Below are 72,089 nucleotides of genomic sequence, written 5' to 3' on the forward strand. Positions count from 1 at the left end.
GGTGTAAACCGCAAGGAAGAAGTAGTTAATGGCCAACTTCATTAGCATTAATACTTTTACAGGAGAACGTCCAGCTCTTACAATCACAAAGGCACAGATAAGGGCTTTTTACATTCATTTCAGCTACCTAGGCAGCTGGACTACAATTCAGAGATCTCAGGTATTTCCCTGTCTACTCCAACATTCCAGAAAGCAAAAAGGAATTTTTATATAATGATTTACAAATCAAAATCATCCCTCGAATCCCAATTTCTCGGTTATACTTCATAGCACTGTGTAAATTTCTTTTTTAAAGCCATATCATATGGTATTGCACTCATTTATGTGTTTATCTTCCCTGATAGATTACTGAACTCATGGTAAGCATAGTGAGTGTCAGAACTCTGAGTTCAAATCCTTCTGATGGTACTTACTAGCTGTGTGAGCTTGGTTAAGTGAGTAACTTTGTGTTTCTAAGCCTCAATTTTCTCATCTGTAAAATGAGGATGAGACTGCTTCCTTGTAAGGATTAAATGAGATAATCCAGGTAATGCACTGTCTGGCACAGAGTAAGCTCCCCTCCCCCGAATCTTTGTTTGCTCTAATGCCTTACAACTGGGCCTCACACGTAGCAGTTGAAGGTAGAAGATTTTTCCCTGAAGGTTTAGATATCAGTTCACATTCCTTCAATATCCAATTATAAAAGACTGGTACTTGGCGGGCCGCGGTGGCTCAGCGGGCAAAGTGCTTGCCTGCTATGCCGGAGGACCTCGGTTCGATTCCCGGCCCCAGCCCATGTAACAAAAACGGAGAAACAGAATACAATAAAACAAGAAAATGTTTAAAAATGTTTCCCTTTCTTCCTTCCTTCCTTCCTGCTCTCTGTCTTTCCTTTAAAAAAAAAAAAAAAAAAAAGACTGGTACTTGCAGCTTTCCCTTGACACTTCCACTGGAATTAAATGTTTAATATTATCTGTGCTAACAAATTTAGCTCCCCAAAATATCACCAGAACAACCCGTTGATCAGACAAAGCTGAGTTTATTTTTACCACAGTAAGGAAGGGCACTATCTTGACAGATTCATAATAGTGCCTCCTGAGGGTAAGGACCAAGTCGTGATATTTATTGAGCCTGAAGTTTGGTTTAAGGTAGGGCTTTCAGTGTGGGGGATGGGGTGGGAGGGTGAGGGGACTGGATTAGGATTGGAGTAAGGATCATTATAATAGTTTAGAATTGGAGTACACAGCAAGGGAAGGATTTTGAAGCCCAAGGTTCTGAGAGTCTTGGAATGTACAAACTGGCTTTTGATGGTTTCTGTTGAAGAAGACTCGATGATTTTTATAGAAAGTTCCTAGAAAGAACAATGCATTTATTTGCACTTTAACTTCAGGGCAAGAGTTTCCTGAAATAGTTAAGTCATGTTAAGAAGATGGAAACTGTTTGTGGTTTCAATTCTCAGTGCTTTTTAAAAATCCAATAAGTAAAACTGAGGAAAATGTATTCAGGTTACTGAGACCATCTTCCTTGTAGAGAGAGTTCAGAATGGAAGAGTATTATTTGGTAACACAGAAAGTGATCTGAGATTTCATCAGATGCCCCATTCTCTAGTGTCCGCATCAGTTCCCATATCCTTTCATCTCAGTTGAATGCCACCGGCTTGTTAGGAGGCAGAATTGGGAATGCTCATTCTCCTGTCTGAAATCTAAACTGCTTGGAGGCATAAATTCTCTGATTAGATGCCACAGAAAAATTTCTTTCAAGATTTAGATAGTTGCTATTCCTTGGCGAAGGAGTACTTTAATTTTCTATAGACAGCATGTACAGTGTATAGTATCTTCTGGACTACCAAAGAGTAAGGTAAAAAAATGGAGTTACTTCACTATTTTATAGAAGACAGGGGAAAATAATCATAACCAGCATTAGGAATTTCTAGTCTTCTCCTAAGATGCCAAGAATAAAATCATCAAGATGCAAATACCCATCAGGGAAAATGGCATAAACATACTATGTATATGGAGACCACTAAAGCCTTCAAAACAGAGGATAAAGAGAGCTAGAACAATAATTTTCTCTGGCTAGAAGAGAGTATGGCCAATATTGCCCCTCCATTGAAAAGACAAAATAAATTTAACAGTAGCAGGAGAAATTCAAGTTAACTCTAAGGGATAATTCCTTTTTAGAAAAGGAATGATAAAATAACAGCTAGGCAACATAGGACGATTGCTGGTCTCCTTTAGGGGCAGGTGGGAGACACGATTAAATGCCAAAGAAAGTCATCTGTAAAAGTTCTGTTGAAGTGTTACGTGAAGGCAGTAGAAAAATGAAGACCTTTAATTGTCCATTCCAAGGTATGGGGCTTTTTCTTCTAGGTTGAAGAAGTAAAGGTTAAAGAAAAAAAGGCAGTTAAACAGCTCTTTCTAGGGGATGAAACACACCTTGGGGTGTGACATCGCTGCTCAGGAATCGGAAAAACCATAAGCAGCCGCGGATCACCGCCTGACACTACAAGTCCCAGTAAGCAGTGCGTGAGGGCGGGGACTGCCGGCCGTTATGACGTCTGGGCGGGGTCAGACAGGATCGGCGCCCCCTTAGATGTTTAGCCCCGCCCCCGTCCCCGTCCCCTTCCTGTTGCTGTTGCTCCGCGGACGGCTGCTAATTCTGGTAAGTCTGTGAAGTGAAAGGGGGCAGTAGGTCCTTGGCTCCCCAAACTCAAACTTTCAGTCCTGAGATAGAGTTGGGTAGAGGTGCTACCGGTTTCGGTTTTCATCTCATTTCACCTTTCTAGGGTGATAAGAAGTGGAAGTGCTTCATGGAGCCCTTGGAGCCCCTTCTGTGACCTTGGAGAGTTAAAGGGCAGTTTTCTCCTGAGGAGGGCAGGGCTTCAGTGCTTGTGGCCGGGTAGGAGGCTTCTTGGACAGAGGAGACATCTCTGACGTCGCGAGGGTCATGACGTCAAGGCAGTCGCCCCGATGCGTCTCCTGGCGTCAGGCCCCCTCCCGAGGGCCTCAAAGTCATGGGGTCCCATAATCCTTCTCTTCGACGTCATCGCTGTTTGCTTTGGGGCTTGCGGCAGGGCCCTTCTTCCAGCGGGCCTGCTCATCCTAGGCTAGTTACTTCCCCTTTGGGCCTCAGTTTCTCCATTTATGAGTAGGTTTAATTCCTGAAACCCCGTTCGTTCAGATCAAGTATTCTGCATCTTTTGAAGGAGATAGTCTAGGCAGCCAAGAAGAAAAAGGAGGTGTAGTAACTGCCCCTTTACATTTTACCTCCCATTGCCCCTTTTCCCCACTTCACCTTAGCGCAATTTAATTTGGAGCCTGTCTCCTCGCACGTACTGATTTCACCCCCTCCCGGACATGTTAACTTTTTCTCTCAGTTAGATTCGTTGCTCCTGACGCAAAGTGGCCATGGTTGGAGCTGAGTAGAGTAATAAGGATGATTCACTATGATTTGTCTCCACTATTGCAAAAACTTTTCAAGAAGGAGGCTTTTTTGCAGTAGTCTTTGTAGATTATGGAGAACTCATGATTAAGGAATATTCAGATCACTTTACCGGGTATTTGGGGGGTGGGGGGGACTTGAAACTCTATCCTTTAGCAGACTTGACAGTTGTGAAGTGAAACGACCCTGAAAAATGTAGTAAGTAATCCTAAATTACTTGGCACTGACAAGTTGCATTGCCTTCCAAGTCAGATAGTACACCTGAGGCTCTTTGACAAGTTTGAGTGTACTTGTTGAGTACTTCCTTATTTTCTTAGATAAAAAGAGAGAGTTAAAATGAACTTTTACTTTTTCTTTGGATTTAGGGCCATGATTATAGCTGGAAAGTTTCTTAGAGCTTACCTAGCCTGATCCATACATTTTACTAATGAAACTGAAGTCTAAAAGAGGGTTATGTGACTTGGCGAGAATCTCAGAGCTAGGTAGTGGTAAAACTAAGACAGGATCCCAGGTCTCTTGGTTGAGCTCTTCACACAGTTTTTTGTAGTTGTCTGAATTTTTTTCTGTTCTCTCGCTAGTACAGCTGGCACTGTGGTGGTGCGATATGTGGGATGCAGGCCTGCTTAGGAGAAAATGGGCAGCCAATCCAAACAGTTGTCCATGAGTAGTAGTAAAAACCTCTTGTGGGCTTAGCATTTTTCTAAGTCACTCTGAAAGATCTTATGTAAGAAACTAGAATTAATTAATATTAAATATTAAATCTAATTTAATTAATATTAAAATTGGAAATTTTGGATGAGAGCAAGTAGCTCAGTAACTTGCGGGCCAGTGATTGTATGGCTTTGCTTTTGCTACTTATCTCAAAGACATCTGCACACCCATAGTATCCGTTGCCAGTGTTCTGTAAGGTTAATTGTGTGTATCTTTTCCAGGGCTAGGGAGAAGTGGGATTCAAATATGTTTATCCATTTTGCTAATAGTTTGAAAAGTGAAGTACCCAAAAGATTGAAGAAATTGGATTAAATGTGGCTTGGCTTTCCTTACATTTTATATTACTGTTCCCAGATGAAGAATTGATTCGCTTTTCTTTCTTGGCTGTGGAAGCATTTGGTTCCTCCTGTGAACTAATTCAGATATGCTACCTATGGTTTTTACTTCTTTTGAAATATGTACCCAGTGGTATAAAAGAAAAATATTAAAATGTTGGCCATTCTTTAACGTAAAATTTAGTTTTTTTTTTTACATGGGCAGGCACCGGGAATCGAACCCAGGTCCTCGGGCTTGGCAGGCAAGTATTCTTACCTGCTGAGCCACCGTGGCCCACCCAATTTAGTTATTTTTAATAAAGTGATTTCTTGTTTGTGATTCAGCATAAAAAAACATCTTTAGAAACAGTGGTGAGTTGATTTGGTTGAATATTTGCAGGGAGATTTACAACCTTTTTTCTTCTCTGCTAAAAACCACATTGGTGTAATTTGCACATTCATATAGAACAGTAGTAGAACTGGCTGTTGTTTTTTTTTCCTTCAGGAGAGCATAAGAGGATCTATGTCCTTATAGAACAGTCCTGGGAGGTAGTATATTAAACTTGAATAGCTCATTAGATGGAACTGTGTCAGGCTTTCTTAGAAACCAGGAACCAGTGCAGCGGACTCATTTTAAAATACATTGCCTTTTGTTGTCTACCTCCCCTGAAGACCCTAATCCTTCTGGGAAACAAGCTGGGGGCAGGGTGGGGGGAGTAACAGCTATGTCAAAGGCCAGGTAGAGGGTCTCTGACAGTTTATGGAGTCTCTGTATGTTATTTTCACATGCTTTCTTGTTTGTTTTTTCCCCGATTGTTTTGTTTTTAGAACTCTGTATTTGTTTTCTCTGGTCACTCCTTATGTGACTGGTCTTTTGATTTGGGGGTAGGAGTAAGGAATTAGGTGGAATACTAATTCATCCCATTGCTTTTTCTGTCTGGGCTTCTAAATTGAGCTTTTGCTCTTCTTCATCTTCTTTCTTCCTTACCTCTATAAGTTATTGCCAGAATTAGATGTGGAAGGTGACAGGTTCTGTAGTGGGAAGAATGGTTAAAAAGGGGAGAAGTTGTTACTCAAATCTTTCCAATTTTCCTTCCACACTTCCTATCCCCTCCCTACACGTACACAAACATTCCTTCCCAGACTGCTTTATCAAAAGCTAATTTTCCAAACCATTGTTTGAGACCATTTCTCCCAGGGAATTTTTCACTGGAGGGAGGAAAAGCTTTTACTTGACTTTAAAAATCAGTGGGGAAAGAAAAAAAAAAGATAAATAAATAAATAAAATAAGAAATCAGTGGATATTTTCCTTCCAGAAAAGTTGGATGGGGTACCTCCTCACTGACCCAACTCAGATTAGCATGGATTATTCTCTAGGTTTACCCCTGGTCATTTCTACCCTCAGTTTGAGAGCGGGAGAGAAGGGAAGTATTGCTGGTCTTCCATCTCCCTGTCTCCTCAACCCTTTCCCAGTCTTGGCAGAGAAATTGGCCTTTATTTCAAACTTGGTTGCGTTCTGAATACCTGGAGTGCCATTGGATGCCCTCTGAGTCCTGGAAAGATGAAATCTCTGAAACAGGAAACTTCGTGGCATCTCTTGCATATTTTTTCCTCAATAAGTGAGATTTTATTGGTTGTCTTGAAGAACTGCACACAGATCTTATGAACAATTTGTACACAATTCTTGTGTACGTACTGAAAATATGAAAGGCTATGTAGCTGTAATTCTTATCTAAAATTATCCAGTGATTTTCCAACTTAGAATTTGGAGGCAAATTTTCTTTGAGAGGATATCAAGTACTGTCTTCAAATATTGTTAAGCTGTTATATCATAAGTCCCATAAATTCACAATTTAATATCATATACTTTAATACATACTCAACTTTCCGATCTTTCCTGGCACATAAAGTTATTAGGAGAACTGAACAAGCATGACCAAAGATGCTTGGTCATGCTTGTTCAGTTTACAGAGGACACCTAATTCTGACAGTGATTGTTTCTTAAAGAAAATGGTGCCCTGATTTTAGCCCCCCCGTCAAAATTGTGTTTCTTTAAGAAACAATTCTAAGAAACAGTGTGGGAATAGAAATAATTAAAAATGTTTTAGACATATTAAATGCATGACTGTGACTCCAAATTGTCATTATTATGCATTGTATTATAGGATATAAAAACTTTCCCCTCCCCTACAATAAAATGTTGACATCCAAGACATTCAAAACTGCTTGTAACAAAAAATAAAACAACCTATAAATGATTTCACCTCTCAGAAAAAAGCATTTACACCTAAAAAATGGGATGAGTTGGGATTCCATTCTCCTTAGAAATGTTTCTTCTAAAGCTACTAAAAAGCTTGCATTTACAAAATAGTGTATAAAAATATTCCTCTGGATTATATGAGAAGGGAGATACAGGTATCTGATAAGACATGGTATATGACATTACCCAGACTTAGCTTCTTTGTCTCCTGCTTTATCAGAGGCTGGACTCTCCTCATTTTTAGTTTCTCCATCTTCTGCAGGTAACCCTTTAGTTTCTTGGTTGGCCATTTGGCCAGTTTTCCCTTTCTCCCCGTTTCCTTTCTGATTGTACTTTTTGTCTGAAGATTTACCCTTTTCTGTTGCCTTATGTGGCTTCGCACCCACTCTTTAGCAACAGGTCTAACTGCAGCCTTTCCTCTCTCTTTAGGTCCTGCTTCAGCATCCCTTTGACTGGGCCACCCTTCTTTTCAGGCATCTTGGTGGTGGGGAGGGTTTTTTGGGCCAGGTACTACTATGAGCCATGGCACACTGAGAGCCTTTACCAGTCTCTTGCATTTTTGATCGTCAAGAAACCAAGGCTGTTTGTTGACTTTTCCGGACGTATGATTAGGTTTTCAGACGAATGAAAGCAAATAGTTTCCTTTGCCTGACTGACACTTAAGCCTCAAAACAAGAACTCTTTAGTGTCATTTTGTATATGCGTGCTGCCTTTCTGCAGAGATACTGCTCACGAGCTGACTTCAATTGATATGAGGTCTGGGTTTTTCTAGTAAGAAAAGTACCAGGCCATCCATGCCCTTGACTGGCCTTGACTTTCAGAGTAGCTTCCATTTGCAAAACAGCTTGCCAGAGGTTTGAGCATGAGAAAAGTAGGTAATGAAGTATGAATTTGATTCGTTTTTTAGGAAATCAAATCTGTGCCTTTTGCTTTTTGTGGCACCTTGCCACTTGAACCAGTCATTCCAGCTGAACCAGCCATGCCAAGAATTGATATAACACTTGGAGATTATCATCTCCTCATCTTATTTTAGAAAAGATGAAGTGAAGGCACAGCAGCTTCTCTAAGGATATCAAGCAAATTGAGAGCAGGATAGGAAAAAGAACTCTTAGCCCATGCTCACACATACCATTGTTTACCTTTACATACCTACTGGCATGCAAATCTTATTCATTCCACAAATAATACGTGATTGCTATGGGTTAGGCACTGTGTTGTGTGGTGAAAAGAGTAGCCATGGTCCTTGTCCTTGCTACTCATACATTTTAAAGTGGGAAGGACAGACAAATTATAGTGTTATGAAGGAAAAGAGGAGCAGGGCATATGGTACTTAGGTTTATTGAGGGGCAGGCTGTGAAGTCACTTGTACCTCATTGTTTTCATGAGCCATTGTCAAAGGATGCATTAAGTTATCTTACATGCTTAGATAAATTCATGCTCTAGGCCTGAGATGAAGGGGATACACTGGTCTCAGTATGAGTAGAGGCAACTAGTAGGAGTCTATAAGCTGAGAAACCTTCCTGTCCATGTTCCTATAGCATTCAAGAAAAACCTGTCACATAGGCAGTGGTTTATCATTGTGAACAAGTCCTGACCTTGACTGGAAACTGATTCCCTCTCTCTACCCTGTCCCTTATAAAAACAGATCTGAGGTTTGAGTTTGAGGATGTGGTTAAGCTATATCACAAAACAGAAAGTTGATGCATTTCTTAGTTCCTTAGCTCAATCTCAAGGATAGTTCAGGGCTCTGAAGTCCTCTTGCCTTTCTCTGTGAAGAGACTAACTTCTGGAAATGAGAAGAAGAGGGCTGGTTGCTTACACTTTAAAATAAAACCAGGAAATAGGGTAGGGTGGAGCAGGGCTAGAAGAGCTGCAGTGTTTTCTGGTAATATATTTTTAAATTAATTTTGGGTATGTCTCTCTCTGTATAGTATGTGTATACAGTCATCCATGTTTCAACAACTGGATTTCTGAGGCATTGTGTAATACTGCGTATGTGTTGCTATTTCCTCATCTGCTGTTTGGGGTTGCAATATTCAGTTCCTGGTAAAACCTTGGGTTGAGAATTATGGGCTCACTAAATGTTACTATAAGCAGAGCAGTAAACCAGTACATGTGACTCATTTGAAAGACGGGAAGTATCAGGTCTCAGCAATTTCAAAGACTTTGTTTCTTTTATGTATTGTTTGTAACTCCAAAATAGTTTCCTATCTTGGATCATTTTGGCTTGTGTCCTCCAAATATAGGCTGCATTTTTCTGTTTCTTTGCTTTTATTCATGCTGTTTTTTTTTTTTTTTTTTTTTTACTTTGCATGGAATGCCCTCACCTCCAAACCTCCTGGTCAAAAATCCTGCTTATCTCCTCATTCCCTGAAGCTTTTCTTCATTTTCCTAACTAGCTCTCTTCTGAACCCCAGAGCATTTTGTACTTCCTATTTCATCTGTCCGGCAGTCATTTATATACAAACTTCAGTATTGGATTGGATTCCATTGAGGGCAAGAATCTAATCACTGACATCTGTTAGACCCTTTCTTTGTGCCACAGTCTATATGCTCAGTCCTCTACCTCTGTCATCCATCTCTCGTCTCTCCACACAGATTTTTTTTAAACTTCTTTTATTGTATGGTATAACATATATACAAAGCAAGGAAATAAAAAAGCAGTAGTTTTCAAAGCACTCTTCAAAAAGTGGTTGCAGAATGTTCCAAGAAATGATCATGATGATGAATATGCAACTATGTGATGATATTGTGAATTACTGATTATATATGTAGAATGGAATGATCAAAAGTCACAAATGTTTGCGTTTGTTTGATGTTTTTTGGTATTAAAAAAAAAAAACCAAAAAAATAAAAATAAAAAAAGTGGTTGCAGGATAGATCCCAGAGTTTGTCATGGGCTACCATACGATCCTCTCATATTTTTCCTTCTAGCTGCTCCAGAGTATAGGAGGCTGGCAGGCTTAAATACTTTTTATCATCACAATTGATTTTTTTCCTTCTTTTTTTGTGAACAATAACATATATATAAAAAAGCTATAAATTTCCTAGCACAGCACCACGGTTAGTTGTAGAACATATTTCAGACTTTGACATAGGTTACAATTTCACAATTTTAGGTTTTTACTTCTAGCTGCTCTAAAATACTCTAGACTAAAAGAGATAGCATTTTAATGATTCAGCATTCATAGTCATTTGTTAAGTCCTATCTTCTATGTATAATTTTACCATCAACTTTCATCTTTCCATACCTCTCATTAGGATTGTTTGGGCTATGGCAATTCTAAATTTTTGGTATTGGAAGGGTCTGTCACTAATATGGCATAGGAAGATGGAACTATCTGATGATCTGGAGCGGCTGGGTTAGGTTTCAGGATTTATCTGGACCAGGGACCCATCTGGAGGTTGTAGGTTTCTGGAAAGTTACTCTAGTGCCTGGAAGGAACCCTTGTGGAATCTTATAAATTGCCCTAGGTGTTCTTTAGGATTGGCTGGAATGGTCCTGGTTGGGGGTTGGCAGGTTATGATAGGTAGCAAGGTCTACCTGAAGCTTGCATAAGAGCACCTCCAGAGTAGCCTCTCGACTGTATTTGAACTTTCTCTGCCACTGATACTTTATTAATTACACTTCTTTTACCCCATTTGGCCAGGATGTAATTTTTGATCCCATGGTGCCAGGTCTGGATTCATCCCTGGGAGTTCTCTCCCACATCACCAGGGAGACTTTCACCCCTGGGTGTCATGTCCCACGTAGTGGGGAGGGCAATGATTTCACTTGCAGAGTTGGGCTTAGAGAGACTGAGGCCACATCTGAGCAACAACAGAGGTCCTCCAGAAGTAACTCTTAGGCATGCCTGTAGGTAGTCTAAGCTCCTCCGCTACCTACATAAGCTTCCCAAGAGTAAGCCCCATGTTCAAGGACATGGCCTATTGATTTGGGTGTCCTTAAAGTTTGACACAGTATCAGGGGATTCCCTAATGATAAGGTTTAATAGTTCTATGGTCTTTCTCCCCTCCCTCAGGGGACTTTGCCAATACTTTTTGATTATCTGCTTGATAAACTCTAGGATGTTTCCAGGCATTACAATAATCTATACAGGATTAAAGGACCTCTTTCTCATTCTGTGCTCTCTGTGTTTCAGTTGTTCAAATGAGCTATTCAGGTTGAATTAGATTATGCACTACAGAAAATTTCAGTTCCAGATCAAATAAACCTTTCTTTCATTGGTGTTAAAGAGTATGTGTGGTTCTAAAATACCGACACTGTCTTCCTTACCCCTGTGTTCTGAATTACTTTAACCCCAACCTGTTCTGCTTCATTCTTATGTCTAAATATTAGGTTATATATATAAAACAGCCTCTCAGAATCTAGAAATAATAATCACCACTCTGGATTTAATGTGTGTGCTCTAAAGGCTTACAATCTATGCCCGTTTTCTTATAAGCATTTTCTAAAGGTGACCATACCATGTTTTTTTTTTGTTTCTGGGTTATTTTGTCTCACCAAATATCCCACATGTTCGTTCACATTGTTGCATGCCTCACAACAATGTGCCTTTTTGTAGCAGCACAGCCTGCGTTCGTAAGTATACAGCATCATTCACCGTTCTACTTCTCCACCAGTGCATCCTTCAGCCACCTGCATTCATTAGGCATCATATGTAGAGGGCCCAAAGTCCACAGTCTATCACCTTCCTCAATTTTAGATAATTTCATTGTTTCCAAGAGACAGAAAACTAAAAAACACACCCTCACCAAATAGGAGATCTAAACTTCTTCTTAACTCGCGTCTCTCACCCCATTGTTTACCTCTTTTGTTGCTGTGGGTAGTGCTGAAGGTTTCCTTTTGAACATAGCTCATAGCATGCAATAGTAGTTTTCCCCCATACCCTGAACACTCTTTATACAAAAATCATATCTTTGAAGTAATTCTTACAAGAACTCATTCATATTTCTAGTCTCCACACAGATTTAAGAGCTGGGCACTTTATTTCAATTAATTCTCACAAAAATAAAACGAATGAGGGAGGTGTTAATACAAACGAGGAAACAGGCATAGAGCCAGGTTGGCTAAGTAAATTATCCAACGTCACACATTTAATTGGTGAAGCTAGAACTTGAACTCTGCCATTCTGACTTAAAGACCGTATTTGTCACCACTGCATGTCAAATGATCTCCACTTGTCCCACTCCCATCCCCAGCTCCCAGTAGAGTGTTTTATACATGGAAGGGCCTGATAATTGTTTGGTAAGTGGTATTGAATGGGGAAACTAAAATTCTGACTGAATGACTTTCCTGAAGTTTCAGGGCTTATTGGGATAAAAATTCCCGGGGTTCAAGCCATTTTCCTCTAGATTGCCTTACTTCTTTAAGGTGTTTAGAAAAAAGGAAACAAACTAGCTATAAGCAGAGAATAAGGAAACGCAAGAGTGTTGATATAGTACATGCCTGTGGTGAAAAAATCAAAGGTATCTGGGTATTCTTATAGCATAGGAAATTATGAATGCAAAATAGCTCAAAGTGAAACAGAAAGCAGGTTGTATGATTTCAAAACTTGTCGGGCTTTTGCTTTTCCTGACTTGCCTAGAACGGAATGTTCTCTGGGTGAGAGCCCAGAAATTTCTAACATTTTAGACAATCCTATTTGTGCCTTACTCTATTCTATATCTTGTAACAGGACGTCCACCATGGAAGAGATAACAGAGGATCCCCCCACATCAGCTGTCTTGCTGGATCATTGTAATTTCTCTCAGGTCATCTTCAACAGTGTGGAGAAGTTTTATGTTCCTGGAGGGGATGTCACATGTTATTTTACTCTCACTCAGCATTTCGTTCCCCGTCGAAAGGATTGGATTGGCATCTTCAGAGTAAGTAATAAACCTAGTACCAATGCTCAGGAATTAGAGTTTGTGACTATCTTTGTGTTTTCCAAGCGTTTTATGTATTATTACATACATAAAACCGATTTTTTAACCCTAAACTTTTTTAACCCTAGCACTTCCCTTTCTCACACCATTGTGTGTAGAACTTAAATTTTAATTTGTCTCAATCAAACTAAAATAAAATGGAAAATCTTCTGATCTCCACATTTCATAATGCTTTCAAAGACCAAATATAAGTTTTAAAAATTACTGTATTTAGAAATATCCATCCAGGACTTAAGTAGGATGAGTGGCCCTTTATTACATAACTTCTGTGACTATAAACTTCACTTTTTTACTTAGTACGGTATTTGTTTTGTTTTGATATGAATGTCACAAATAAAAGATTTTGAGAGTTACCCGGTTGGATATTCTGCATCCAAGACGTTTGTTCCTGAGTAAGTGGGACTCACTTCTTTATAAAGATTTCCTAAGACAGAAAGTTTATGAGTTTCCTTAGTGATCTCATCCAGTATCTATCTAATACCCCTACCAACTCAAGTACAAAAACTGTATTTCTTTTTATTATGATCAACTTCCTCTCACGTTATCTCCCTTTCTCACCATGTCTCTCTCTCTCCCACTCACTCTCCTACTCATACACGATGCACACATCAAAAAGACAAATCTTCCTATTTCCAGAGACAGGAGCTAAAGGTCAGATTTCAGTAATTGACACTGCTGAATCCCAGCTCCAGTGACCTTTGGTTTGACACCTCAGTATGTCATGTCTGTTTGTGAATGCTGCTCACCCTGAAATCAAACATCATTCTTGACTGCACTGTGAAGAATATGTTACTTATTCACATCTCTCATTGAATTCCTTCTGAATTCTTGGGAATTCCAAACTCTTTGATAGAATGACAGCAGCTGGAGGGAACAAGACTGGTATTTGGAGGTAGGCTTAGTAAACAATCAGAAGGATACTCTGAAACTACAGGATATTGAACCAGACTGAAAGGTGTTCTAAACCAGAAAACTGATGCAGAAGTCTGTTTTCTGTCTTGGAAAAAAGAGGGTGGTTGTTTTCTTTTCTCCCCATATGTAGCAAAGTATACAGATCAGCATTGTCCAATAGAACTTTCTGCAATTGAGCTAAACCATCGCTGTCCAGTATGGTAGCCACTAGCCACATTGGTTGTTGAGCACTTGAAATAATGGCTAGTATGACTGAATTTTTAATTTTAATTAATTTAAATATAAATAGTCACATATGGCACATGACTCATTATTGGACAGCATAGGTATAGGTAATAATATAAAAAAATGATTCAAAAATTACTTACTAGGCTTTGAAATGTAATCTGTAACTTTTTTGGGAACACAATCATATTTCTGTTTTGCCTGGACTGATTGTTTGTATTTTCCAATCACTTAGCACCTACTAGTAAGGACCTCATCGTAAGCTAAAGGAAAATCTTATGCTTTTTAAAAATATAAAAGTATTTTTTTAAAAAAGTTGCATCTGTATTTGGAATGCTTCATGCATTGCAGATTGTCATGCCTCAATAAAGAAATAATGTTTAATCAAGAAGGGCCTCTAGTGTTCATTGTCCATAAAGCTATTGACTTTGACATAACTTCAAGCCTGAAAGAAAGCTTTAAGACTAATAAAAAGAGAACATACCTAAGAGTCACCCCCAAGAGAACCTCTTTTGTTGCTCAGATGTGGCCTCTCTCTCTAGCCAACACAGCAAGCAGACTCACCACCCTCCCCCTGTCTACGTGGGACATGACTACCAGGGGTGTTGATCTTCCTGGCAGCATGGGACAGAAATCCCAGAATGAGCTGAGATTCAGCATCAAGGGATTGAGAAAAACTCTAGAATGAGCTGAGACCCAGCATCAAGGGATTGAGAAAACCTTCTCGACTGAAAGGGGGAAGAGTGAAATGAGACAAAGTGTCAGTGGCTGAGAGATTCCAAACAGAGTCGAGAGGTTATCCTGGAGGTTATTCTTATGCATTAAGTAGATATCACCTTGTTATCCAAGATGTGATGGAGAGGCTGGAGGGAACTGCCTGAAAATGTAGAGCTGTGTTCCAGTAGCCATGTTTCTTGATGATGATTGTATAATGATATAGCTTTCACAGTGTGACTGTGTGATTGTGAAAACCTTGTGTCTGATGCTCCTTTTATCTACCTTGTCAAGAGATGAGAGGAACATATGGAATAAAAATAAATAATAGGGGGAACAAATGTTAAAATAGATTTAGTTTGAAATGCTAGTGATCAATGAAAGGGATCAGTAAGGGGTATGGCCTGTAAAATTTTTTTTTTTTCTGTTATATTTTTCTGTTGTCTTTTTATTTCTTTTTCTGAATTGATGCTAATGTTCTGGGAAATGATCATGATGATGAATATGCAACTATATGATGATATTGTGAATTTTGCTGAGTGTATGTGTTGGGAATGTTTGTGTTTCTTATAATTTTTTTTAATTAATAAAAAGTTTTAAAAAATTAAAAAAATAAAGGAGTTCAAGATTTCAAAAAAAAAGAGAACACGCTCTTTTTTTTTTCTTAGAACACTGTGTGCCAGGCCCTTCAAGAGGCTGCGTTTGTGTGTTTTCTAGTTTAATCTTTCAGCCCCATGAAGTGTAATATTACAATCAGCCCCATGTAATATTTTCTCTTGTGCACAGATGAGTAAGTAGTTATACTCAAGAGATGGTGACTTTGAGAGATCCTGACTTTCCCAAAGTCTCACAGTAAATGGTGAATCAACATCTAAACTCAAGTTTTTATTTGACTCTCTAACTTTACTTTTTCTCCTGTATTTTGCTGAATTCTTTGAATAATAGATGGTAAATTGGGAAATTAAGAGATGACTATAAAATTTTGTCTTTCATATCTCACTCATAAAGCTTTCTCAGCATTTTTTCTTTATAGCCTTGATCAATCAGACTATTTCTCAACTCCTTATCACACTTAATATCAGTAGTTCCTGGCACCAAGAAAGTAGTTAGTAAATGTGTTTGAATACATGCACATGCTACATCTTCTAAATATAAAGAGAGTCCCTCTTTATGGAGCCTAAAGTAGGGAGAGTCGCCTTTCCTTCCTTCAAATCAGTGTATAATCCTGTGCTCTATACTCTCTACCTGGTGCTAAATGTTTTCAAGGTTTCAGGAAGGGGAAATACTGGGGCAGACTGAGGCTAGGAAAGCTATTTTTTTGCTTTAGCTTTACTCTAGTGGAGGAGCCAAGGACAGAAATTGCAGATGGCTAGAAGTTATTTCCTTGTACCAAGGCAGCAGTAATTCTGAGGCCTTCCCAGAAGATATTTTGATCAGAGTGCATTAAGAAACTCCAAGATGTGAATGAGGACTCCAAAAAAATTCCTGCTTCCTGAACCACTGCAGGCTGCAGTGGCTTTGAGATGCTTACAGCAGTGGGTATGTATTAATGAGACACTAAAACATGCTCTGATGAGCTTTTTTTCTCCCTTTTTTTTTTTTTTTTTTTACATGGGCAAGCACCGGAAACCAAACTCGGGTCCTCTGGCCTGGCAGGCAAGCATTCTTGCCTGCTGAGCCACCGTGGCCTGCCGTCTGATGAGTTTTTGATGTAACCTTTCCAACTCTTCTCTGATTCCTTAATATATAAAAGAGGAGTTAATTTTTAGTTCTTTTTCTTACCCCTAGGCTCAGGCAGGGTCAAAATATGGTAATAATTGTAATTATGCTTTTCATTTGTTGAGTTTTCCCCTTGAAGGGGAGAGAATGGCTCTCTTTCTGTTTTCTGATCTACTCTCACCTTCCAGATAAGGTGTAAACCACCTTTTACTCATTTCATGTTTAGTGAGAATATTTTCCATTTAGCCAACTTTCTGCAGTGAGGCATGTTTTGTTTTATCCTTGTGTTTTACAATTTATTGCGTTCAGTACCTACTGTTATTATGTTTATTGTCGGCCTTCATTAGCATATGTTAAGAAAAGCACTGAAGAAAGAAAACTATATAAACCTAAACTGCTTTATCTGGTGCTTCATAATCTAAGCCCTGTCTCTCAACACCCACTGCCCCCTACTATTCAAAATAATGTTTTTTTTTTAATATAGTAGTATAACCAAGTGGGTATAGGTGTCAAGTGAAGTGAATTGGACACAGAGGACAAACCAGCAGTTCAGAAGTGCTTTTTGATTTAGAAGTTCCAAGAATATCATTGTATGAAGATAGCAGGAACAGAATTCACAATCTCAGAACTTTTTCCCTCAACCTTTCTGAACTCTCTGACTTGGAGGTAAAATTTTTGGAGCTCTTGTTCTAGGTATTGAGTAGCTAGTTTTCATTCCCTTCTAAGTCTGGTATTTTGGACCATGTTTGCATGTCCATTCTTATTTACATCAGACATTTTACCATATATAGTTGTCATAAATCAAAAAAACAAGATTTGATCCATGGCATGTGAATCTTGTCATAATGAACCCATTCTATTGTGTTACTAAAATATATAATAAAAAGTAACTGCATTTTAAGAAGAGATAGCTTACAATTGTGGCCTCTCTCTCTAAGCCAGCTCTGCAGGTGAACTCACTAGGAATGTAAGTCTCACTAGTAATATGAGACAGGGCTCCTGGGGATGAGCTGGGACCCAGCATCATGGGATTGAGAAAGCCTTCTTGAACAAAAGAGAGAAGAGAGAAGAGGCAAAATAAAGTTTCAGTGGTCGAGAGATTTCATACAGAGTCACCAGGTTATCCTGGAGGTTACTCTTATGCATTATATAGATACTCCTTTTAAATTTATGGTGTATTAAAGTGGCCAGAGGGGAGTACCTGAAACTACTGAACTGTATTCCAGTGACCTTGATTCTTGAAGATAATATAACCATATAGCTTTTACAATGTGACTGTGTAATTGTGAAAACCATGTGTCTGATGCTCCCTTTTTCCAGAGTATGGATAGATGAGTTAAAAAATAAGGGTAGGGAGGGGGGGATAAGGGGTAAAAAAAAATTGGGTAGATTGAAATACTAGTGGTCAATGAGAGGGAGGGATAAGGAGGTGGGATGTATGAGTTTTTTCTTTTTTTTTTTCCTGGAGTGATGCAGTGTTCTAAAAATGACCATGGTGATGAATACACAATTATGTGTATGGACTTTGTATGGACTGCATGTGTTCAAAGATATCTCAATAAAAATATTAAAAAAAAAAGAGAGATAGCCCAAATAAAGACTTTCCCGTGGGCATGTTCAGGTACTGAACGATAGCCTCTTGTCATTACAGGTAGGATGGAAGACAACCCGTGAGTATTACACCTTCATGTGGGTTACTTTGCCCATTGACCTAAACAACGAACCATCCAAACAACAGGAAGTTCAATTCAAAGGTGAGAAAAATACTGGATCAAAAATGTTTGATACAGCAGCGAGGCTAATTAATTCTCTTGAACTTAAGCTTTAAGAGACAGATAAAAGCTCTTCCAGGTCTTTAATTTTCTGAATAGACTTTATTTTGGATTGAAAATCATGTTACGTTTTCAGCTTATTACCTGCCCAAGGATGATGAATATTACCAATTCTGCTATGTGGATCAAGATGGTGTGGTTCGGGGAGCAAGTATCCCTTTCCAGTTCCGTCCAGAAAGTGAGGAGGACATCCTGGTTGTTACCACTCAGGTCTGTAAACATCTCACCTCAATCCCTTCTTCCTATTAAGAGTATCAATTCCAGGACAGAGTGGAATTTGAGTGAATAAACTGATATTCAATGTGTAATAGATGCTGTTGGGAAATTTTAATACAGTACCCACTCAAACCCACTTAGAAATGGCAGGAATATTAACAAAAATCCTAACAATAAGTGATTTCTCCTTTCTCTGAAACTTTGGTAATTCAGTGAGCACTCAAGTTATTCTTGAACTTGTCCATTTAGTTAGTTTTTATCATGTGTATATCTTATCATCACAGTGAGTTTATAAGCTTCTTTGAGAAATACCAAATATTCTTTGTATCTCTTTCACTTCTGACCCAGAACCTGTCATGTTTTACTGTCTGCAGGAAGAATCTACATCGTCTCCTTCTATCATTCCCCTTTTAATTTTTAACGACCTTAATTTTTGTGTATTTTTCTTTCTTGGTAATGGTAGTAGTATTAATGCTGCACCTCATACAAACACACCTTTATTATACTTTCACATACATACTTAGGAGTTGCTCCCATTTAGGGTAACAGATAGTCACTGCAGTGAGTGGGAATTAGCAAGACCCCTCCCATCCAAGTCTCTGGACATTTTTCCTGCTAGAGGGACTTGACTATCCACTGGGTTATATGAAATGTTCTTTTGTAGGAAGAGGTGGAAGAGATTGAACTTCGCAACAAAGAACTTTGCAAAGAAAACCAGGAGCTGAAGGACAACTGTCTCATCCTCCAGAAGCAGAATTCAGACATGCAGGCTGAGCTCCAGAAGATGCAGGTATGGCGACTGGTTAAAGGTTAAGTTGGAGCACAGAGATCAAAATTGGTTGGTCTCTTTTCTCTATCCAGCACCATTTTCTGTTTTCCTGAGGATCTCACCCTCTTGTACTAATATCTTTGAACAGGCAAATGTTAGTTTTATATGAATTATTTTATTTAAACCTCATAGGAATCCTTTGAGATTGGTTCTTTTATTATCCCAGTTTTGTATTTGAGTAGTCTGAGATTTAGAGAGATTAAGTAATCTCTTATACATCTAGTCAGTGATGGAGCCAGGATTCAAACCCAGGCAGTCTTGGCTGCCTCTTCCAATTGCCTATGTATTATATGAAGCACTATATTAACTAGAATCAGCCTTCAAATCAGCAGGTGGTAAATAAGAGTTGATAATGTTGGACTATGAAGAATGGAGTTTTCTCTCTAAAGACTATAAACTAGAAATTTGAGAAGCTTAGAACTAAAACCAGAGAGTAAATATTGACATATAAGGATTACTTCAGTATAGAATGAAATTAGGAAAGAAAAATACCAAATGTCTAGGACCAGTGGGGTAGCCACAAACCACATGAGATATGGCTGTATTGAAATGTGGTGTAAGCATAAAATACACCCAGAATTTGAAGTACTTGTACAAAAGACTGGTGTGAAAAAAATGTAGAATGTTTCGTTTTTCTATTTACTTATTGAAATGACATTTTCGATAGACTGGGTTAAATATTTTTTATTTTGGGTCGGGGACATGGTCTAGGAATTGAACCCGGGTCTCTCGCATGTTTACTTTTTTTTAATGTGGCTACTGAATTTTTTTTTTTTTTTTTTGCATGGGCAGGCGCTAGGAATTGAACCTGGTCTCCAGCATGGCAGGCAAGAACTCTGCCTGCTGAGCCACTATGGCCTGCCCACTACTAAAATTTTAAAATTACATATGTGCTTTTCATTTTTGCTTAGACAGCACTATTCCAGGGGAAAAGCAGCTTTGTCTGTTATGTCCACTGAGTGTCTGCAGTGCTAGAACAGTGTCTAATGAATTAATGGATAAAAAATATAAGCTCCAATGGAAGAGAAATTTAGATAGATGCATTTTTAATACGGACAGAACACATTAAGAATATTTTAATGTGGGAATCTCTTTACTTGGTATTTCATTCACTGCTGAGTCTTGCTACACCTGACACATAGCAAGTGCCTAATAAATATTTGTTGTCTTCCTGAGATACTAAGAATTGTCTTAGAACTGATCTGTTTTCAATCTCCCTATAATTATTTTAGGAATTACAGGAGGAGCTAAAAACCCTAAAGAATCTCAATAAGAAGTTGGAAAACAAAGTGAAAGAGCAGAAGAACTCTTGGGAGACAGAACTGCTTCAGTGAGTATGTCCCCTATTCTTGGCTGGGAGGAACTGCTGTATCATATGCGCCCTTTGGTAGAGTCAGACTAGAATTCTTCCTATTGTGACCATGGTAAGTATGACTTTCCCCTCTGAATCATGAGCTCTTTGATTTTAGATTAGAGAGTTAGTATCAGGATAGGAAGGAGAAATAACCTGAGGTCTAGTAGATACTAAAATAACTCTGTAGAGTTTGGAGTGAGCCAGTCTTAAATCACTTAAGGCCATAAGGAGCTGACCATGGGAACAACCATTATTACTTCCTTGGTGAAGTGGCCAGGAAATAACAGTAGATTTTGGAATAATCAGCATGTGTTTCATATAGTTATCTCTACTGCACAGACTCAAAGAGCAAAACCAGAAGATGTCCACAGAAAATGAGAAAATGGAACTCAGAGTAGATAAGCTTCAGGTAAGTAATACCATACCTTTGCAAAAGTATATCTTATTTGCCTTGCAAACTGCCTCCATTTTTTTCTGGTACCCCAAGAAGATGCATTTCATTGTAGTGATTTTCTAATGGTGAACCTTTCAAAGCATAAGACTGAAGTTACAGATTATGTGTTTTCCATTCTTAGACCAGATACCTCCCCCCACCTCTGTTTTTTTAAAATAGAATCCATAAGGAACTGAGTAATTTATAAATTTTTTATTTATCATGAGCTCTGAAGATGGATAATAAACCTCTCTATCGGTGGTTTAAGCAACAAAATCTTTTCAGGGAAAATTGTACGCAACACTTGGAATGTTAAGCAGATAACGACAGGACTGTTCTTGTTTTTAAGGAGGTATGCCTTAAAGAGGGGGCTTTAGGAAGTGGTTCATAGAATTTTAATCAGTTGAGTATAATATTATGGGGTTTGGTAGAACAGAAAAGCGAAGTGAAGAAGTTTTATTCTAAAGATATTTGGCAGTGGGGGTTGCTGGGGAAACATGTCTCTTTGTCACTGTACATGAAAAAGCTTTATTCCTGTTTAGTTTTCCTTCTCTTGCATCTTGGTCATATTCACTATTTTCACTTTAGGCCCAGCTGTCAATTCAAGAGAAAGAAATGGAAAAGCTTGTTCAAGGAGATCAAGATAAGACAGAACAGCTGGAGCATCTGAAAAAGGAAAATGGCCAACTGTTGCTCAATTTAACTGAACAGGTAGAGTCATGGAAGAAAACATTTTTAGGTATTTGCAAGAAAAATTATTCCTTCTTTACTCTCTCATATACCTGGATGTTACTGGCTCTGGGAAAGATCTCAGAGAAAGCTATCTAAAATGAGGCATCTGTCGACTTTTCTCAGAAATGGTTAAGAGAAGACTTGCCTCTCCCTCTGCACCCTGCTTGTTCTTTAGCACAGTAAGCCCTCCCACAATGTTTGTGTAGGTTTGTGGTACGTATGTGTGTCTATTCCCAGCACTGGTATTAAAATCTGTTCTTGTGCAGAGGAAGCATCAGAAGAAGCTTGAGCAGACAGTGGAGGAGATGAAGCATAAGGAAACTACTGCAACGAGGAAACAACAGGAGCTAATGGCATGTCTGTCTTTGGGTGACTATGTGGGAGGGGGCCTAAAGAAAAGAAGAGATAGGATCTGTTTTCAGGTAATAGGATAAATAAGACAAATTGGAATAGCATTTGCCTCTGGATGTTTTGCTCTCTACCCAAAAGGATAGAATCTGCTGTTTACAAAATGTTTAAGAGAGGTGGGCATTTCTAATGTGTGATGAGTGATAAAGAAATATTGAAAGTTAAACGTCCTGACAGGTTGTAGTAGGTAGAACCTTGTAGTAGGAATTACACAGAATAACCCCTGCTCCCTCCTTACAGATTTATCATGGGGGCAGCCAAATTAATGGTTATAAGGTTGAGCTCTACAACAGAAAGTTTTTTAACAGTTTTTAACAGTTTTTAAAGATTTAATAACATCAGTTGTCATCATAGATTGTTCTGAACTATAGTAATATAGTAATGATTATAATATAAGGAATAATTTCTTATATTGTTGGAAAAAAGGCTTCATGGTGATGAAGATTGCCTGGAAACCCATTTTCTGAATTGATGTAGGACATGAGAAATCCTGATGTGTAGAACATATGTTATTCACCCACTGGGATTGTAACTCTTATTTGCATCATTCATTCATTCAATTGTTGAGATCTTAATATATATAAGACATTGTTTTAATATAACATAGTAGAGAGTAGAACAAAGTTTGCACATTGGCAACTCACAGATCAAGTTCAAACCACAGAATTGTTTTATTTGATCTATATAGTGTTTTTTTAAAAATTGAATTAGTTACTAACATTTAAAAGTTGGAATGTTTCCCATAAGAAATTCTGTATTTCCAGCTTCTCTTGAAAAATTGAAGGATCTGGCAACATTGAGCCCACATTCCTGCACAGCAAAGATATCAAACTTCAGTAGCTATTGTGCCCTTTAGATGAGTTGTATGTTCTTCATTTTACTGTAGTACATCCAGCTCCTTCACTTGCTTAAACCACCGATAGAGAGGTTTGTTATCCATCTTCAGAGCTCATGATAAATAAAAAACTTACAAATTACTCAGTTCCTTATGGATTCTATTTTAAAAAAACAGAGGTGGGGGTAGGTGTCTGGTCTAAAAATGGAAAACACATAATCTGTAACTTCAGTCTTATGCTTTGTCTGACACATTTACTTGTCTGACACATTTGAGTTTGTGACTTCTAATATACCACAGAAATTACTGTTTTAAATAATATGTAGCCATTCAGAGGTTTGAACCTCCTTGGTTTTCCTTGTTTTTTTCTTAATGTTTTTCAAAGTCTGGGTATCTCCACCCTTCTGAAAGCATTTCTGTATTCTTCACACATCTTCCAAATGCTTCTAACTATGAAGGCTATATATCTTATACTTCAGGAGCCTAGGAACAAGAAAACAGCAGTGGAGGAGCAGTTAGTACAAGAGGTGGAACGCCTAGAGGCAAAGGTAGAGGCCGGGAAAGCCTGTTTCTTAGAGAAGTACAAAGAGTGTCTCCGACTCCACAAACAGATCAGGCCACTGAGGGCTGCTGCACTGGTAGGTGACAGAGATAAGGGGCCCAGGAGAGCAAGAGGTATGAAGGTTTGTGGTTCTTAGACAAACTCCTGTACACCCTTATTCAGGGGAAAAATTTATCTTTCAGCTAAAAAGAGGAGGAAAGGTGTATGAGGCCAGAAACTAGCCTGGGGATCCCCGAAATACTGGCTCCAGCTTTGCTGTGGGTCTCAGGGAAGATTTTAGTAACTGTTGAGCAGGTTTATGTGCAGATTCAAGTAGTCCTTTCTTATTTCTGCCTTTGGAGGAAGTGAAGCATGACCAACAGAATCAGCAGGAGCCAATGGGGATGGGGAGCAAGGAGCCTGCAGTCAGCACTGTCATCGGGTAGCCCCCTCTTGCATTACTACCTCAGGGTCGGCTAGAAACGCACAGCAGTTTGGGCATCAACATTCAAATAAAAAATCTTGGGGGAAAAAAAAAAGACCACAACTAATAGGATTAGCTTAAGGGTTTTTGTGAGGTGTGCGCATGTGTATGTATGTTAAGTAGGAGATGGGATGTACTGAAGCATACCTAGGGCTTCTGGGGCTTTGAAACTAGTCAAGGCAATCCACCGCACTGGGAAGAACCCAGCCTAGGTTCCTTGTAGCCTTGAGTCAGTGCCTTCCAGGGTTCCTTCGTCCTCAGTGTAACTTGAGTCTGAATTCCTCTCTTCACGCTGTGGGAGGAAATCACACTAACCTAAACCTAAGTGCTTCAAGCTTCATTGAGTGAGATGTTTATTCGGAATAAAAATGATTGTTTTCATGGTTAGGTGGGATTAAATGTGGCTTCATTTATCCCCAGTTCTGATAAATCAGTTTTCCCTTAGTTTGTTTTTTCTCCCTTTGGTCAAACCAAAAGAAACTGGCATCCTTATGCCAGTTCAGGCTTTCAGGCTTTTTAAGTCACTTTCCTCTATTGTGCCCCTCTTCCCTCCCACATTTCCTTCCCTTCCCCCCTTCCTTAGAAGGTCAGGATCTCCTACAATCTCCCTGTTGTACCTCACCTAAGACCTAGATTGCAATATGCCATTCTAATCCTAATTTTTTATATTGTTGCCAGGACCAGAACTTTGACCTGTCAAAAAGACTGAGTGAGAACGAGTTTATGTATAAAGTTCTGCAGGGTGATAAAGAGAAAATAGAAGAAGAAAATAATGTAAGTGTTTGAAAGAGAGCAGGAAACCTCAGGATTTTAAGGGGAAGGAGCAGGGTGGCCTGGAGATAGGATGATAAAATAAAAAGTTAAATAAAAGGGCCCTTTCTAGGACAGTGGGTGAGAGTTCTAAACAAAGATTAAATTTAATCTGGTTTCCTAATCTACCACAAAACCCTCTCTTTTGTTCTACAACTGAAACTTGTTTTGCATGGCAGTAGCCACCCTGCAAGGAGCAGTCTTGATGAAGCCCTAACTTATTGCTTTGCTTTTAACTTCACAGCTTTTGTAAGTATTGTCTTTGGGGAAGTAATATCCTATATCACTTCTATGCTAGCTGGGAAACTTTCCTTCAGCACAACTTTTCCTTTCTTTCTGCTGTCAAACCAGGAGCACAAGTGGTGGTCTATACCAGTGCTGGACATATGGTAGGCCCAAATAAATGCTATACATTCATTCATCAATTTGTTCATTTATCCAACCAGTATTTATTATTTGCTTTATGTTAAATGCCATCTAAGTTATTATTGACTGATGTCCTAAAGATATTCTTGTGCATCAAAGAATAAGTGTCCATGCATTCTTACTATTACTTCTAGATCTGTACTTCTAGCAGTGCTCCATCTACCCTCTCCGTAACCGTTCTGGGCTATGCCTCTAAGCAATAATTTCTCCTTTTGATCATATCATTTATGCCAATGTGTTTCAGGATTACAGAATGCCATTGGGTGTTTTCTGGTCTTATCATTGATTCTCATTCTCTTGACTTATATAAATATCCTTGAGTTTGAAATCCCTATTTTCCTGGGTTAGTCTGGTAGTGATTTGCAACAAGAAGGAAAAGATCTGATATTTGGGAGCTTTGGTGTTAAGGAGCAGCTTACTAATTTTCTTTCTTCTAGGAATCTCTGTCCTCCTTGTAACTGGTTCTCTCATGCTTGCACTCACTCTGGCTCATATTCTTTCCTTCCTTCCTCTCTCCCGCTCTTTCTATTGGAATATCATATTTTATGGGATAGAATATGAAGAAGGGAAAATTATATCAGGTGAATAATATTCATGTGGTATAAAAATTATTCTAGAAAAGAAATTGAAAGACATATTGTGCTCAGTAATGTACCAGTTTCAATCTTTTTAATTTTATTTTTATGTATTTTTTTGTATGCTGTATGGTGGGGGTCACATTTCATTCTTTTCCCTGTGACTATCCCATTATTGCAGCACCATTTGTTGAATTTTTGTTGTTGTTGTTGTTTGGGGGAAGTAATGGGCTGGGAATCAAACCCAGGTCTCCTGCATGGCAGGCAATAATTCTACCACTGAACTACCCTTGCACCCCCTAGAGTTTCAGTCTTAATATAGCTTCTGCCACCATAATAGTTCTATGCAGTATTTTCACCCCCGTTCAGTTGGTATAATTCAGAGACTAAAAATTCTTTTCATTTTAATCTAAACATTATTCAGTAAATGTATTTAAATTCAGATCTTAAGAACTCAAATATTTGGACTGTTGAGGCTGCTGCTTCCCTTTTTGCAGAACTACAGATTATCGTTTGTTTAGATTCTCCAGTGCCAGTTTAAGAACTATTTGTAATGGGCAATCTGATTTAGGCAGTTCCTCGTGACCATTGCTTATTGCTGCCTTTCAACGTGTCTCTATAATACTCTATCCTTAGCTTTTGAAGAGAGAAAACAGCAGACTGCTGAGTTACATGGGCCTAGATTTTGACTCTCTGCCGTATCAAGTGCCTACTTCAGTTCAAGGAGGTGCAGGACAAAATCCTGGACTTGTCTATGGAAATCCATATTCTGGTAAGACAGTTTTGTCATTGTAGTTGGAAGATTCCTGCCTGTATCCCTCTCCCCATGCTAAATTTTTTTGAATCTAAGATACTAATTAAGACCAGTCTCTTTGTTAAGACTTGCTGGGCAGAAGCGAAAGACCCAATAGATTACCAAGCGAGAAGTGTTAATTGAGAAATAAATCTGAATCCAGAAGACGCAAATCAGATCATTCGCCTAGAGGCAGCAGACACAAATTGAGTCCCGTGGCTGTATTCTAAATGTATAAATCAGAGAAATGTCTTTATGTACAAGATATACACATGCAAAGCCGAGGAAGCTAATTAAGGCTTGGAAGTAGAAGCACAGGAGGCGGGGTTATGCTGCGCAGGAACCAGCAGTTACGGCGGCCACCCTGATGGCCTGAGCGAGGGTGGTGGGAGTGTGTTCCAGACAGACTCCTGGATGGTTTGGAGGACAGGAAATGGGAGTGAAAAGTCAGTTTTATCACTCTGGGACTTGGGGTAAGATGTCCTTGCCAAATAGGGTGCTTCTCTCTTTTGTCTCCAAAAGCAATTTGAGAGAAAAAAAAGCAATATGAGAACGCATTTGCTTTTTTGCGATTGTTTACAGCAGTAATTCTATCTTGAGTCACAACCATATCTTTGCAGTAGCAGGGGTGCACGTTTTTTATCTTTTTTTTAATAAAGATATTTGAAAAATGCCTGTTTGCGTAGATGTAATCTTAAAATTTATACTTAAATTGTTAGCTTTTCTTATTAAAATCTCATTTATTTTCCCCATTCTGAAAACAGGTTTATTGTGTTTTTTTTCTGATTACATAACATAACATGACTATTGAAAAATGCCATTTCTTTTTTTTTTCCCCCTTTTATTCTCTTTACCATTGACCTAGATACCCCACTATAAGAAGTAAATGATACATATGAGAAAGAATCAGAGGCAGTGGGGAGAAAGGGAAAAATATGGGTTACAGAAAACATCTGCTATAATACAGTTGGAGTATAGGAATTATATTTTTTCATTAAATGAAAGCCTTTCTTTTTCCCTCAGGTATCCAAGAAAGTTCTGCCCCCAATCTGGTAAGTATCTGACTCATGAGATTGCTCAAATTATTGAGAAAATTTCCCTCCCTGCTCTAGTAGTAGAAGAACCATAGGGAGACTGGTTTAGTTTCATAACTCCAGAGGTCAGCTGGATCAGTTTGTTCTGTACCTAAAGTTGAGCCAGCCTTTTGGGTTGGGGAGAAATTCATCCACCAGCATTCTGCTCAAGATTTCGACCTTTTAATTGAGTTTGATTAGGGAGCATGATTAGGGAGGAGATGTGATCTAGGCAGCTAGCCTAAAAAGATATGTCCTTCCATACTAGAAGCCATTTTGACTGCTCCAGCAATACTAGGCACTTTCAATCTTGGGGTTAGAGAAAGCCCCAGCAAGTATTTCCAAATGTGAATTTATTCATTCACCCACTATTTCTTGACCACCTACTACGTGCTGGATTAACAGTAGAAAACAAGACTGACGTGGTCTTTATCACACATAGCTCACATATTTGCTGACCTCTTGGCTCTTTTTCCCAGCTCTCCGTCAAGAAATGTCCCACCTGTCGAGAAGACTTTGTTGATGATATTGGTGATCATACCTTGGAGCAGCACATGCCTGTCTTTTGTTTGAGTTGTCCAGTTTGTGACAAGATCTTCTCAGCAGGCGAGAGGCAGATCTTTGAAGACCATGTATTCTGTCACTCTTTATAAGTTTCAGAGTCTCTTGGATCTATATGGAGATAAATTCTATAGAGTAGGACCTAATGCTTCTACTATGAGTTATGACTCAAGATCCTATCTAACCTGAAATTATTAGGGGTTTATTCAGCCCTGCTGTCCTAGAGCTAGAACCATGACAACTATCTGAAGGATAGTGTTAAGGACTATTACTTCCATCCTTGTGGGTTATTTTGTTTTTTGTTTTGTTTTTTTTTAAGCATGGACAGGCACCAGGAAATGAACCCTAGTCTCAGGCATGGTAGGCAAGAACTCTGCCACTGAGCCACCATTGCCTGCCCAGATTATTACTTTTTAAGTCAAATAACTCTAGCTGTATCAGCTTCTCACCTATGGTGCCATTCTTCCAAGGGTCTCGACCAGTACAAGGACCTTGGGATGGAGCTGACTGGGCTATTCACGACAGGCCTGCTTAGTTTCCAAATTGTCCCACTGCCGTTCAAGATAAGGCTTTGAGTGTATTTGCGTTCAGCTGTCCATGCTAACCCTGGGCTAGAGATTAAGCAAAAGTTGAGTATTTCTTCCTCTCAGGGCTCTTTCTCTGATTACATTAGACCAGTCAAAAATGGCACATCCAATTTGGATCCCAAAGGTTTCTCATCCTAATTTCTCATCTCCCAACAGAAGCATCTTATTTTTAACCATGGACATGAAATGTTATTTCAATCATAAAAAGCCTTCCTCCTTTCTGGTTAACATTTTCTACTTTTTGATCTTTCCTATGTACTTAATTTTATTGTTGTAAGTCCTTTCTTAATGTTTAGTATAAGTTGTTAGAAACTGTATGGGTTTGAAATTGTCTGAGCAGGTGAGTTTGAATATGGATAAGTCAGTAATGAGACAAATATTGTTAATCTCTAATACCAAAAATAAACTCGTTCTTTATTTCAGGGACTTTGGTAATTTATAATAAACCTTGAGTTTGTGGTCTGTTATTTTTAAGCTCATGAAAAAAGTGTGATCAAAAGGATTGTAGTAATAGCAGATCCAAACAATGATTTCTCGTCACTCATCTTAATTATTCAACAAAAGAGTGTGCTGGCAGTTATCTTGAGGTGGGGCAGGAAGAAGTAAAGCATTGGTTTGAAAAACCTGCCACCCTGACATCTTGGGTCTTAATTTTCCATGTTTATCAAAGGGGCAGTGCCAATTTTGGCACCCTTTGTGAACTAAGTTCTGGCCCTCCATCCAAATTTGCTTAATTGACCTATATGAAAGCAATTCCGTTTTTCTCCCTCTAGGGACTGAACAAGTGGAAATGACTCCCGGGCAGCCATGGTCACTATGAAAATATTCTTATGGAAACACTTGAATGGTGTGAAACGTGATATTATGAATAAGGTTGAGTCAAATATAGCTCTGCATTCCTTGTTGGGTGTCCCCTAACCTAACAATATTGTCCTAGTCATAGCCCCTCACTTTCATTTCTCCATTGATAAAATGAAGGTGAAACTATACTACTACTCCTGTATCCCCATTTTAGTAAGATGTCTCTTTGCCCCCTTAGGTATCAGATGTGACATTAAGACTAATTCTAGAATAGAAGTATTATGGGGAGATGGTAATGCAGGTGTTTTTCTGGCAGACCCCCTTCTTCCCAGTAAAATTTCTTTTGCTCCCCAGATAGTTCCAGTGAAGAATTGGAGTTTCGTTTATTTTGTACTAGTCAGCTCTTAATTATGTACGTGAATGGAGAGGAGCAGTGGTGCAGTAATCCAAATCAGTGAATACCGTTTTCTGGTGAATTACCCACCCCTTTGCCTGCCCTACCCTGAGGGTTTCCATGATTATCCACAGCATCCGGAATCCTTCTTCAGGCTTGATAAAAAGTCAGTTGGGGTGTTTATGATTTTTTTTGCTTTATGTGAAAAAAAGCATTTTTTAACCACTGATCATTATCCCCAGCTGCTCTTACAAGGCTTTGAAGAGGAAATTGTGCTCCAGGCAGCTATTAGTGGTAAAGGAAAACAGTCTCAAATAATCCACTGCTCACCCTTCTCCTTCCATCCCTGCTGTAACCACTAATTTTATAACTGTAAAATGCCTACCAAAAATAGCATTTATGGGCATCTTTGTACTTAATGTGGCAACAGGTTTTCCCTCCTGTCTTCTCTCAGATTCATATTAAAATGTTCTGTATTACCTAGCACACCTCTTGATAGGCAGTAGGGAAAAAGTTACCCTGCTATTACTGAGTGGTGAAAAAAAGCTAACCTAAAATCAGAAAAAAAGAAATTGACAAGATTTGGAAACTTAGGCCCCTAAAGAATGCCTACAGCTTCAGCCCTTTTCCCTGACCTTACCAAATAATAGGGATGAAATATGACTGCCTTGATGTTTGAATATTATCCAGTGATTTGAGTGATTTTCTACATTGGCGGTGGATTGCACTGAGCTAAGCATACTGTAACATGGTCTCCTAGCAACAAATGTTGATGAGATGATAGGCCCGGGCCAAGAAATATAGTCCATTACCTAAGAGAAGAGCAAGCTGGACTCTACATAGAGATCAAACCCAAAGACATAATTACTCTACTGAGTTAGCCAATAATAAGACATAAGCTCAGGGAAATTATACAGACTGCAGTGCTCTCCTAAATTGATCTTATATAAATATTAAAATACGTCTTTATAGTCACATAGTGCTGCATAGTTCAGTATGTTTCATGTGCACCTCTAGTAACCATTTGATACAGCTGATTAGTACAAAACTACCATTTTTATTAATAAATTGAAATATAGAGGAATAAGTTACTGAAAGTGGAAACAAACAAAAATGTATGTCCAACTGATAAATGGGTAAGTATAGTATACCTACAATGGAATATTCAATGAGAAGGAATGAAATACTGATGTGTTAGAACATGGATGAATCTGGAAAACATGCTAAGTGAATGAAGCCAGTCACAAAAGACCACATAATACACAATTCCATTTGTATGAAATGTTCAAAATAGGTAAATCTACAGAAACGAAATAGATCAATCGTTGTCTAGGACTGGGACGTTAGGGAAAAATGGGGAATGACTAATGGGTACACAGTTTCTTTTTGGGGTGGTGAAAATGTCCTAAAATTGATTGTAGTGGTGGACTACTAAAAACCATTGTACACTTTAAATAGGTAAATTGTATGCTATGTGAATTATATCTCAAATTGTCATATAAAAAAGGTTAAAAATAATTTGTTAAGGATGTATATTAGCCTCATGGTAAGATGGGCTCAGATATAGATCAGAGCTAGTTCAGCACTGTCCAACTTGATTGCACTGTGTTTATCTCAGTACACCCCACTGTTACAGCAATACTGGTTGTCTCCCTTATTTGAGCTAGAAATAGCTTCAGTTGCAGTGGAATCAAGATTACCAGGATCAGGGCAAGTAATGGTGGCCCAACATTTCAATGGCAACATTGGTGGTCTCTGGGAATACCTATTCAGTGGAGATGAATGTACCCAATAAAGTTGGAGGTAAGAGTCATCAACCCACAAATCCCAGATAATCACATTAAGGAATCCTGCCTGCTCTACCTACTGTTATTCTTCTCTCCCTGTAGAAGAAGGGAATCTTAACACTCAAGGGGACTAAATTTATTGTTTACTCAGTCAATTAACATTTATTGAGCACCCACAGTGTGCAGAGGTAAGATTGAGTCAGGATTAAATAATTAAATGGAAGGCAAATTCTTCCCCTGAGGGGTCTACAAAATGAATGAAGATATTCTTTCTGCCCTCAGGGAACTCCCAAACTGCTGAGGGAGTCTCAGGTTTTAGGGATCTCCCAATCTGATAGGGAAAGGAGATAACCACCCTGGAAAGCAATTTAAGGACACTTAAAAAGATTAGGTAAATCATCTTGCAAATTAAAGACAAGCGCTGTGGGACTGCAGTGGTAATTAAGGTGTAATCAAAGTGCATGTTAATGATAGAAATGTGCTTTGGAAGAGGGGGAGGGACAGAGACGGGAAGAGAAGAATGGAACAGAGATCCTGAGAGTATCTGCAAAGATGAAGTGAGAAAGGAGACGGTCCAGAATGCAGAATAATTTTAAGCAAAAGTACTGGAATATAATAGGAAATCAGCCTCTGTCCTGAAAGAGACTACAATCTAGTTGAGTGAAAAAGCATATTACGACTGGGACACATCTGACAAACTCATTTGTGCTAAGGATAGGTTGAGTGGGTGAGGAAAGAATAAGCTATAAGAGTGTCTCATAGAAGGCCAGGCTTCCAGACCACCAGCACTAGAGGCTGGAGCTCTGGGTAACATCTTCCCTTGCCATGCTTCTCTCTCTTGTCCCCCATCCATGGCTTCTCTTTTCACTGTCAGAGGGTCTCTCTGCTTCCTGGACCACATGATATAATGCCAATAACTCCAGGTTTTTAAGCTACTCTATTTAAAAAAAAAAAAAAAAAGATTTTGAAAGACTGGGATTCTTTTAGTCTAAATTCCCCAAGCAAGAGTCTCATTGACCCAGCCAGGGTGCACTCCTGGTTCAATCACCTGTGGCCAAAGTTTGTGGCTTATATTGCCTAACATGGCTACTCTTAGTGCAGCTACAAGGAGGGAGAGAGGAGGGTGTGTATAACAAGTAAGTGCAGTACTATGTAGCAAATGCTGGGGGTGTTAGGGTTGGAGTTTGAATGTTATAAAAGATGAGTGGCCCTTTAGGTGAAGAAAGTACTGTACAAAGGCACATGATGAAATTCTATTCCTCAATTAAAAGGAATGAATTAGTAATACAAGCAATAAATTGAGTGAATCTCCAGGGAATTATGTGGAATTTAAAAAGCGTAAAAAGGCATATATTCCATTTATATAACATTCTCAAAATTTCAAAATTATAGAAATGGAGAATAGATTAATGATTGCAGGAATTAGGTCGAGGCAGAGGGAGGGTGTGTGATAAGAGGGCTTCACAAGGGATCTATGAGGAACGGAACTGTTCTGTATCTTGACTGGTAGATAACACAAACCTATATGTGATAAAATTGCATAGAACTAAATACATGGATGAGCACAGGTAAAATTAGAGAAGTCTGAATAAGATGGGTAGATTGTATCCATGTCAAGATTCTGGTTGTGACATACTAAAGTTTTGCAAGATGTTGCCATTGGGTGAAACTGCATAAAGGTACGTGGAATTTCTCTGTGTTACTTCTTAAAACCACATGTGATTCTGCAATTATCTACCTTTTTTTTTACATTAAAAATTTTTTTAATTCTTTTAAAAAATATAACAACAAACACATTCTTAACTTTTGATCATTCCATTCTACATATATAATATCATCACATAGTTGCATATTCATCATCATAATCATTTCATAAAATATTTGCATCAATTCAGAAAAAGAAATAAAAAGACAACAAAAAATTCATACATACCATACCCCTTGCCCCTTCCTTTCATTGATCACTAGCATTTCAATCTAAATTTATTTTAACATTTGTTCCCCTATTATTCACTTTTTTAAAAACTTTTTTATTGTGTAGTATAACATATATACAAAGCAAAGAAATAGGAAAGCAATAGGTTTTTTTTGCATAGTCATCATGATCATTTCTTAGAACATTTGCATCAATTCAGAAGAAGAAATAAAACAAAAACAAAAAAAAAATTGTACATATCATATCCCTTAACCCTCCCTTTCATTGATCACTAGCATTTCAAACTAAATTATTTTGAGGAACTGCCAAACTGCCTTCCACAGTGGTTGCACCATTTGACATTCCCATCAACACTGGACAAGTGTGCCTATTTCTCAACATCCTCTCCAGCACTTGTTGTTTTCTGTTTTGTTGATAATGGCCATTCTGGTGGGTGTGAGATGATATCTCATTGTGGTTTTGATTTGCATTTCTCTAATGGCCAGGGACGTTGAGCATCTCTTCATGTGCCTTTTGGCCATTTGTATTTCCTCTTCTGAGAAGTGTCTGTTCAAGTCTTTTTCCCATTTTGTAATTGGATTGGCTGTCTTTTTGTTGTTGAGTTGAACAATCTCTTTATAAATTCTGGATACTAGACCTTTATCTGATATTTCATTTCCAAATATTGTCTCCCATTGTGTAGGCTGTCTTTTTGCTTTCTTGATGAAGTTCTTTGATGTACAAAAGTGTTTAATTTTGAGGAGCTCCCATTTATTTATTCAAACTAATTTTAATCTTAAAATAATTAGTTCCCCCTATTATTTATTTTTATTCCATATGTTCTACTTGTCTGTTGACAAGGTAGATAAAAGGAACATCAGACACAAGGTTTTCACAATCACACAGTCACACTGTGAAAGCTCTATCATTATTCAATCATCGTCAAGAAACATGGCTACTGGAACACAACTCTACACTTTCAGGCAGTTCCCTCCAGCCTCTCACAAGGTGATATCTAGTTAATGCATAAGAATAATCTCCAGGATACTCTCTCAACTCTGTTTGAAATCTCTCAGCCATTGACGCTTTGTCTCATTTCACTCTTCTCCCTTTTGGTCGAGAAGTTTTCCTCAATCTCTTGGTGTTGAGTCTCAGCTCATTCTAGGGTTTTTCTCAATCTCTTGATGCTGAATCTCAGTTCATTCTAGGATTTCTGTCCCACGTTGCCAGGAAGGGCCACACCCCTGGGAGTCATGTCCCATGTAGACAGGGGGAGGGTGGTGAGTTTGCTTGTTGTGTTGGCTGGAGAGAGAGGCCACATCTGAGCAACGAAAGAGGCTCTCTTGGTGACTCTTAGGCCTAATTTTAAATAGGCTTGACCTATCCTTTGTGGGATTAAGTTTCATATGAACAAACCCTAAGATTGGGCGCTCAGCCTATTGCTTTGGTTGTCCCCACTGCTTGTGAGAATATCAAAAATTCAACTTGGGGAAGTTGAATTTCCCCCTTTCTCACCATTCCCCAAAGGGGACTTTGTCAATTCTTTTTATTCACTGTTTAAATCACTCTGGGATTTATTGGGGCATCACATTGGACAAATCAACAAAATCTCATGCCCTACTCAAGGTTCCATGTACTTATGTGTTCAATTAAGCTGTCTACATAAGTTATATTAGGAAATGCACTATTCAAAATACAAATCTTATACCAAATAAACATTTTTTGCTTTAGTCTCACACATAAGTTAACATTTTAAAATGTTACCATCTATTTTCAATACCCAGCAGTAATGAGATTCCTTTGTTCTTCCTCATGCAAAAACATTTTTTTAATTTGTAACATTTAGTCACTATCATTATACACTCTAGGCATTCCTAGATTATACCACCTCAGTCTTTATCATCTTTCTTTCTGATTTCATTTGCGCCCCCAGTCCTCCTCCCTCTATCATTCTCACATTCAGCTTCATTCTGTGTTCTAAATTAATTGTATTACAGTTAGGTGGTATTGTGCTATCCATTTCTGAGTTTTTACAATCAATCCTGTTGCACAATCTGTATCCCTTCAGCTCCAGTTACCCAATATCTTACCCTATTTCTATCTCCTGACGGTCTCTGTTACCAATGAAATTCTCCAAGTTTATTCACTAATGTCAGTTTAAATCAGTGAGACCACACAGTATTTGTCCTTTTGTTTCTGGCTAATCTCACTCAGCATAATGTCCTCAAGGTTCTTCCATGTTGTTACATACTTTATAACTTTATTCTCTTACAGAGGTATAATATTCCATTGTATGTATATGCCACAGTTTGTTTAGTCACTCTTCTGTTGATGGACATTTTGGCTGTTTTCATCTGTTCTCAATTGTAAATAATGCTGCTATAAACATTGGTGTGAAAATGTCCTTCCACAGCGATTGTACCATTTTACATTCCCACCAACAGTGGACAAGTGTGCCTCTTTCTCCACATCCTCTGCAGCACTTGTCGTTTTCTGTTTTGTTGATAATGGCCATTCTGGTGGGTGTGAGATGATATCTCATTGTGGTTTTGATTTGAGAACCTCTTTGTTGATCAGATGTGGCCTCTCTCAGCCAGAATGACAAGCAAACTCACTGCCCTCCCCCTCTTTACATGGGACATGACTCCTTGGGGTGTAAACCTTCCTGCAATGTGGGTCAGAAATCCTAGAATGAACTGGGACTCAGCATCAAGGGATTGAGGAAATCTTCTCGACCAAAAAGGGGGAAGAGAGAAATGAGACAAAATAAAGTGTCAATGGCTGAGAGATTTCAAACAGAGTCGAGAAGTTATTCTGGAGGTTATTCTTACACATTATATAGATAACACCTCTTTAGTTTAAGGTGTATTAGAGAGGCTAAAGGGAAGTACCTGAAAATGTACAACTGTGTACTGGTAACCATGTTTCTTAAAGATGATTGTATAATGATATAGCTTTTGCAGTGTAACTGTGTGATGGTAAAAAACTTGCATCTGATGCTCCTTTTATCAACAGTGTGGACAGATGAGTAAAATATATGGATTAAAAATAAATACACAATAAGGGGACCAAATGTTAAAATAAATTCAGTAGAGTGAAATACTAGTGATCAATGAAAGGGAGTGGTAAGGGGTATAGGAAAAAAATAGAGAAAACAAAGGCTAAAATATATAGGGTAGATAGAAATATGTGAGGCGGGGTAAGGGGTATGGTATGTATGAGTTTTTTCTTTTTCTGGAGTGATGCAAAAGAAATGATCATGGTGATGAATATACAACTATGTGATGATATTGTGAGTCATTGATTATATACCAAGAATGAAATGCTCATATGTTAAGGATGTTCGTGTTTGTATGTTACGTTAAAAAGTTTTTTTTTAATTAAAAAAGAATCCTCGTATTTTAGAGACAAATACTGAAGTTACAAAAGAAATACCACATCCAGGATTTGATTCAAACTAATCTGAAGGGAAGTGGTAGGGAATAAAGAAAAAAAAAAGTATTGGCAAAGTCCCTTGAGCGATGGGAAGAAATATATAGAACAATTAAACTTTACCACTGGGGAACACCTGATACTGTGCCAAACATTAGGGACACCCAGATCAAAGGCCACAAGCCCTTGATCTTGAGGCTTGTTCTGGTGAAGCTTATGTTAACGTAACAGAGAAGCTTAGCCTACCTACAGGTATGCCTAAGAGTTACTTCTGGAGGACCTCTTTTGTTGCTTAGATGTGGCCTCTCTCTCTCTCTAAGCCCAACTCTGCAAGTGAAATCATGGGACATGACATCCAGGGATGAAAATCTCCCTGGTGACATGGGAGATGACTCCCAGGGATGAGCCTGGCCCTGGAACCATGGGATCAACAATGTCTTCCTAACCAAAAGAGGGAAAACCAGTGTAACAAATAAGATATCAGTGGCTGAGCATTCAAATAGAGTCGAGAGAATACTCCAGAGTTCACTCTTAATGCAAGCTTCAGTTAGATATTGCTACTTACCATGGCTCGCCAAATCCCAACCAAAACCATTCCTGTCAATCCCAAAGAACACCTAGGGCCTTATATAAGATTCTACAAAGGTTTCATGCACTAGGCAATCCAGAAAACTACAACTTTCAGATGGGTCCCTGGACCAGATGAGTTCTGAAATGCAGAGGGGTCAGCCTCTCCAGAACATCAACTAGTTCCATCCCCCTATCCCATATTATTGACAGCTTCTTCCAATATTAAAAAGTTAGAATGGTTATAGCCTAAACACCCCTAAAGAGTGAGAGAAAAATCAAAGGTGATGGTGGAGTTATACAGAGAAGGCAGGATTTAACAAATGAGTATTACTGCTGAATCATTATATTGATATTTTAGTCTCCAGTACCTTAGAGCAGCTAGAAATAAAAACCTAAAATTGTGGAATTGTAAACCATACCAAACTCTGAAATCAACTAATTATTGTGCTGTGCTTTGAAATTTATTGCTTTATTGTATATATGTTATTAGTAACAAAAAAAGAAAAGCTGTGATGTTAAAAGCATAACTATATGATATTGTGAACTACTGATTATATACTTTAGATGATTACATTTACCATGATTACATGGTAGGTGAATATGCATATATATATCAATAAAAAAAATAATGAAAATTACCACTGTGAGAAGGTAGAACTTAATCTTACTGGGATGCTTTGGAAAATAGTGTAGAATATGCCTCAGTTATCATACCATCACCAAAAGCAAGGGAGCTGGGGTACTTACACAACCACTGCCATCAGAGCTGCTCCCATGAAGAAGGGAGAAATGGAATTTCCTGGCCTTTATGGCCTACTATGTCCAGAGGGGGAGGGCTCCAGTGGCCAGAGAAAGCTCTCATGCAAAAGCATACACTGAAATGATGAGGGCCAAGATGATACAGGCAGAAGCACTGCCAGCCACCTGTTACAGTGTGAGAACAGCATTATGGTCATGTTAGAAAACATCCTTTCTTAAAAGATGTGTACTAAGTTATGTGAGGGTGAGCTAACATATGATTTGCCTTAAAATATTTCAGCAGAGAAAAAAAGGGGACAGACCAAGCGAATATGGTAAAACTTTTAATTATTTAATGTCGGCGATGAGCATGTGGGAGTTAATTGTGCTAACATCTCTACTTCTATGTGTGTGAGATTTTCTTATAATAAAAACATTTTAGTGTACAAAAACAAACAAACAAACCACCACAGAAAAACTGGATGGAAATGTTACCAGTGATTGTGTTTGGTTGATGGAGCTATACTTGATTTTAATTCCTTTTTGAGCATTTTAAATGTTCTTTAATGAGCATATATTCATTTTTGAAGAGAGAGAAATAAAACCCATCTGCATGTTAAGAAGTCCCTAAAAAAATGCCCTGCTGTGCTTTTTTTTTGCTCAAGACTGAGACTTTTTTTTGAAGTTTTCTCCCTTGATTTTCAGGTTGTCACTTTTGCCTGGTTTTTCTTCCCTTGGATTGCTTTTGCTCCTCTGCAGCGCCTAAAATTGGTGTTATTCAGGGTCTGTAGTTATCCCATCCTTTCTATCTACTCTCTCCAGATTAGCTCATTCAATCCCTTGACTTCTGATACCACCAATGTTAATGACAATTTGCAGCCTCAACCCAGCTCTCTGCTGAAATATTTGTCCAATTGCTTATTATCTCTGCAAGCCCCTTAAATTCCACATTCCAAACTTAACTTCCCTCTTGAAGGCCTCCTCCTCCTGAATTGTCTGTCTTGGTTGCCTGGATTAGAATCCTAATAATAATATATTCTTCCCTATCCCTCTCTAGTGGGCTGCATAGTGGCCTCCAAAAAGAGATGTCCATATCCTCATCCCACCTTCAACCTGTTATTATTACCTTATATGGTGAAAGGTGTGATTAAGGATCTTGAGAGAAGTTTATCCTGGATTATCCAGGTGAGCACTAAACCCAGTGACAAGTGTCATTGTATAAGAGACACACAGAGAACACACACACCCAAAGGAGAAATGGGCAAGTTAGTTGATCAGGAGGCAGAGATTAGAGTGATGCTACCACAGTCAAGGAACACTAACAGCCACCAGAAGCTGGAAGAGGATTCTCCCTGAGAGCTTCTGGAGGGAGTGTGGCCCTGCCGACTTGATTTCAGACTTCTAGTCTGCAGAAATGTTGGAGAATACATTTCTACTACTTTAAGCCACCCCATTGGTGCTAATTTGTTATGACAGGCATAGGAAGCAAATACACCCTCATTCTTAGGTATCTAATTGATCACAAAAAATTGCTGTTGATTCCACCTCCTAAGTAGCCCTGGTTTACCCTCTTGTCCATCTGCACTACCTAGTCCAGGCCCTAGCCACTCTCACTCGGGCCCCTGCAGCAGTCTTGTAACTGTTCTTGCTTCCTTCAGGCAGTCCCTGCTGACTATTTCACCACTCAATTCATCCCCCACCTTGCCTCTACACCCTAGGACCACAAGGAATCATGCTAGAATGCAAATCTCATCATATTGCTCCCCTATTTAAAACTCTCAAAAGCCCTCCACTGCTAAGACCAGATTATTCCTCAGAACGGCTGACAAGGCCGTTCCCAGTTTGGCTTTTAATTTATAGCCTCATCTCTCGCTTTGCTTTGCAAGGAGTACAGCATTACACTCTCCTCACACAGATAAGTGCAATTCCCTTATCTCAACAAGCTTTTTGAAGCTCCTATTCTTTTTCCTTTTTCTTTTTTTAACGTTTTTTCCTTCAAATTGTCAAATATAACACATCTAAAGAAAAAAAGCAATGATTTTCAAAACACACTTCAACAAGTAGTTACAGAACAGAGTTCAGAGTTTGTTATTTCAGATTTCTCCTTCTAGTTGCTCCAAAACACTGGAGGCTAGGAATATATATAAATATATATTATATATTTTGGTGAAAAAATAACATATATACAAAAAAGCAATAAATTTCAAAGCACGTCACAATAATTAGCTGTAGAACAGATTTCAGAGTTTGGTATGGGTTACAATTCCACACTTTTAGGTTTTTACTTCTAGCTGCTCTAAGATACTGGAGATTAAAAGAAATATCAATTTAATGATTCAACAATCAAACTCATGTGCTAAACCCTACCTTCTCTGTAAAACTCCACCATCACCTTTGATCTTTCTCCCACTCTTTAGGGGTATTTGGGCTATGCCCATTACAACTTTTTAATATTGGAAGGGGCTGTTGATAATAAAGGATAGGAGGATGGAATTAATTGATGTTCTGGAGAGGCTGGCTCCTCTGCATTTCAGGACTTATCTGGTCCAGGGACTCTTTCTAATGAAACCTTTTCATTAGAAATGGTAGATAATTGAATTAAACACTTTTGTGCATCAAAGAACTTTGTCAAGAAAGTAAAAAGACAGCCTACATGATGGGAGACTATATTTGGCCATTTTATTTCCTCTTCTGAGAAGTGTCTGTTCAAGTCTTTTTCCCATTTTGTAATTGGATTGGCTGTCTTTTTGTTGTTGAGTTGAACAATCTCTTTATAAATTCTGGATACTAGACCTTTATCTGATATATCGTTTCCAAATATTGTCTCCCATTGTGTAGGCTGTCTTTTTACTTTTTTTTTTACTTTTTTTTACATTTTACTTTTTACTTTTTTTTTACTTTCTTGATGAAGTTCTTTGATGCACAAAAGTGTTTAATTTTGAGGAGTCCCCATTTATTTATTTCTTTCTTCAGTGTTCTTGCTTTAGGTGTAAGGTCTATAAAACCACCTCCAATTATAAGATTTATAAGATAGTTCCTTACATTTTCTTCTGTTTTTAAAGTCAGGGAGTGTTAATCCTCCCACTTTGTTGTTTTTTAAGATAGTTTTAGCTATTCCTTCTCATTTTTGAAGGACAATTTTGCTGGATATAGAAATTTTAGTTGGCAGTTTTTCTCTTTTAGAATCTTAAATACAGTATATCTTCTCAGCTCCATGGTTTCTACTGAGAAATCTACGTATAGTCTTGTTGGGCTTCACTTGTATGTGAGGGATTGCTTTTCTCTTACTGCCTTCAAAACTCTCTCTTTCTCTTCGACATCTGACATTCTGACTAGTAAGTGTCCTGACGTACGTCCATTTGGATCCATTCTGTCTGGGGTACGCTGCATCCCCTGAACCTGTAATCTTAAGTCTTTCATAAGAGTTGGGAAGTTTTCAGTGATAAATTCCTCCATCAGTCTCTCTCCTGCCCTTCCCTCCTCTTCTCCTTTTGGGACACCCCAATGCATATATTTGTGTGCTTCACGTTGTCATTCAGTTCCCTGAGTCCCTGCTCATATCTCTTCATCTTCATTCCCCTCTCTATACTTTCTTCTGCTTGTTGGATTTCAGATGTCCCATCCTTCAGTTCACCAATTCTATCTTCTGCCTCTTGAAATCTAATATTGTAGGTTTCCATTGTTTTTTTTATTTCATCTATTCTACTGTGTTTCTCATTCCCATAAGTTCTGTGATTTATTTTTTCAGGCTTTCAATTTCTTTTTGTTCATCCCTTGCCTTCTTTATATCTTTATATTCATTGATTTGGTTTTTGATGAGATTTTCCATGTCTGCTCAAACATCCTGAATTAATTGTTTTAACTGCTGTATCTCATTTGAATTTTTTGGTCTATTTCTTTGACTGGGCCACATCCTCAATTTTCCCAGCATGATTCGTTATTTTTTGCTGGCATCTAGACATTTAATTTTCTTAATTAGTTCATTCTGGAGATTGTTTCCACTTTTTTACCTAGGACTTTCTTGCTGGGTGACTTTGTTGTCTATCTGTTCTTTGACATTCAGTTCAGCTTATTGTAGACGTCTAGCTTAGGTTTTTGTTTTTTTTTTTTTCTTTTTTACATGGGCAGGCACCGGGAATCGAACCCGGGTCCTCTGGCATGGCAGGCACGTGTCCTTGCCTGCTGAGCCACCGTAGCCCGCCCTAGCTTAGGTTTTTTAACAGATCGGAATTTTTCAGTTCTTGTTTTGGTGCCTTTTTTTTTTCCTTAGGCGGGTCTACTTAGGTATTATAGACACCAGTTAGATTTTCCCAGACCAGACTGGCCTCCTCTCAGGAGGAAACAGTCACCTGCATCAGTTTTCCCTAAGGATGAGACCCAGCAGGCTGAAAGACCTTCACATGAAGCCTCCAGACTCTGTGCTTTTCCCATCCTGCCCAGCATTCGGCACCTGTATGTCTGCGAGTCCCATCAGCATAAAGTGATGCCATACTCTTAACATCAACAGATTCTCCCTGCTGGAGGCGAGGTCGAGACAGAGGAGAGGTTGTTCGCTGGCTTTAATCGGTTCACTTTTCCGGACCTTGGAGTCTGAATTCCCCGAGGGAGAGATTCCACCCGAGCTGGGCCCCATCCCTCTCCTGGGGAAGGCACAGCCTCCAGGGAATTACTCCTTCACCTGACCAGCCTCTCTGCTTCTCAGACAACCCTAATTCCACCCTCGCCTGGGGCAGTTGGAGCCTGAGAAGCCTTGCAACTGTATACAAAGGGCAGTCAAGCCAAAGAAATACAGCCATAAAAAAGAACAGGAAAAAAAAAAATTCTTTACAGAGCAGGACCCCAATTCCTGGGGTCTGCCTGGTACATACGTTGCTGTATGCATCTCCAGGTCCTATGTGCCCCCTCCTTTCCTTCAGGGCCCAGACCTTTTCAAGTATTTTGTGCTGTCTGATCCAAAAAAACTCTGTTTTTTTTTTTTGTTTGTTTGTTTTTTTGTCAGCCCTGCCCCTCTGTGCAGGTGCAAAAACCAGCAACTTCAGCTTTTACTCAGGTTCAGTTGAGCTGGGAGCCTATTTTTAGTAGTCTGAATTTGTTAATTAATTCCACAATTGGCGTTTGGTTGGGCTCAGCCCCTGCTGCTGGTAAAGTCTCTTTCCTTTCCCCTCTGGGAAGCAGCCTGTGGGGGAGGGGTGCCAGCCACCATGGCTTGGGGAACTCACGGTTCTGGGGGGGCTCCCAGCCGGTCCAGCTGGTCCAGACTGGGGTACGCCGTGTGCCCGGTCACCGATGTGGCCCAGGAGCTGTTCTGTACTGTTCCTGGCTATTTACCACCTGCTTTGGAGGTTGAACTAAATCCCACACCTCACTGAGCTGCCATCTTGGATCATCTCCCTTGCCAATACTTTTTGATTATTTGCTTAATATAGTCTGGGGTTTATCCAGGCATTACAATAAATTATATACAATTAAAGACTCTCATTTTTATTCTGGGGTCAATCATACATAAATGATAGGACTCCCGTAACCACCAACACTCTGAAATGGGTGCGGAACATTGGTGCAATTGATGATATCACATTTTTATAATTGTACCACTCACTAAAGTCCATATTTTAACTTGGGGCTTCATGTTTGTGTACTGTAGTTACATGGATTAAAAAAAATTTTTTTATTCTGTTACCTTATATTCAATCTAACATTCCTCCTTTTTGATCAAATTCAAATATATACAGTGCTATTAATTGTGCTCACAATATTTTTTATCTCTTTTCTTCATTATTTTAAATTGTGAAATATATATGCAAGAAAGCAATAAATTTCCAAGTACATTTTAACAAGTAGTTATAGTACAAATTTTAAAGTTTGGTATGGGTTACAGTTCCACAATTTTTCATTTTTTCCTCTAGCTGCTCTGAGACACTGGAGACCAACAGAAATAGCAATATAATATTTCAGCAGTCATACTCATTTGTTAAATCCTATCTTCTCTGTTATATTCCTCCTTCTCTTTAAATAACATATATGCATAAAAGCAATAAATTTCAAAGTACATTGCAACAATTAGTGGTAGAACAGATTTTAGAGTTTGGTATGGGTTACAATTCCACAATTTTAGGTTTTTATTTCTACCTGCTCTAAGGTACTGGAGGCTAAAAGAAATATCAATTTAATGATTCCACCCTCATACTCATTTGTTAAACCTGACCTTCTCTATATAACTCCACCATCACCTTTGACCTTTCTCTCACTCTTTAGGGATATTTGGGCTATGCCCATTTTAATTTTTTCAAGTTGGAAGGGGCTCTTGATAATATGGGATAGAGGGCTGGAACTAGTTGATGGAGAAGCTGGACCCACTAAATTTCAGGACTTTTCTGGTCCAGGGACCCATCTGGAGGTTGCAAGTTTCTGGAAAGCTACTCTAGTGCTTGGAACCTGTTCTAATTTGCTAGCTGCCAGAATGCAATATACCAGAAACAGAATGGCTTTTAAAAAGGGGAATTTAATGAGTTGCTAGTTACAGTTCTAAGGCCGAGAAAATGTCCCAACTAAAACAAGTCTATAGAAATGTCCAATCTAAGGCATCCATCCAGGGAAAGATACCTTGGTTCAAGAAGGCCGATGAAGTTCGGGGTTTCTCTCTCAAGTGGAAGGGCACATGGCGAGCACAGTCACAGTTTCTCTGTCATCTGGAAGGGCACATGGCAAACATAGTGTCATCTGCTAGCTTCTTCTCTCCTGGCTTCTGGTTTCATGAAGCTCCCTGGGAGGGGTTTTCTTTCTTCATCTCTCGCTGGTTAGTGGACTCTCTGCTTCGTGGTGCTGCAGCATTTTCTACTCTCTTCGAATCTCCTTCATTCTCCAAAATGTTTTCTCTTTTATAGGACCCCAGAAACTTATCAATACCCACCCAAATGGGTGGAGACATGTCATCACCTAATCCAGTTTAACAACCACTCTTGATTAAATCACATCTCCAGGGAGAAGATCTAATTACAGATTCAAACATATAGTATTGAATAGGGATTATTCTGCCTTTACAAAATGGGATTTAGATTAAAACATGGCTTTTCTAGGGGACATACATCCTTTCAAACCAGCACAGAACCTTTGTAGAATATTATATATGCCTCAGGTGTTCTTTAGGATTGGCAGGAATGGTTTTGGTTGGGATTGGTAAATCACGATAGGTAGCAACGTCTAACTGAAGCATGTGTAAGAGTGATCTTCAGTGTAGCCTCTCAACCCTATTTGAACTCTCTCAGTCACTGAAACCTTATTTGTTACACTTCTTTTCCCCTTTTTTTTTTTTGTCAGGATGGTATTGTTGATCCCACAGTGCCAGGGCCAGACTCATCTCTGGGAGTCATCTCCCATGCAGTCAGGGAGACTTTCACCTTGGATATCATGTCCCACGTAGGGGGGAGGGCAATGATTTCACTTGCAGAGTTGGGTTTAGAGAGAAGGGCTACATCTGAGCAACAAAAGAGGGCCTCTGGAGGTAACTCTTAGGCATACCACAGGTAGGCTAAGCTTCTTTGCTACATACCTAAGCTTCACAAGAGCAAGCCTCAAGATCAAGGGCTTGGCCTTTGATTTGGGTGTCCCTGATGTTTGGCAGAGTATCCAGGGTTTCTGTAGTGGTAAAATTTAATTGTTCCATATATTTTCTCCCATCACTCAAGGGACTTTGCCAATACTTTTTGATTATCTGCTTAATATACTGAGATGTTTCTAGGCATTACATTAAGTTACACAATGAAATGCTTTTGTTTTGATTCTGGGCCCCTTGTGTTTGTATTGTTTAAATTATTTATCCAGACAGGTTGAGTTAGAGTTTTGTTTTTTTATAATTAGAAAAGTTGTGAGTTTACAAAACAATCATGCATAAAATATAAGACTCCCATAAACCACCAACACCCTGAAATGGGTGTAAAACATTTGTTGCACTTGGCAATATCACATTTTTATAACTGTACTACTAACTAAAGCCCATGTTTTAACTTCGGGCTTGATTTTGTGTAGACCAGTTACATGGATTTTTAAAAAATTTTTATCTATTACCTTATATTCAATCTAACATCCCTCCCTTTTTTATCATATTCAGATATATACAATGCTATTAATTGCATTCACAATATTGAGTATTTTGTGGGGAGGGGATAGGAATGTTTTGGAGCTAGATAGAATGGGTGGTTGTGGGTGGGCCACGGTGGCTCAGCAGGCAAGAATGCTTGCTTACCATGCCAGAGGACCCAGGTTCGATTCCCGGTGCTTGCCCATGTTAAAAAAAAAAAAAAAGAATTGGTGGTTGATATGATTCTGTGAATGTACTAAATGCCACTGAATTGTTCACTTTTAAAATGTTTAATTTTATGTTATATGAATATCAGCTCAATATTTTAAAAAATATATAAAGGGCCAGTGTTTGTGTATGTGCCATATACAGGGTACATGCCAACCCTGTTTTCCAACAAAAGCATCCTTCTCTGAGTACTCCCTGAAGATCTGTCCCTTGTTAAGTAGACTGAGTTCTGGACCTCGGCCAGGCTCCCCCTGGGAGCAAGTGGGAGCATGGAGGGTGACCTCCGGACCCAGGCTGTTTCTGGCACCTCCTCCCAGATAAGTTGCTGCACCAGTTTGGCTTGTACAAACACCAGGCACTTTTCACTGGGTCAATATTTTACATCCGTTGTCAGGGTCTAATCCATCCTCAACACCTGCTCCCAGGGATGTTGTTCTCTGATCTCTCAAGGTCTCTGCCCCTAAACAGGAATCTTGCCAAGCCCCCGGGGCAGAAGTGCTTTCTTCATTTAACTGCCTCTTGGTGTTTATCATTTCCTCCTTTTTAAACTCTCTAATCTTTGCCATGCCAATAATCGCCCTCAAATCGCAAGGGAAAACCCCTTCCATCTGGACGCCTTCCCTGGTTAATGAACCACGTAGGTAACTGGTAAAGGCTTGCCTCATGCTGAATTAAATGATCCCTGCCTAGTCTTCACCTGCCATTGCCCTCTGTGCTTTACAGTGAAATGGGCTGTTCCCTAGTACATGCCCACGGGTGCAGAACACGTTCTGACCCAATGTCCTGCTTGCCACCCTGTGTTTCCTGGCAGCTGCTTCCTGCTGTCAGCCTGTGGGAGCCCTGGGGATTCACACGCATTTGAAAAACACCTCAGGGCAGGCAACGGTGGCACAGTGGCAGCGTTCTCGCCTGCTATGCTGGAGACCCAGATTTGATTCCCAGTGCCTGCCCATGCCAAAAACAACAACAACAACAACAAAAACCCTCAAAATAGACAGCAGAAAGGAAAACCAAAGCAAACATGGGATAAAATTATACTGCAAACCTAATAAAATTATTTCCAATATTTGTGCTCTTGCTCCCCACCTTTAGCTGGGAAAGGAAGCCAATTGCAATTCGTTTGATGTATACCAGTTAGGTCCTCTCATCAAGAACTCTGTTCTCTGCCCCTTCCCCTCAGTGCAAATCTCTGGCCCCAGGACTCATCATAACCAACACATCTTGAGTGCTTACTATAAGTAAGTGCTATAATGATTCCCTTCTATAGACGAGGGAGCCTAGGCCCAGGGAGGTTAAGGACTCAGTGAAGGTCACACAGCCATAGGACCCCAGGCCCACCTGGTTTTTAGCACTGTCCTGTTGGGGGAAACAGCAAACCCAGCTAGCTGTGGGGACTGGGAGGGGTGGGTGTGGAGCCTGAGGCTGACTTCCTCCTGCCCAGCTAGTCTGTCTTCTCTGCAGTAAAGGTCATGATCCAGGAAATTCTCTGCCAGTGACAATGACTCAAACTTCCCTGAAGATAAGATTCGCTTGGCCAGAACCTCCCTCACCACTTGCCATCCCTCCTGTTGATGCTCCATAACTCTTTCTTTGCTAGTAGCCGGGGGTTGCGGCTGACCCTCAGGGCAGGTCGAGTCCTCCTAAGAAGACCCCAGTGATCGGCCAGGCCCAGGCCCCCATTATGGCAGGGAGGGGCGCAGTTACCGCTGCCTCACCCAACCCTGCCTCTCCTTTCCTTCCTTCTGGGAACTTTTTCAGCACAGCTCCCATTCAGCCAAGGAAAGGCAACTATTAATATAGGGAGATTTGGGTCAGGCTACAGGAATACCTTGAAAGCAGTTTATTCAGGTCCTGGAAATGGCTATAAATGGGGACCTTGGAAATGGTCCTGGAAATGGCTATAAATGGGGACCGCTCCATCTCGTGGTTATAAAACCCAGGCAATGCCCAATGCAACATCACAATGGATATCATTTATAAACCCTTATGAATTCAGGATGTGGAACAGACCTGCCCATCACCAGGTTAAATTGTCCAGACCCCTAACTCCAGAAATGACTACCCCTGAGATGAAAACTTCTGGAGGAGCTTTTACAATTTGCCCCAGGGATTCGAACCCTTTGTTGTTGGAAAATTCTTCCTGTGGCCAACCTTCCCCTGCTATTACATCTTGAACAATGGAATTGTTCGGTTTTGTTGCTGTTTCCCAGCTGCTACATGATATCTCCTTTAATCTGGAGAAAATAATAGGTATTGAGTGCTTGTGTGGTAAACACTGTGTTAAGGATGTTAGCCATATGTGGTCATTTTAATCCCCACAATAAGCAATCATTAATATCTAATAATTAATGATTAATTGTATCATTAATAGGTATCTAATAGATGGGACACCAAGTCTCAGAGAGGTTGAGTAATTTACCGAAAATCATACAGTTACAAAATTGGAATTTGAATTCAAACAGTCCAGCTTTAGATCCCAAAACTTACTTGCTATTTCTAGTTTCCTTTTCTCCAGATGGGAGTATTCCACTGCCATAAGCCTATCCTCCTGGCACCCATTACCTTGACTTTCATCACCCCTCCTTTGAGTCAAGAAACCTAGAACTGGTCCCAAAGACCCTGAATAGACTTACATGTGGGACCAGAGCCACGGACAGCTTCTTGTCCATCACATGGTCAGTCTCAACCCACAGCTGCACCAGCCATCCCCACTCTACAGCCCTGCCTTGCCCAGATCCTCGCAGTAAGGCGGCTGGAAGACGGCGATAGTTGCAAGGGGAGAAAGGTCCTATTTGCAACGCAGCTGTATTTGCCAGTGAAAAGGTATTTCTCAAAATGCTTTTTACAGAAAAGATGAGATGTTATCTTGTCAGTCATTCTGACAGGAATTCAGCATTGAATTCCTACTAAAGAACAGCAGAAAGAAATACCAAACTGCTTATTTATATTCTGTCTACCTCATGTACTGTACCTCCCACTGCACCCTCCTTCCCATTCTCTCCTCCACTGGGCCTGTCACTGGCTCTGAGTTTGACAGCCTCATACTTTTTCCCTTCCTCGAACAGACCAGTAGGGCATCATGCTAAAGAGGCCAGGCTGCAGAACCAGGCTGTCTGGCTGCAACCTTCAGCAAGTTACTTAACCACTTTGAGCCTCAGTTTCCCCATTTGTAAGATGGTGATGACAATTAGAAGAGTTCAAATGTGTAAAGCACTGAAAACAGTGCCTGAAACAATTTTTGTAAACCATCAATAAATGTTTCATTCTGCCATTTAATAACCCTGTGAAGTTGGGCAGGCCACTTTGAAAGAGGGTGTGATGTAGCGATTTAAGACACTGCATTCAAGTCAGACAGCCCTGCCTGTGAATCCTGACTTTCTTACTTAACCTCTCTGAACCTCAGTTTCCCCATCTGTCAAATGAACTTACTAACAACTACTTCTCATCAGAGTTACTGAGAGTATTAAATAAGATGATATAGGCAAAGGTTTAGCATAGTGCCTGGTTTGATGAAGTAAGCATTCAATAAGTGGCCCTTATTATTATTATCATCAACTCCTTGAATTTCAGTCTCTTCCTGTGTAAAATGGAAACAATAGCACCCAAGAGCTGTGTAAATTCTGAAGGACATGCGGTCTAGTTTCCCATTTCTTCCCTCCTCTTCTTTGAGGATGCTCCACTCATTGCCTGTGAGACACTGACTCATCTGTCAAGGCCTGCTCAAAATGCCGCCTCCTCCCAGAAGCCTTCAGGGATGCACCACAGCCTCCTGCCCACCCCACTCCAGCTCTAAAGAGTATCTGACTGGTTCTGACTTGGATGCACAGTTGGGTTCTGCTCTTGTCTCATGTCCATTCCACTCCCTAGGCCAGGAGTCCCAGGGAACCTCCCTAGCATTAGAATCTAAGCAGATGAAATATCAACCCTCCTCCATCTTACCTTGAGATCAAGAAGGACAATGGTTGCAGGCAACCCGAGTTATCTTCCTGGGCCTGGCTATGGAGCCCTTAGAAGCAAGAAGAGCGACTGGAACCGCAGTTCCTGCTTCAGCACGCCTGAGCCAACCAGCAGCATCTTGAGCCCTCTGGTGGGGAGTCTGGGGCTCAATTTTACACTGCATTCTGCTTACTCCTTCCCAGGTTCTTTCCAAGAGCATCAAGTGCATTTGACGCTTGAGGAGTGCGCATGTCATATTATAATGTACCCGCAGCCCACATAAAATGCAGTTATACAGAACTATATAAAAGTTGAGTTGATTTGCAGTTGATCAGTTGATGTTCTATAGCCATTTAAGTATTTATGAATATTCATTTTGCAATTTTCAGTTTTCATTTTGAAATCAATAACTTTTTTCAGCTTTCAGCCACAGTCCCTAAGCCTATGTGTCCAAGCAATGGGTTGGCAGTACTTCTAGTATCTAAGTTAGCTTGGTTAGACTCCTGGGTCCCAGAGCTTGTCAATTCCAGCCTATCTGGACTATGCTTACCCCCATCTATTTACTTACCTGTCTACCGATCTACTTCTGTCTAGCTTTCTACTGACCGACTGATCCACCCGTATCTCTACATCTATCTCTATTACCTATCTATTTATCTGTCTGTCTGTCATCTATCTACATCTATCATCATTGCCGCCTAGGGAAGAATAAAGGCAACTGGGCAGAGGGGGTGGAGAAGCCAAGCATGGTGTAAGGCTGCCCTCTAGAGATTGCTCCAGGAAGGAGAAGGTAAGGAGTCCCCTCTTTAAGACTGTCAATGTCATCACCTACATTTACTGAGTGCCTACCATATATCAGGTGCCATGAAGGTACTTTAGGAACAAAGGGTAAACAAAAAGGAATAAAACACATCCCTGTCCTCCAGAAGTTCACTGTTTCATAGACTGCAGGTATGCAAACATAGAATTACAGTTCAGTGCAGTAACTACCCTAACCAATGTGTGTACCAAGTTCTATGGGAACACAGAGGGAAAAGGAATAAGTCTGGGGCAATAAGGGAAGGTCTCAGAGGAGAAGCAGCATTTAAGTTGGGCCTTGAAGAGTGAGTAAGAGTTTGCCAGGCAGTGCTGGGCAGGATAGGCATTTGAGCAGATGGAACAGCATGAGCAAAGGCAATGCATTGGTTGTGGTGTAGCTGAAGTGAGCGATGTGTATAGCTGGAGCATGCTTGGTATGGAACAGGAGGAGACCCACCTAGAAAGGCAGGTGGGGCCAGAGGGTGAGGAAACTGCCACTCAAAAGAACAGGAATATGATGCTCTGGCCAAAACCCTGTGCCAAACAAGAAGGAGGCCTGATCCAGCCATTAAGAGTGTCAGTGTGAGGGAATCAGGCATACCTAGGACTAGGCTATCAGATACTGAGACACCGCAACTGTCTCTGAAATGGACTTAGCTGTCCAGCACCCAGGAAATCTGGGAAGGGGAGAGCTTCCAGGACACCTCTGTCTTTTGTACTCTCCTACCCCTCTTGCCGTTCCCTGCTCAGCACTCACCTTTCTTGCCTGGGCTCAAAACCTGTCTCCATCACCTATTAGCTGTGAGAACTTGAGCAAGTCACTTAATGATGCTGAGCCAGTTGCTCTCCTTAAAAGAGAAACATCATCATCATAATAATACCCACATGTCAGGGTTGTTTGAGGATTAAATGAGATGGAAGGCAAGAATGAACGTACTTAGCTCAGCACCCAACACATGGTAGACATTCAATAAGTGCTTGCAAGTTCCCCAGGATTCCATTCTTCACCCCCTTGTCTTCTCAGCTCCTATAAGATGACTTTATCTATGTCTCATAGTTTTAGCTCTCCACTACAGCCTCCCAAATCTCGCCATAGCCCAGACCTTTAATCTGAGCTCTATATCCTCACAGGCAGCTGCCTACAGGTCATCTGAACCTTGAGGTCCTTCAGGAACCTAAACTCAACATCTGAAAAGGACTGCCTTCCCTGCCACCACCCTTAACATGTGTTCTCTCTAAATGCACGATCCAACCACCCAAGAAACTGGAAGGGTACACTAGATTTCATCTTCTCTGGTCCCCCATAGTTTGTCAATTCCCATTCCCAAACATCCTAGAGCCCGCTCCCTTCTCTCCATCCCCACTGCCACTGGCTTGGTCAAAGTCCTCATCTTCTCACCTGCGTCACTGCAATGCCCCCTCGTTTCCCGTCCCAGCCATCTCATACCTGCCCTCCACTTTGCTGCCTAAGGATGCATCTAAAGCACAATTCTGTTCCTGACTTTCCTCTGGTTAAACCTCTCCACTGGTGCATCAACACGCGCAGGCCAAAGCCAAAGGTGGCAAGTTTTTAGAATCTTTTGAGCAGGAAGAACCTGAACCCCACTGAAGTTTTTTATGTAACAGGAATTTATCATGAGGCCACCCAAGAAAGGCAGGAGGATGGGAATCTCAGCCACCAAACAGCCAGGCCATGTGGTGACTGGAAAGTAACCAAATGGTCCATAGGCTTTAACACATCTGTGTGAAAGGCAGTCCACACTTCCAAACACTATACATTCCAGCAAAAGTATGTGGGTGATATGTCTGAAGGCTGAACAACAGACTTATGTGTTAGAATAAAGTTCTGGTTCCAGAGAGCAAAAAGTATTACAAAATATCTAAGTATGACTCAGAAACAGCAGAGCATAATGACTAAGAGAGTCAGTTTGGGGGCCAGACTTTCCTGGCTCCATCACTTACCAGCTCTGAGATTCGGGGCAAATTAATTGACTGTTCTCTGTCCCGGTTTCCTCTCTGTAATCATAGCATAGTTTTCAGTTGATCTACTATTGTGAGGATTAAATGCCTCACATACCAAGTGTTTGAAACAGTGTCACACATGATAGCCACTCCATAAATGTTGGCTACTATGACATGGGAGAAGAGACTACTAATTTCCCCCAGCACCCATTCTCCCCTACTTTCCGTTAGTAAACCCCATCCCTAAGCTTTAGAAGACAACATAAATGTGGACATGTGAGTAAGTTCTGGGAGATGAGCAGTAGTAGTGCGACTTCTAGATCACATCCTTAAAAAAAGAAAAAAAAGGAGCAGCAGAGAGAAGAGGACTTATCTCCATACTTGAGGCCTCCATTCTTACCTGAATCCCCACAGCACAGGAATAAGTGCCTGCTCTGCCCACCCTGGATTAGGCCCTATAGCTGAAGAGAAAACAGCCTCCAGAGAAAACTCAGGGATAAAAATGGAAGAACCAACGCTTCAGCCTGAAATAACTAGAAACCCCCAGGAAGTAAAGGAGGAAGACACTCAGGAAACAAAGAAGCCCTCAGGCCAGCTAAATTCTCCTTGGCGTGTTGAGGAAATCCGGAGTTTCATTCAAGAATGGTAACTCTTTGATTATGTGATGAATCCCAAACAGAGGAAAAAGAAACACATGCTGTCAAGATCAATATCCCAGGGGCTCAGCAAGAGGGGTAGAAAGAAGAGCTGGTGAGAATGTCTCCACATGTGATAAGTTTGACAGATTCATATTGGACTGTACAGGAGGCCAACCAGAAACCAAGAACCGAACCCTTGCCTTGCCCTTTTGGAGAGGCCTATATAGAATAATGGGCCATAGCTGGGAGAACACAGTTGCCTCAGGTCGTCCCCATGTAGACATGGCCAATCTTCCATCTTCCGAGTTTCAGCTCCAAGCCTGCACCATCCTCATGCCCCATGAAGAGCTGATGTGGAACTCCACACATATGATCTACATGGAGAGCCCTCAGGTGCCAGGTTGGGCACGCTGAACCCCGCGCCCGCCATGGTTACCTCCATTCCCGTATCCTGCCGCTGTCCTGGAGGAGAGCATCCCCCAGCAGCAGTGGTCCGCCTCCTCTGGATCTGATACAGATCCTGGTCTTAACAACAACTTGAACCCATATCCCAGTTTTGTTTGAGAGATTAACAGAATATCGCAGATCCATTCATTCATTCAGGATCCCTTCCCTTCACCCAATGTAATGAAAATAAAATTTGAAGTTGAACGAGAAAAAAAAAAAAAAAGAAAAAAAGTTGCTTGTCCTTTACCTTCCCCCTTCCGGCTGGTTGAGAAGGGATGATACCTGGACACACTGCCTTAGCCACGTTGATGGAAGCCACAGACTAGGGATGGCAGAGGTTCTCTAAAAGCCCTGGGACGCTCACCTCTTATTACTACATGGGAAAGGAATGATCTTCTGGCCTCTTTGTTACAGCAGCTTAGGTGTGTATGCTTAATTAACACAACATCTCTTTTCTAAAATAATCCTTACCTGTTTGAAAAATGGGCAAAAGGCATAAGGAGATAGTTCATTCACATGCAAAAAAGAGCAACAGATAGCCCTTAAGCGAATGAAAATATCCTCAATTTTATGTATCAGAGAAATGAAGATTAAAAAAAACACTGTGGATTCCCAGATCATGTACCCCCCCCCAAAAAAAATCAAAAACAGAAACAAATTTAAAAAAAACCACTGTGACACTATTTCTCATTTATGAGATTGGCAAAAAATTAAAGGTTTGACCACACACTGTTGGTGAGAGTGTGAAGAAAATAGATGCTAACATGCTCTGCTGGGGGGCGTGTAAAATGGTGCGGCCCCGAAGGAGGAGGATTTGGCAATATCTAACAGACAAGAAATGTACTCACCCTTTGACCTGGCAATCCCATTGCTAGAATTTACCCTATGACCTTCCAACAACATGAAAAAAAAAAAAAAACCCAAAAGCATTCACACCGGCTTTTCATTGCATCATTATTTGTAACGGCAAAGTATCAGAAACAACTTAAATGTCCAAAATAGGACATTGGCTAAGTAAATGGAGAACTATGCAGCTACAAAAAAAAAAAAAAAGAATGAGGAAGGTCGCTATGAACTGATAAAAACTAATGGTCAGAATACATTGTTAAGTAAAAAAAGCAAGCTGCAAAGTTGTATATATATATATATATATACATATACATATACACACACATAGAGAGAGAGAGAGAACGCCACCTTTTGTGTAAGAAAGAAAGAAAAATATACGTGCTCATATCTACAAAAAAACAACAACACAGGAAGAGTAAAGCAGAGACTAATAATGGTGGTTAACCACACTGGGAAGGAAAGCGGGGGAAGGTATGGGAGGGGAATGGCCTTTCTTTGAGTATACCTTTTTACATGGCTTTGAGTTTTGTACCCTGTTAATGATTTAATGTTCAAAAAGTAAAATAGAAGTCATCCGTCCAGGGCTGATACACACCCACGATATCAGGGATCCAGGCCCCTTCCTTAATTTCATACAGCCATGCATGGCTTTCATTTCTAAGGAAACCTCATGGTCCAGGATGGCTGCTGAACCTCCAGTCATATATCCACATCCCAGTCAGCAAAAAAGGAGGACGGAAGAAGGGCAGTTTCCTTCTTTAAGAGGCCTCACCTGAAGTTGCACGCATCACCTCTCTTTATATCCCATTGACCAGAGCTGGGTCCTACGACCATCCCTAGCAATAGAGTAGGTGGGAAGATAGAATCTTTATACTGGGCAGCCGTGTTCCCAGCTAAAAATTGGAGGTTCTAATATAGGGAGGAAGAGAAAAAGGAAGATTTTCAGCCACAAATGGGATCAAGGGGACAGGGCACTCAATATAGGAAAGCGACTAAGGAAAATGTGAAGACAACTGAACTGCAGGCTGAGAATGAGTTCAGATGAAGCAGGGTGGATAAAGGGCTCTAGGAGGATATATTTGGCCAGGCAAGGAAACATACTGGCAGGTGAGAGAAGAATTAGCAACCACTAAAGGGGAATTAACAAATGAATTAAGAAACAAGGTAATTAATTTCAGGTCAAACAAAAAACTGAGTGGAAAGGAAATGTAATCATAGAGCCATAGTTGTTTAGTCATAAAATGTAAACAACACACATTGAATTAACTGAAAATTGATACAATTCTATTAAAAGAATCAGAGTATGAAGGTGTACAAGAGGAGAAATTAGATGAAATTAAAGGTAGCGATATGAGCATCTACCATAATAAAAAAGCAAAATGGATAATGTCTAATAGTAGAAGATTAAGATTTAACAATATCTTAAAAAGCACATCATTTAGAAGTCTGGTGGTACATGCCAGAGGAAATAGCTAGAAATGTTAGAGGAAAGTACTTGCCTCTGTGGAGTGGAACTGGGAAGTGGGGACAGGTGGGTCATGAAACTGATATTTTTCATTAAAAGCCTTTGAGTGCTGTTTTCTTTTTAATTATATACATGTATTATTTCAATTTTAAAGATTTTTTTTAAACGATAAATGAAAAATATAAAAACAGAAGACTTGATAGTAGTAGTAAAATCTGCCCTTAAAATCCACCTCCTTTGTGGTACAAGCAGCTTCTGTACATGTTCTGAGCAAGCCTGAGGCTCCCCGCCCAGAAGCATCCAGGGATCCCTGAACTTCTGCTGGGTGAAGCCCCTGTCCAGTCCAACTGCTTTTGCAGATGGAAGAGAAAGTCTCAGGGGAAAAGTGACATTGCAATGAGAGATCTGGAAAGGCTGAGGTGACATCTTCACAGCAGACTAATCCCACTCTTCACTAATTATAGAAAACTGGGATAAATTACTGTGCAGCTTCTTTATCTGCACCAGCAGATTCTCCAGGCAATTTAACATTGTGCAAACAAACCCTGTTCTTAAGCCAATCAAACCTAACTTTTCTACAATTCTGGGGGATTAGATCAGCTACCCAAATCTCCTAAGCATTTCCTCTGCTCCTCATAAGGGATTAATTTACTTTGAATTTTTGGAAGACATTTTGGCATGCTGAAATTCAGAAAGTTGCTGGCAAGCAATGCTTACCCCTGCAAGATAAAAAATTGATGTACAAAAGATGGAATGAGATGAATGAAAGACGGTTTGGGGGATTGAGCTGTGGTGGGATAAACTCACTAAGGGCAGATATCTTCTTGGAGGCCAAATTCATAATATAGTCCCATTTACAGGTTTTTGGAGGACATGAATTTGGGGGGATACTACTCAACCCAGTGCTGTCCACATTTTGTCTAATTTCAACAAAGACTGCACAAAAGAGAATTTTACTGGCAATCATCTGACCAAATCCTGAAGTGTGTGGGTTGTTCCCGCCCCCCCTCCACACTATTCCCTTCCCTCTATTCGCCACAGATCGGTGGCATTTGACAGTCCCAGGAGCTGCAGTTTTAAGTGTTACGCTTGTAAGCACTTGGGTTCATCTGGAGTCAGCTTCATCAATTTGTCCGCATGGAGCAGGATGAGGCTGAGAAACCAGAAACTCCAATCCCTAGCAGCAGCCTCCCTGCGGGGTTCATTCACCCCACTGTGGCAACACTAAACAGCCTGTGGGCAGAAGTCAACATTGGGGTGCTACTCCAGGGTCCCAGTGAGGCAGGTTAGATGAAGGAAAAACATCTTTCAAACCCTGAGGCACCTTCGGACTTGGTGCAGAGGTTGGGCATAGGGAGAAAACAATTAAGTCCTGAAACCTGAAGCAGTTGAGCGAAACAGAATATGTGGTTGGACTACAGGGCATGGGCCAATCACAATAACCCTTTTGCAATTCTTAATTGTATTAAGCCCCTTCCCTTATCTGAAGGTGCAAAAAATTACAGCCATAGATAAGGCTACTAGGGGGTTGCTGGCCTTCGCCCTAGGGAAAGCTAACCAAAGAGCTACAATACCTAGCTTAGAAAAGTTCAGTGCATTCTTCGGGGTCCCCACACATGTGGAGAGTGATAAGGGACCCCCTTTACTGGACAGCTCACCCAAGCCTGGACTACTGAACATGATGTCATGTATATTTCATTTGCCTTACAACCCCACAACAGTGGGGTTAATTGAAAGGATGAATGGGCTTTTAAAGGAGCAGTTAAAGTACAACAGAGATTTCTGCAGCAGTGGACATGCCGCTTGTACCCAGCCCCCACCAGCTTCAGTTCATGGCCTTGAATAGCCGTTCCCACTCCTGATGAACTGGTAATGGTGGGGCCCCTGCAGGCACTGAGAATTCAGATAAAAGGACCAGCGAAGACGCTCCCTTTATCCAGGGTATGGACACATGAGTAAAAAAATATAGATTAAAAAAAATAATAAGTAATGGGGGAAATAAGGGGTAAAATAAATGGGTAGATTGCAATTGGTAGTGGCCTATGACAGGGAGGGGTAAGGGATGAACGCCTTTTTCTCTTTTTATTTCTTTCTCTGGAGTGATGCAAATGTTCTAAAAATGATCGTGGTGATGAATACACAACTGTATGATGATATTGTGAGCCACTGATTGCATACTTGGGTGGACTGTATGGTGCATGATGAAATCACAATAAAAATATTTTTTAAAAAGGACTAGCAACAACAACAACAACAAAAGGGACCAGCAACCCTACAGTCACAATGAGGTCATGAAAATAACTTGCAGTTGCCTGTGCCACAAGCATTAGAAATTGGGGAAAATAAGTTTGATTGGCCATGGTTCTGGCCGATGCAGCCATGCTGGTTGAGAATCTTAAGCCCACTGGGTATCAGGGTCACCCAAAATTTAAGTATTAGACCACAGTTTATACACAAAATGCCAAAAGTTGTATATGTAACCAACCCAGGGCCCTCCATACCCCAAGGCACAGTATGTATGACTCTTTGGACATTATGCCCAGGCTAACTGTGGATTTGACTCCAGAAAGCTCCCTGCAATTGCAGGGGAGAAAAATATGGTATCTGTATACGAACAGAAATTTAACTTATATTCCTTTTGCCTTTAGTATCTGTGTTAGTTTGAAACTGACACATGTACCCCAAAAACCCATGTTCTTTTTCTAATTCAATTTTGTAGGGGTCTTTGATTGAATTGTTTGCATGGAGATGTGATACACCCAATTGTAGACGTCATCTTTTGGTTAGATTACTTTCAAGGAGATGTGACACACCCAATTGTGGGTCTGACCTTTTGATTAGATGGAGACGTGACTGCCCATTCAGGGTGGGTCTTGATTAGTTTATTGGAGTCCTTTAAAAGGGTAAACATTTTAGAGGAAGCTCAGATGCAGACATGTGAAGATACTTGGACCGCTGATAGAGCAGATGCCTAGACACGGATGTTTGGAGATGCAGAACCCAGCAGACATGACCATGAGATGCTAAGCAAGCCAGAACCCAGAGTTTTGCCCCCAGAGAAGTTAAGTTAAGGCCCAGAGATGCCTAGAGAGGAAGCCACTGGAATCAGAGGCACAAAGCAACTAAACCAGGAACAAAGACCAGCAGATGCCAGCCATGTGTCTTCCCACGTGACAGACATTGGCTTTTCTTTGGAGTCAAGGTATATTTTTCTAGATGCCTTAGTTTGGACATTTCTATGGCCTTAGATCTATTAACTTAAAATTTAATAAATTCCCTTTATAAAACCATTCCAGGGCGGGCCGCGGTGGCTCAGCAGGTAAGAATGCTCGCCTGCCAAGCCCGAGGACCCGGGTTTGATTCCCGGTGCCTGCCCATGTAAAAAAAAAAAAAAATCCAATTCTGTTATATGCATTCCGGCGGCAATCATAGCCAATACCTTTCTGCAATAGGCTTCTGTGGCAACCTACATGCATGATAGATCTCAATGCTGAGCGTGCACTGACTGCCACTATTGGGTGCCACTGGCCTGCCTTGGATTGTGAACTGGGCTGTGGAGAAGACCTTGCTGGCCTGGCAGATTTCAGCACATTGGAAAAATCTGGAAGAGAATCTTCTCATTTAATACTAAAATCACAGGTTTTATCAAGTATCAGTAAAATGGTTTAATTCCCTTCCTTGGCCATGATGGCTTCACTTGATAGGTTGGTTATCTCTGTGTGAGGAACTCCTAATATTCTGTTGTCTCTTATACTGTTTTGCTTGATTTTTTTTTTTTTTTTTTTTTGGTGAATGGCCAGGAATCTTATGCTGTAATGAATGCAATGTCTGTCCCATGGTCAATGTCGCCTGCTGTGTGTGTGTGGATTGTAAGGACCCAGGGCTCGGGCCCCACCCCCTCCTTGTTGAGAGCAAGTTATTTAGCCTCCTGCATGACGGAGACAGATGTTAAAATGTCAAGGAATATAAAATTCCCCTCCCCAAATCAAGTCTGTGGGACTCTGAACCTCCTCTCAACCCCAAGGACACTGCTCTCTCTTAGTTTTGGGTCAGGTGCTGACTTCCATTTCCCAACTAGCTGCCACTAGGAAGAGTTATTCACCTGTCCATAAGTCCCTAATTAAAACTCATGCCTAATCTTCTGTTTGGCTTGTTCTTTAGTTTTGGAGTTGTGCTGGGCTGGAACTATAGCCTACCACAATAGTTTGCTTACAACCTTTAATTTGCATGTTTACTAAGCAATCGCAAGAATGTGTGAACATCCAGTCACAATAGTCCACTTGCAACCCTTAATTTGAATGCTTATTAACCAATCACAATGTACCAACAGCCCCAACCCCACCTTCCTTTGTTTAAATTTGATAAAAACCCATGTGCCAAATAAGCTGCATGCATCTCTCCCTTGAGCATGCCCACTCTTGCCCCCAAGCATGTACTCTTTTTCTTCAATAAACTTTTCTCACTGTTCCAACCCAGCACAGACTCAAGACAAAAGAACATATCAGAAGCTTTAACTGGGGACTTACTAACAGGAGAAGATCCTTCCCAATGGCGGCTGGTTGGGAAATGGAAATCAGCTCTCTTGCATATGGAAGTCAGGGCTCTGAGTTGATCAGAGGGGGAGGCAGGGTTTTATAGTGGGCATAGACATACTAGGCAGAGCCAAGAGAGTGCATGCACATGTTGTTAACAAAGTTAACTATTTTCCTAGATAACAGTAATATTTTAAGTTCTCCTAAAACATATAGGATGTAGATTCAGCATTGATACATTATAGGGAAAACAGGCTAGATCATTCAAAGAAGTTTCAGAAGGTTATTTAAGTGGCTTGGTCATTTCCCTCCACTCTGGAGAAGCAGTTTTCCTTGTAGCCTGTGCTCTGGTCATGCATGCTGCTACATGATTAAGGTTTGTTTTTTCTCTTCCCCTGAGGAAGGGGCTTCTGACCCTTGGGTTGCCACACTCACTGCTTATACCTGCTTGCCTTGTTCTTGAATTCCTTCTCTTGATGAGATGTCAAGCCCGGCTTGACAGGGCTCCGGTGATGAAGGAGCTCCAGCAATAACAGCCTCTAGGCAAGGGATGGCCGCATTGGAAGAATTGCTGCTGCTTCATGCTGCCAAACCAGCTGAGTGAAAGGAGGCAAAGAGCAGGCTGAGGGTCAGGGTGGTGAGGCACTTCATGCCAGAGGTGGGGCATTTGTGCATTATCGCCTGAGGTGTGCGCTGAGCGTCCTTTGCCATGCATCCTGTGTGTGCCCCAAGCTGTTGTCAGGCTTCAGTTTTTAAGATGCAACCAAGAAATTTAGCTCGGGTTGCCCCAGAAACAGACCCTGAGTCAAGTTCTTTTTTTTAATTAATTTTTTAATTTTTTTAAAAAAGATAACAACAAACAAATGCAAACATTTTTAACTTATGATCATTCCATTGTACATATATAATCAGTAATTCACAATATCATCACATAGTTGGATATTCATCATCATGATCATTTCTTAAAACATTTGCATTAATTCAGAAAAAGAAAAAAAAATACAACAGAAAAAAATTCATACATATCATACCCCTTACCCCTCCCTTTCATTGATCACTAGCTTTTCAATCTAAATTTATTTTAACAATTGTTCCCCCTATTATTTATTTTTATTCTATATATTTTACTCATCTGTTGATAAGGTAGATAAAAGGAGCATCAGACACAAGGTTTTCACCATCACACAGTCACATTCTGAAAGCTATATCATTATACAATCATCTTCAAGAAACATGGCTCCTGGAACACAGCTCTACATTTTCAGGCAGTTCCCTCCAGCCTCTCCACTACATCTTGACTAATAAGGTGATATCTATTTAATGTGTAAGAATAATCTCTAGGATAACCTCTCAACTCTGTTTGGGATCTCTCAGCCATTGACACTTTATTTTGTCTCATTTTGCTCTTCCCCCTTTTGGTCGAGAAGCTTTTCTCAATCCCTTGATGCTGAGTCTCAGCTCATTCTAGGATTTCTGTTCCACGTTGCCAGGAAGATCCACACCCCTGTGGAAGGATATCCCTGTGGAGTCATATCCCATGTAGCCAAGGGGAGGGTGGTGAGTTTGCTTGTTGTGTTGGCTGGAGAGAGAGGCCACATCTGAGCAACTAAAGAGGTTCTCTTGGAGGTGACTCTTAGGCCTAATTTTAAGTATGCTTGACCTATCCTTTGTGGGGTTGAGTTTCATATAAACAAACCCTAAGATTGGGGGCTCAACCTATTGCTTTGGGTGTCCCCACTGCTTGTGAGAATATCAAGAATTCAACTTGGGGAAGTTGAATTTTCCCCCTTTCTCAGCATTCCCCACAAGGGACTTTGCAAACACTTTTTTTTTTTTTTACATGGGCAGGCACCAGGAATCAAACCTGGGTCCTCTGGCATGGCAGGCAAGCATTCTTGCCTGCTGAGCCACTGTGGCCCGCCCTGCAAACACTTTTTTATTCACTGTTCAAATCACTCTGGGATTTATCAGGGCATCACTCTGGACAAACCAACAAAATCTCATGCCCTACTCAAGGTCTGAGTCAAGTTTCATGGACAATATTATTTTATAATGATCCCAGGAAGCACTGGTAGGGGATGGGGAAGCAGGGCAGAAGAGGACCACAAGCCGACATAGCCTGTGTCAGTGGGCAGATTCCTGCTGTGGGCAGCTGAAGCTTAATCTTGCTGACCTCTAAAGGACTGTGTAGGCCCCACCTCAGAGTTGTCCCACTGAGGGAGAGCGGAAGCTGAAGTATTTATTCATCAGCTCCCCTCCATGTTTGGTTGGGGTCATCCCCAGAGACTAAACTCCCAGCATTTCTGTCCTGCCCCAAGTAGACCAAGCTTGCTTCAGCAGCCAGAGGATGCCTTCAGGTAGAAAGTGGCAGGGGCTTGCAGGAGGAAACCATCTACATACAAGGGAAGGTGTACAAGGGAACTTGGCTGCTGAAGGGCTATGAAAGGAATGCTGATGCTGGCAGCCATGGGCCTGGAGGGATTAGAATCTCCTTTTCTGTTGGAGAAGCGTGAAGTTTTTCAAGGAAGGGGATGGGATGCACCAATTGAAGAGACCTGTGAGTGGGAGCTGTGAATCAGGAGGGAGGATTGGAAAAAAGAGGAATCTGGGTGAGGCCAAGTTTCCATGCTAAACGTGCTCCTTTTTAAGTCTAGGAGGGTGATACACAATAAGTAAAGTTACTGCCTTTTCCTTCCACACTCTACTGCTCCTTTGAGCTCCTTCATTAAAAAGCATTGTGCATCTCACACCCTATACAAAAGTTAACTCAAAATGGATCAAAGATCTAAACATTAGGTCTAAGACCATAAAACAGTTAGAGGAAAATGTTGGGAGATCTCTTATGAATCTTACAATTGGAGGTGGTTTTATGGACCTTAAACCTAAAGCAAGAACACTGAAGAAGGAAATAAATAAATGGGAGCTCCTCAAAATTAAACACTTTTTTGCATCAAAGAACTTCATCAAGAAAGTAGAAAGACAGCCTACACAATGGGAGACAATATTTGGAAATGACATATCAGATAAAGGTCTAGTATCCAGAATTTATAAAGAGATTGTTCAACTCAACAACAAAAAGATAGCCAACCCAATTACAAAATAGGAAAAAGACTTGAACAGACACCTATCAGAAGAGGAAATACAAATGGCCAAAAGGCACATGAAGAGATGCTCAATGTCCCTGGCCATTAGAGAAATGCAAATCAAAACCACAATGAGATATCATCTCATACCCACCAGAATGGCCATTATCAACAAAACAGAAAATGACAAGTGCTGGAGAGGTTGTGGAGAAAGAGGCACACTTATCCACTGTTGGTGGGAATGTCAAATGGTACAACCACTGTGGAAGGCAGTTTGGCGGTTCCTCAAAAAGCTGAATATAGAATTGCCATACGACCCAGCAATACCATTGCTGGGAATCTACTCAAAGGACTTAAGGGCAAAGACACAAACGGACATTTGCACACCAATGTTTATAGCAGCGTTATTTACAATTGCAAAGAGATGGAAACAGTCAAAATCTCCATCAACAGAAGAGTGGCTAAACACACTGTGGTATATACATACGATGGAATATTATGCAGCTTTAAGACAGGATAAACTTATGAAGCATGTAATAACATGGATGGACCTAGAGAACATTATGCTGAGTGAGTCGAGCCAAAAACTAAAGGACAAATACTGTATGGTCCCACTGATGTGAACGGACATTCGAGAATAAATTTGGAATATGTCATTGGTAACAGAGTCCAGCAGGAGGTAGAAACAGGGTAAGATAATGGGCAATTGGAGCTGAAGGGATACAGACTGTGCAACAGGACTAGATACAAAAACTCAAAAATGGACAGCACAATAATACCTAATTGTAAACTAATCATGTTAAAACACTGAATGAAGCTGCATCTGAGCTATAGGTTTTTGTTTTGTTTTGTTTTTACTATTATTACTTTTACTTTTTTCTCTATATTAACATTCTATATCTTTTTCGGTTGTGTTGCTAGTTCTTCTAAACCAATGCAAATGTACTAGGAAACGATGATCATGCATCTATGTGACGATGTTAAGAATTACTGATTGCATATGTAGAATGGTATGATTTCTAAATGTTGGGTTAATTTCTTTTTTTCCGTTAATTAAAAAAAAAAAGAGAGAAGGGATAATTGGAGCTGAAGGGATACAGACTGTGCAACAGGATTGGATATAAAAACTCAGAAATGGACAGCACAATACTACCTAATTGTAATGCAATTATGTTAAAACATTGAATGAAGCTGCATGTGAGGTATAGGTTTTTTTTTCTCTCTATTATCGTTTTAATTCTTATTCTGTTGTCTTTTTATTTCTTTTTCTAAATCGATGCAAATGTACTAAGAAATGATGAATATGCAACTATGTGATGATATTAAGAATTACTGATTGTACATGTAGAATGGAATGATTTCTAAATGTTTTGTTAATTTTTTTAATTAATAAAAAGAAAAGAAAAAAAAGCATTGTGCAATAATTAATACTACTATATGAATCTTTAATTGATTGGAACAAATGTAGCTACTGTTAAAAAATTGTACTATTATTAAAACATACAATATCAACAATTGTAACAAATGATCTGCACTAATGCAAAGTGTTGGTGGTGGGGTGGGATATGGGAATTCTTTATTGTATGATTGTTCTGTAAAACCACAACTTCTCTAATAAAAAATTTAAATAAAAAAAGGATCATATATGTAAAATATCCAGGATGGTATCAAGCATATAATATTGCTCAGTGAATAATAGCAGTATGATGAGGAGGAGGATAATGAGGATAACTACTAAGAAGGAACATAGGAAAATAAAAATACTTTTAATTATTGAGAAAAAAGTTGTGGGACATCATTGTTGCCCACAGTGTGTTTGATGGAAGGAAGATGGGCCCCCCAGGAAGAACTCAAGGAAGAAATAGTAACCTTTCTATGGTCCTATTACAGGGGACTTCTGTTGAGACATCCTGGAAGGGATTTCTAGGTGGAGTAACTACATGGAATAACACCCCCTCATGATGGCAATTTTGCCCAAAACCTCTCTTCTGTCCTAGCTACAGGGTGAGTATAGCAATTCTAAGCATCAAATTCAGATGATGTACAGAGCAATAAATAGGATTACTTATCCTTCCTCTGTCTCTTTCTTAGAAAGTCCCTAATAGACTCCCCCTCATATTTGGGTCCCCTGTACAGTGACCACCTGCCCCCATTTGCCAGGATTGAGGGTTTTCTGTGGATGTGGGACTTTCTGTGCTAAAACCAGGCCATACCCAGGAAAATCAGGATGGTTGCTATGTTGGTGTGTACAACAGAAAATCATGTTCTTAAAGCTAATCCATTCCTGTGGGTATAAACTATCTTAAGTAGGACCTTTTGATGAGGTTACTTCAGGTAAAGCATGGCCCAGGGGGTGAGTCTTAATCTTACCAGAGTCCTTTATAAATGGGATGATTACAAAGAGGGAGAGAGGGGGAGAGGAGAGAAGGAGAGAGGGAGGGATGGGGAGAGACAGAGACAGAGACAGAGAGAGAGAGAGCGCCAGGGAAGCAAGAAGCTTAAAGCAATGAAACCCGAAAGAGGAGAGACCAACAGACACAGCCAGGTACCCTGCCATAAAGCAGAGAGGCCAATGATCACTTGCAGCTGGTCTTCAGGAAGAAGGTATCATTTTGATAATAGCTTGATTTGGACATTTTTATGGCCTCAGGTGGTGATGGTGCTGGTGCTGGTGCTGGTGGTGCTGATGCTGGTGCTGGTGGTGCTGATGCTGGTGGTGGTGTGGTGGTGATGGTGTGGTGGTGGTGCTGGTGGTAGTGGTGGTGGTAGTGGTGGTGGTGGTGGTGGTGGTGGTGGTATAACCTCCCTGGCAAAGTAGCCCTGGGGAAATGAAATCAGAGACAATAAATTTCCATTATTAAGTTCCCATTGTTAAAAGCCAACCTATTATATGGTATCTTCTTTGAGCAGCCTAGCAAAGCGAAACATTTGCTAACCCTTGTCCCACACTGTAGTGGATGCTGTTGGTGCCCCCCACAAATCCCCTTTATTGGGCCAAGCACACCCATCCCCGGCTTCTCTGAGGGGTGACTGCTAATGGCTCACACCTTGTCCCTGATTCTAAACAATTCCCTTCAGCTGAACCAGAGCTACCTTGCCAGGGAGGTTATACCACCACCATCACCACTAGCACCAGTACCACCAGTACCAGCCCCACCACCAGCACCACCAATACCAGCACCAACACTACCACCAGCACCAACACTACCACCAGCACCATCACCAGCAGCACCACCAGCAGCAGCACCATCACCACTACCACCAGCATCACCACCATCACCATCACCACCATCACCACCACCAGCACCAGCACCACCATCACCATCACTACCATCACAACCACACCATTACCACCACACCACCAGCACCGGCACCATCACCATCACCACTACCACCACCATTACAATGCTCCCTGGACCAGTGATTAGCCGGCAGGGAGGTACAAAATGTTGACTACTTTGTTCGAAGGTGAGATCATATCTGCAGTGCACCTCATTCTCCAGAGCTCCCCATGAGCTCAGACTGAAGCTAATCTCCAAATGAGACCCTACCCTTGCTGATCTTTGCTCTGCTACTTTTATTTCCCTTCTCTTGAGAGCACTCTGTCCATTGATGACCTGTGGAAGAATCCCTGTCTCAGGCTGTGCTCTGTGAACCCAACCTAAGACACTTAACCATTTCTAACACAGTCTTTGGCAAGGAAAAGAGAATTGCCATCATTCACTGCAGGAGGGGATTGCTGGATAGAAGGGATTGTTTGTCCCTTGAGGCTTCTGCTGACACATATACCAGCGTGGAGGGGAAATACTGGGCCCAAACCAGTGGTGAAGAAATGGTTATTAGCAAGGCAATCAAACAATGAGGTGTTCTAGCAAGTAATGCTTTTGGAAGAAGAAAAGTAACCCTGTTGCATCTGGACCAACCAATGTTTAATGTGCAAAGTTTGCGGTTTCATGAAAGTTGAGCCCCAGTGTTTGCTCCCTAAGAAACACCCCTGTATCTTCACAATAAATCCCCTCCCCAATGTTTTAATAAATTAACAACTTCGATTCTTTTACTTTTAACTAGAGAGCTATAAAGTGACATAGAAATGAGCACCTGGAACAGGATTCACATAGTAAAGCTTGAGAGAAACTGTGGACTCAGCTGAGTGGTGGGGGAGAGGCAGTTGCAAGGGAGAAGTAACATCCATAAAAAGGGAAATTGGCAGTCCTTGCTCTATGGGAATAAAGCAGTTGGTTAAGCTCTCCCCCTGATGTTAGATGATGTTCACTCCTTGTGTGCGCTGAGACCGGGTTTTAGGTGATTTCATAGCAAAACAGAGCATGCTGGTTATTTTTTGTGTAAGGTGCAGCCAGAGAGACAAACTGCTATCCAGCAATGGCCCAGCTGACAAAAGATATTAAAAACCAGGGCTAGACTTCTGGGCCAAGATGGCGGCTTAACAATGAGCGCGTTTTAGTTTGTCCTCCAGAAAAACTACTAACTAGAAACAGTACAGAACAGCTCCTGGACCATGTCAGTAACTGGACACACAGTGTACCCCAGTCTGGACCAGCTGGACTGGCTGCGAGCCTCCCCAGAACTGTGAGTTCCCCAAGTCGCAGTGGCTGGCGCCCCTCTCCCAAAGGCTGCTTCCCAGAGCAGAAAGGAAACAGACGTTACCAGAAACAGGGCTGAGCCCAACTAAACACCAATTGTGGAATTAATTAACAAGTTCTGGCTACTATAAATAGGCCCCCAACTCAGGTGAACCTGGCCAAAGTGGAGGTCGCTCATTTTTGCCCCAGAGTCGAGGGGGCAGGGCTGACGGAAAAAGGAAAAAAAAAGGAAACAGGTTTTTGTGGCTGTGTTTCTACAAAGGCTTGACTGCCTCTGGATTCAGCGGCAGGACTTCTCAGGCTGCAACTGCCCCAGACATAGGCAGAAACAAGCTCATTTGAGGGCTTGTCTGGAGCCTTTGCCTTCCCAAGGGGAGGGGTGAAGCCCAACTTAGGTGGAATCCCTCCCTCAAGGAATTCAGACACCAAGGCTTGGTAACTTGAAGCCATTAAAACCAGCCTACAACCTCTCCTCTGTCTCCACCAAATCCCCAGCAGGGAGAGTCTGCCAAAGTTAAAGGTACCACATCATCTTATGCTGGTGGGACCTACAGGCAGACAAGTGCCACATACTGGGTAGGATAAGAAAAACAGAGTCCAAGACTTCACAGGAAAGTCTTTCAACCTGCTGGGTCTCACCCTCAGGGAAAACCGACACAGGTGACTCTTTCCTCCTGATAGGAGGCCAGTTTGGTCTGGGAAAATCCAGCTGGGGTCTATAATACCTAAGTAGATGTTTCTAAGTGTGTGTGTGTGGGGGGGGGGTGAAAGGCACTATACAAGCAGGACAAGAAACAAGAAAACAAGAACTGAAAAATTCTCCTCTGTTAAACAAAACCTAAGCTAGAGGTCCAGATACAGCTGAACTGAATGTCAAAGAACAGATAGACAACAAATTCATCCAGCAAGAAAACCCTAGGTAAAAGAAGTAAAAGCAATCTCCAGAATAAACTAATTAAGGTAATTAAATGTCTAGATGCCAGCAAAAAATAACAAATCACACTAGGAAAATTGAAGATATGGCCCAGTCAAAGGAACAAACTAACAATTCATATGAGCCACAGGAGCTGAAACAATTAATTCAGAATATACGAACAGATATGGAAAACCTCATCAAAAACCAAATCAATGAATTGAGGGAGGATATAAAGAAGGCAAGAAATGAACAAAAAGAAGAAATCGAAAGTCTGAAAAAACAAATCACAGAACTTATAGGAATGAAAGGCACAGTAGAGGAGATTAAAAAAAAACAGTGGAAACCTACAATGGTAGATTTCAAGAGACAGAACATAGGATTAGTGAACTGGAGGACGGAACATCTGAAATCCGACAAGAAACAGAAACTATAGGGAAAAAAATGGAAAAATATGAGCAGGGACTCAGGGAATTGAAGGACAATATGAAGCACACAAATATACGTGTTGTGGGTCTCCCAGAAGGAGAAGAGAAGGGAAAAGGAGAAGAAAAACTAATGGAGGAAATTATCACTGAAAATTTCCCAACTCTTATGAAAGACTTAAAATTACAGATCCAAGAAGTACAGCGTACCCCAAAGAGAATAGATCCAAATAGACGTACACCAAGACATTTACTAATCAATAGGTCAGAGGTCTAAGAGAAAGAGAGAATCTTGAAAGCAGAAAGAGAAAAGCAATCCATCACATACAAGGGAAGCCCAATAAGACTACGTGTAGACTTCTCAGCAGAAACTATGGAGGCAAGACGACAGTGGGATGATATACTTAAATCATTAAAAGAGAAAAACTGCCAACCAAGAATTCTATATCTAGCAAAATTGTCCTTCAAAAATGAGGAAGAAATTAAAACATTTTCAGACAAAAAATCACTGAGAGAATTTGTGACCAAGAGACCAGCTCTGCAAGAAATACTAAAGGGAGCACTAGAGACAAATATGAAGGCAGAAGAGAGATGTGTGGAGAAGAGTGTAGAAAGGAAGACCATGAGTAAAGGTTAAAAGAAGGAAAATTAGAAGGACATATAAAAGCCAAAAGCAAAATGGTAGAGGAGGGTACTGCCCGGGCAGTAATAACACTAATGTTGATGGATTAAGCTTCCCAATCAGGGGACATGGACTGGCAGAATGGATTAGGGAACGGGACCCATCTATATGCTGTCTCTACTCAAAGGACATGAGGGCAAGGACACAAGAGGACATTTGCACACCAATGTTTAAAGCAGCGTTATTTATAATTACCAAGAGATGGAAACAGCCAAAATGTCCATCAACAGACGGGTGGCTAAACAAACTGTGGTATATACATACAATGGAATATTATGCAGCTATAAGACAGAATAAAGTTATGAAGTAGGTAACAACATGGATGGACCTTACAGACATTATGCTGAGTGAGATTAGCCAGAAACAAAAGGACAAATACTGTATGGTCTCATTGATGTGAACTGACATTGGTGAATGAACTTGGAGAATTTCGTTGGTAACAGAGACCATCAGGAGGTGGAAATAGGGTAAGATATTGGGTGATTAGAGCTGAAGGGATGCAGATTGTGCAACAGGACTGAATATAAAAACTCAGAAATGGACAGCACAGCACTACCTAACTGTAATACAATTATGTTAAAACACTGAATGAGGCTGAATGTGAGAATGATAGAGGGAGCAGGGCTGGGGACACAAATGAAATCAGAAAGAAAGATAGACGATAAAGATTGAGATGGTATAATCTAGGATTGCCTAGAGTGTGTAATGACAGTGACTAAATATACAAATTAAAAAAATGTTTTTGCATGAGAAAGAACAAAGGAATGTCATTACTGCAGGGTGCTGAAATAGATGGCAATTAATATTTAAAATTTTCAACTTATGTGTGAGACTAAAGCAAAAAAATGTTTATTTGGTACAAAATTTATATTTTGACTAGTGCATTTCTTAATATAACTGATGTAGATAGCTTGGTTGAACGACATAAGTACATGGAACCTTGGGTAGGACATGAGATTTTGTTGGTTTGTCCAGAGTGATGCCCTGATGAATCCCAGAGTGATTTGATCAGTGAGCAGAAAAGTATTTGCAAAGTCCCCTTTGGGGAATGGTGAGAACAGGGGAAAATTCAACCTCCCCAAGTTGAATTCTTGGTATTCTCACAAGCAGTGTGGACAACCAGA

The 72,089-nt window shown here is 40.3% G+C and overlaps 1 protein-coding gene and 1 long non-coding RNA gene across 2 annotated transcripts; one reads left to right on the forward strand and one right to left on the reverse strand.

The window, feature by feature from the left end:
• Positions 1 to 998: 998 nt before the first annotated feature.
• On the reverse strand, positions 999 to 3,075 carry LOC143687582 (uncharacterized). Its single transcript, XR_013177586.1, has 2 exons — positions 2,415 to 3,075; positions 999 to 1,821 (listed from the first exon to the last, which is right to left on the reverse strand). It is a non-coding gene; the product is annotated as an uncharacterized LOC143687582 (long non-coding RNA).
• On the forward strand, positions 2,511 to 29,138 carry CALCOCO2 (calcium binding and coiled-coil domain 2). Its single transcript, XM_077164666.1, has 13 exons — positions 2,511 to 2,640; positions 12,384 to 12,573; positions 17,855 to 17,957; positions 18,112 to 18,245; positions 18,916 to 19,041; positions 20,313 to 20,410; positions 20,774 to 20,843; positions 21,456 to 21,578; positions 21,866 to 21,952; positions 24,546 to 24,641; positions 26,315 to 26,450; positions 27,495 to 27,523; positions 28,024 to 29,138. The coding sequence occupies exons 2-13, from the start codon at positions 12,394 to 12,396 to the stop codon at positions 28,195 to 28,197; spliced, it is 1,356 nt and encodes a 451-aa protein (XP_077020781.1). The 5' UTR covers positions 2,511 to 2,640; positions 12,384 to 12,393; the 3' UTR covers positions 28,198 to 29,138.
• Positions 29,139 to 72,089: the final 42,951 nt, after the last annotated feature.

The sequence above is a fragment of the Tamandua tetradactyla genome, chromosome 6 (genome assembly GCF_023851605.1).
Source record: "Tamandua tetradactyla isolate mTamTet1 chromosome 6, mTamTet1.pri, whole genome shotgun sequence".
NCBI classification, from domain to species: domain Eukaryota; kingdom Metazoa; phylum Chordata; class Mammalia; order Pilosa; family Myrmecophagidae; genus Tamandua; species Tamandua tetradactyla.

Bases quoted from the DNA above. Each gene is read 5' to 3' on its own strand.
- CALCOCO2 (XM_077164666.1), top strand. From the start codon at position 12,394: ATGGAAGAGATAACAGAGGATCCCCCCACATCAGCTGTCTTGCTGGAT. The intron at 21,579-21,865 runs GTAGAGTCATGG...GTTCTTGTGCAG, and splicing joins TGCTCAATTTAACTGAACAG to AGGAAGCATCAGAAGAAGCT. The intron at 24,642-26,314 runs GTAAGTGTTTGA...CTCTATCCTTAG, and splicing joins AAATAGAAGAAGAAAATAAT to CTTTTGAAGAGAGAAAACAG.